General features: G+C 32.4%; 3 protein-coding genes across 4 annotated transcripts; 1 reads left to right on the top strand and 2 right to left on the bottom strand.

Moving 5' to 3' along the window:
- Positions 1–3,752: 3,752 nt before the first annotated feature.
- On the bottom strand, positions 3,753–14,900 carry LOC143060006 (uncharacterized; the record flags this gene model as incomplete). Its single annotated transcript, XM_076233527.1, has 3 exons — positions 14,732–14,900; positions 4,777–5,019; positions 3,753–4,015 (listed from the first exon to the last, which is right to left on the bottom strand). Coding segments are annotated over exons 1-3 (593 nt in total), but the record flags the coding sequence as incomplete, so codon positions are not given.
- An 11,534-nt stretch (positions 14,901–26,434) lies between these two features.
- On the bottom strand, positions 26,435–42,105 carry LOC143060005 (uncharacterized). Of its 2 annotated transcripts, XM_076233524.1 has the most exons (5): positions 41,981–42,105; positions 39,874–39,903; positions 35,659–35,700; positions 33,956–34,031; positions 26,438–27,543 (listed from the first exon to the last, which is right to left on the bottom strand). In XM_076233524.1, the coding sequence occupies exons 1-5, from the start codon at positions 42,051–42,053 to the stop codon at positions 26,547–26,549; spliced, it is 1,218 nt and encodes a 405-aa protein (XP_076089639.1). In that variant the 5' UTR covers positions 42,054–42,105; the 3' UTR covers positions 26,438–26,546. The 2 variants fall into 2 exon arrangements, with proteins under 2 accessions (XP_076089640.1, XP_076089639.1); XM_076233525.1 differs by lacking the exon at positions 39,874–39,903 and having other exon boundaries at positions 26,435–27,543; positions 41,951–42,102.
- Positions 42,106–58,267: 16,162 nt separating this feature from the next.
- On the top strand, positions 58,268–62,817 carry LOC143060004 (26S proteasome complex subunit SEM1-like). The gene is made up of 3 exons (XM_076233523.1): positions 58,268–58,408; positions 59,278–59,374; positions 62,651–62,817. The coding sequence occupies exons 1-3, from the start codon at positions 58,330–58,332 to the stop codon at positions 62,706–62,708; spliced, it is 234 nt and encodes a 77-aa protein (XP_076089638.1). The 5' UTR covers positions 58,268–58,329; the 3' UTR covers positions 62,709–62,817.
- Positions 62,818–64,293: the final 1,476 nt, after the last annotated feature.

Below are 64,293 nucleotides of genomic sequence, written 5' to 3'. Positions count from 1 at the left end.
ATGTTGGTTAAACACGTTGGTTAAACACGTTGGCTGGTTAAACACGTGAGATAGGCTCAATTTAAACAAGCGAAAAAAACCATCTTGGATCCCGTATTTAACACATGAAACGGAAACATGCATTGATTGATTGATTGATTGATTGGTTGGTTGGTTGGTTGGTTGGTTAAACATGTTGGTTAAACACGTTGGTTAAACACGTTGGCTGGTTAAACACGTTAGATAGGCTCAATTTAAACGAGCGAAAAAAAAAACATCTTGGATCCCGTATTTAACACATGAAACGGAAACATGCATTGATTGATTGATTGATTGATTGATTGATTGATTGATTGGTTGGTTGGTTGGTTGGTTAAACACGTTGGTTAAACACGTTGGTTAAACACGTTAGTTAAACATATTTGTTAAACATATTTGTTAAACATGTTGGTTAAACACGTTTGATAGGCTCAATTAAAACAAGCGAAAAAAAAGAGACCTTGAATCCCGTATCAAACACATGAAACGGAAACATTGATTGATTGATTGGTTGGTTGGTTGGTTGGTTGGTTGGTTGGTTGGTTGGTTGGTTGGTTGAAATTCAAACACACATAAAACTGTTTAAATAGTGCCAAAACCACATAATTTGATGACCTTGACCTTTGACCTTGTGACCTTCGTCAAGGTCATTGCTCCACAAGGTCATTGCAAAAGACCCTATGGGTCAAGGACCTTTGTTTAAGAGTTTTGCCTAAATATGGCTTTTTAAAAACCATCGATGGGAGTTATGTCCCTTACATGATGGTAAAATCAATATAGTCATAATGTAAAAAAGTTGCCCCTTGAAGTACTTAACATTTTTCACTGCTTAAATTTTCTGTATCTATAACCATTCAAGAATTATAGGGAAATCAAAGACATATGAAAATCTAAAATATGACCTTGACCTTTGACCTTGACCTAATTTTCTAAGTTAGGAATCAGGGGACTCAAATAAAAACATTCCAGGGTTATACGGTTAACGGTTTATGAGTTAAAAAAACATACCGACAAATTTATTCCGTAAAGATAGATAACTCCTATAAAATTTCATCGAATCGCTTCGATCCAAATTAGCCAAAATTTTCTGAGGATGTAACGAACAATTTGTAAAAAGAATTTTGTCGCTATCTTTTTTTGTTACGAAGGAGATGCACACACATGATAAACAGTGAATAGGGAGATAACTCTTACAAAGAAAATGGTTCGGCTTAGCAGGGTGAAATTTAAAAGCGCATAAACTATACGATACAATATGAGAAATATCTAAGCGACATATTGCGAAACAAACATTTATCGCAAGAACAAAAGTTGGCGGAAAAAAAAAAAAATAATAATAATAATAATAATAATCAGAACAAATACAATAAGTCTTTCCACAGAAAAGTGGAAAGACTTAATAATAATAATAATAATAATCAGAACAAAAACAATAAGTCTTTCCACAGAAAAGTGGAAAGACTTTTAATTAATAATATGTCAAATATTAACCACAAGGCCAAAAATAAAATATTCTTTGTTTCCCCTCACCCGACCGACCCGGTAAAATCACAGCGACTCGAAAAATTTTATTGGCCATTCTTGTCCACTATTTTTTTTGTTGCTATGTTGGATATTGGTGATATCTTTCCGATGCTGTAGTCAATGAGCGTTGGGTTTTGGTGATACCTTTCCGATGCTGTAGTCAACGAGCATTTTAAATCAAGATATTTTTGCATTGAAGTGTCTACATGATTCGGAATCAAGGAAAACAAACAAAACGTTTTGCCACACGATTTGTTTGTGTGCAAGGTTGATCTTTTTTGAAAATAAAAAATTGAAGCATCTTTCAACCCGTTGATTGCATCTTGATTTGCTTTGTGTCTAACCTCTGTTCCTGTTTAAAGGATAAAATCTTAAAGACTTCGAGTAAAAATGGTCTGACTCGTGCTTTAAAATCTATCTACTTTGTCTTTGAACAGGTTGGGCACAAGTCAGGAAATGTTGGATACATGTATTCCCTGCTTTCAAAGAACGTCCCTGATTTCTGGTGTAAAACAAACCAGTTTAAATGGGGTTTCCTTTTTTAATTTATGGCATGAAAATTACAAAAGGGCACATTATAACTGCATCAGTAGAATTCGTAAATACTTATTAAAAGTATTTTAGGAAATACAAAACATGAATATAAAGTGAAGCCTTGTTTCTTCTAGAACTCAAAATAAACATACAAATCTTTGTTTAGGAATCAATTGACCAAGCTGCATGATCCAGGTGTAACTGAACATAACTGAATTATGTTCACTTCTATTGAAAATTTTTATTCATTGAATTTTAATTCCCAAGTGATTAACATACATGTATCTTTTTGTCATCTCATAATTGATGATCAAGGTATGAATTGGTGAACAAAGGAATTGTTTTGTTGTGAGTTATGCATCAAATTAGACTTGAAATAAGCTTGATTTTTTAACTAAAAAAACACTTGCTATCATTAAGCATTGTTAGGCCAAATAAAAATATATGTGTGGTTCCAGTTACATACTTTTAAAAAATAGGGTCGGTAGGTCGGCAATTTTTTTTTTTCTTCTAAATTTTATTTTGGATTGTCAAAATCTGGGAAAAAATCGTGTTTACCGAAATTGTTTCCGGTATTATACACGTCAATACCGGAAGTCAGCCATTTTAAAAGTGTTTGGTTGCAAAATAAAGACAGTCATTTACCTTTTTAGTTAATTTTGTTGCATTTTGACAACAAATTGTTATGAATTCTTGCATTTTATCAATAACAGATACTTCTGATGGAAATTCAGATGACAGAAATATACAAATTTTATTATTTTAATTCACAATCTTCAAAATTTGATCGTTTGAAAATTTATTTTTCCAAAATGAAAAAAAAGTTCTAGGGTCAGGGGTTTAAACTAGGGTCCGTCGGGTTACTGGAACCACACATATATTTTTATTTGGCCTTATCACAAGTAGAATGTGCACTTTTGTAGATTTCATTACATTAAATGAATAGGAAAAAAAGGAGGTCCCAGTATACTGGTTTTTTTTAACACCAGAAAACTGGGGTGTACACTGAATTAGAATACAGGGAATACCCCACTTTTCTTGACTTGAGCCTTACCTGTTGAATTTTGTACAAATTCAATATAGAAAACCATATAAAGGAATAAAATAAAATAATTTGCCTACCTACCTACCCATACCCTAACAACCTCAGTCTGGAGAGGGGAAACAAAGATATTTTTAATGTTGGCCCAAGTGATAATTATATATATAATTTCAAAATACAAATGGAAGCAAATATAATATATGTTTGCTTTTTATGTTTCAGTAATCAGATACAAGATAAAAACAGTGTGCTGTTTTACAACAGTATTGTGTTATAACTATCTTTTAAAATGGATCTTTAATGTATATCTTTTTATTCTTAATTAAATGAATTGTAACAAATGACTCAATCTAAAGGAAAATGCAAAGACAGGCTTCATCCTGCAGGGTCTTGCTTTTTATTCTGAACTTCTGGGACAACTATTCTAGGGAACAAGACCAATACTGTGTCTTAACCTGTTTCACTGCATGCAGTTGATTGAGGTTACATGTTTTCTTAGGCATAATTGAGCATTCCCTTCCATAGAAGCCAAGAAAATTTTCCTTGTATAGTGAGTGTTCTGAAATTTCCAACTATTAAAGTACATCAATCAAAAGTAATGTCAGTATTCAGATTTGTCAAAAAGAGTAATTACCTTGAAAGAGCTAGAACAAGTTTCTCTGTCACACTATTTGCTGTTCCTGGTTTAAGCAGTAGAATTTTCAGTATAAGATGTCTAAGTTGTAAAATTTCCCAGTCATGTCCTTCAATCTCTTGCTCCTGTTTAATGGCCAGGTTCCACAGACGACTATATGTATTGCTGACAATTGTACTAGCCATGTCATTCTTGCAGTCATAAACAAGTACCAGCTCATCATACAGGTTGTTACAAAGGGAGATAATATACTTCTGAAATCCCTAGGAATATAAAGATATCAATAAATCATTTAACTAAGAAGGAAAAGATACAATGCAATTTTCAAATATAGGAGAAATGGAATCATTCCAGTCATGTATGAAGACACAGAATATCATTAACATTAATAATAAAAAGCTGCAAACTCATTGAACAGACAAAAAAGCATCTTTTAAATCATAATTTTGCATACATTCAACTATATTTCTATACAAGACAATGTATTTCTTTTTCTTATTACTTTGTGAGAGAGGGTCAGGATGTCTATAAATTACACAGTTTGGTTATTGTATCCTTAGGAGAGAAAGAGTGCACAGAAATGTTAATGAGCATTTCTGGAGCTGTAAAAGCTCTTAAGAATATTCTACTAAACTGAATTTTTATGTTTAAAAGCATTATTGGAGTGACTATTATATTATAGTTATTTGCAAATAAGAACAGGGTGTTATGGCAGAAGGGCAAAGTGCCCTTATATTTTGGGCTAACAAGACAACTGCAATAGATCACTGCAAAAATAGGTTTACACCTGTGATTTGATGTCTTAACAGATTTGAGGTGAGAACATTGTATATGTCCATTATCACTGAACTAGTATACCTATTTGTTAACAGGCTAGCTGAAGCACGCCTCCGGGGGTGGGAGTTTCTCGCTTTATTGAAGACTCATTGATGGCCTTCTGCTGTTGTCTGCTCTATGGTCGGGTTGTTGTCTCTTTGACACATTCCTCATTTCCATTCTCAATTTTATTTTTGTAATTACTTACTTTAACTGGAATTTTTGTCAGGATATGATACAGAAGTTTTGGTATGGCAAGGGCTTCACTCAGTGCTATCTGGTCCCTTGCTTGTCTATAGAATTTGTAGCATTGCTCAACTGCTTCAAGTAAATCAGTAGAAACTTTGGCTGTTGACATAATAGAAAAACTGCCATGTAGGAAGTGCACTGCAAATATCCCATGCTGCTGAATGTCTTCAATTTTACCATTTAAAGCAGGAGACAAAAATTCCTGCAATAAATCATAGCATTATCATGTGATTATATGTTATTAAACAGAAAATGTCAAATGCCAACAATGATAAATATTTGCACTGACGGCAATGGAACGTTATTAATAGTGATAATTCATTGAAACAATTAATAAGATTTCATACTCCAATATGACAAATTTACAATGTATACTCTGAAATATAGCATCAATTAAGCTGCAATCCTGATGTATTTTTTGTTCTTATTGAGAAACTTTTAAAAAAATCTGAGAAAAATCTTCTTGCCTTTTAACTGTTTGAATGAAAAGCTAGGATGGATATTAATCATTATTATAGACAACATTGCTATTCTTTTAGATGTATATAAGAAATATATCATTATAGACTTTATCAATCCTAGAATCTACAATTTGTACAAAAATATCTTTTGCACTACAAGGGGAAAATGACCTGGAATATTTTACAGTACATCCAGTGACTTTTGCACTGTTTTCAATAACATCAAGGAAGCAAAAATGGGATCTTTTCATATCCTGCGATTTAGAAAATTTTCCCTTTTGAAAGGGTTATTTATATGTTATACACAGTATAATGAGTATCTTTTGTATATATAGTATCACATAATTTATATTAAGTACAATGTTATGGACTTTTGAACCTCATATTTCCTGAAAACAAGTTCAGTGACCTATATTTTTGTACTAAATATAAAATGATCAGACATATACATTCAACTTCCTTGCTTACAGAATAAAGATCTAAGTAAATCAATCTTATTGAAAGTTTAATGTTAATTACATGTGTACCTTAGTGAAAATTAGATGGTTATGTCTTGAACATATTTAAAAAAAAAAATCAAGATATATATATTAACATTAACTTACATTCAAATTATTTTCAAGCTTCACAATCAGTTTAGATTACTAGAATTGTGTAAACATGCTTTAGAAATTAATTCTCATTTTTCTATGAATCAGTATATCTTATCAAAATTTTAATTATTCTAATCTGGGCAATACTTCGAAATTCACATAAAAAGGTATATAACATGTACATGTAACAAGAAGAATAAATCTCTTATTTTTCCCTCCTTATATTATCAATACAACATCTTCTAGTTGACACTTTCAAGTATATATCAGATGATGAATAAAATTGAGAATGAAAATGGGGAAACTGAATGTGTTAAAAAGACAACAAGAGTACACACGCTGAAATGTCTCGCCTTCTTTACTAATTATTGATATTATGTTGATAGTCCTAAGTATAAAACTTTATTAAAAACTGTCACATAAACTTAGCATTAACCAAGATAACTAAACAAAGACCAATGAACCATGAAAATGAGGTCAAGGTCAGATGAACCATGACAGGCAGACATGTACAGCTAACAATGCTTCCATACAACAAATATAGTTGACCTATTACTTATAGTTTAAGAAAAATAGACCAAAACACAAAAACTTAACACTGAGCAATGAACCGTGAAAATGAGGTCGAGGTCAAATAAAACCTGCGGGACTGACATATAGATCATAAAATATTTCCATACACCAAATATAGTTGACCTATGGCATATAGTATTAGATAAAAAGACCAAAACTCAAAAACTTAACTTTGACCACTCAACCATGAAAATGAGCTCAAGGTCAGATGACATCTGCCCGCTAGACATGTACATCTTACAATCATTCCATACAACAAATATAGTAGATCTATTGCATAAAGTATGAGAAAAACAGACCAAAACACAAAAACTTAACTATAACCACTGAACCATGAAAATGAGGTCAAGGTCAGATGACACCTGCCAGTTGGACATGTACACCTTACAGTCCTTCCATACACCGAATATACTAGACCTATTGCTTATAGTATCTGAGATATGGACTTGACCACCAAAACTTAACCTTGTTCACTGATCCATGAAATGAGGTCGAGGTCAAGTGAAAACTGTCTGACGGGCATGAGGACCTTGCAAGGTACGCATATACCAAATATAATTATCCTATTACTTATGATAAGAGAGAATTCAACATTACAAAAAATCTGAACTTTTTTTTCAAGTGGTCACTGAACCATGAAAATGAGGTCAAGGACATTTGACATGTGACTGACGGAAACTTCGTAACATGAGGCATCTATATACAAAGTATGAAGCATCCAGGTCTTCCACCCTCTAAAATATAAAGCTTTTAAAAAGTTAGCTAACACCGCCGCCGTAGCCGCCGTAGCCGCCGGATCACTATCCCTATGTCGAGCTTTCTGCAACAAAAGTTGCAGGCTCGACAAAAACCTGACCAAAGAGCAGAAAACATGGCTGTTTAACTTTAGAATGAGCAGTTGAATGCATGAAGATAAGAACATGTTAATGAGATAAGAAGATGAACACTGCTTTGTACAGTTATCCTTTCATTTGAGGATTGAACTTTTGCCATTCCTTTACGGACTTTCCGTTTTGAATTTTTCTCGGGATTCAGTACTTTTGTGATTTTACTTTGTACTAGACCAGCAGCTGAGCAGGATTTTTAACCTGCTACATGTATTACACAAGGTAAAATCTGCCAAAAGACCAGTCACCTGTCACCTTACCCCATGTACCCAGAAACACATCACAGAATCCCTGCCATTGCTCTTACTGCTACAATTTTAAATGCTGTCTAATGATTGAAACATTGCCCATTTAACTTAAGTAATGTTGAGTGCTTAATGTTGGACCATATTCCAGGGATCTCCATGGATGAAAATTGAACGATGGAGGAACTTTCACTATCACAAACCGTGTCTACGCCATACAGTGTAGCGCGATCAAAAGTATTTCATCCCTCCATATAAGGAATGGTGAACATGCTAATTCATTGCTTATTCAAATTATATTTATTTGAATTTTCATTATAAATATTTTCAATAATTGTCGTTTGTAACCGTTCAACTGCCAAGCCTTCATGGTGCCCGTTTAGTAGATAATGACCAAAAGCTGTCATGAAGGTCCCCATGTAGTTTTTTTGCTATTTTTGGTAATTATTATTGGGATTAAAAATCATGTGGAGCTTATTTTTCACGGACACTGTCAAATTCAGAAGTCATGAACACATTAGGCATTACCGGTATGACTCATTTGCAGCAACAACAAAACGATTCGTACGGGCTATGTAAAAGTTTAAAGAGATTTGTAAAGCAAACGTTGACAAATGAAAAGGTTTTTAATGAATTTATCTAGCAAATTGATGCCATGCAACATGCATCTTTCGAGTCTGAATAAAAACCGGAAACGCGGATGTATCATTTTGATTATAAACTATGAAATGAATTCGGAATTACGATACGAAATTTCTTTACAGGAAATATCAAGTTTTCACTCTTTAACTTTTAAAGTAATTCTATAGTACCCTTACAGCAGAACTCGAGTTATTTGCGATGAAATAATAATAACTGTTTTACGTCTTTAATATTTTGTTCTTCTTAAAAAGGGGGGTGCTGATTGCGTAAGTCAAAATAAAAGCATTTGTTCGACTTGTTAAACTGTTTTCTTTGTAACTGGATTATTAATCTATTTATTTAATCTAAATTATCATAAGCATTTGTGGAAACTTAGTTGAATAATTCGATGAATCAATCGTTGATCTTCAGATAGTATTCTCCTGTCTGATTTGTTGATCTACCTGTACAAGCTCAGGTACAAGTGATTAGCGATCTTAATCCGGATATCCCTCAGGCGTTAGAATTAACTGTATTGGATTATAATATAAAAAGCCTAGGGTTATGCAATTACATGCAATTGATTATAAATTCTAAAAAAAATGGCGTCGAGCTATAAAAACGATAACAGTTTTGAACAATGGCGGAAGACAATTTAACGATGGTGCGGGTCATTTGACGATGGCGCAAGACATTTGAACGATGGCGAGACGCCATCGTTAAACAGGCCATGGAAATCCCAGTATTCATTAAGTATACGATTTATAGAGGACAGCTATTAGTTAACTTAGATACTATGGTCATGCTTATAAATTAACTGTTAACAAAGCTTTGAATTGTTCACATACATTAACATGCTTAAGGAATAGATTAACAGAGCTCCAGATAAGCTGCGTATTTGCGTGATCATGCAATACAAATAATAAAAAACCCAATGCAATTGCACATTGCAGGGTTCAATAACCCAATTAATTCAAAGGAAAACCCAATTATATGCCAAAACCATGAGTTCTCAACCCTTTTATTGGCTACCATTTGCGTTATTTACCCAGGGCTCACGCTACCAGGCGATTTGGGCGAATAAGTCGCTTTCCCGACCGTCACTTCGCTTTCCCCGACCCCCAAAAGCGAAAACAAGTCGCCCTGTTATTGACGATACTCGCTTTCAGTCGCTTCCGTCATCGGACATTTTCAATTTTTACCAAGTTGATGAAACATCAATTTTTTATTGATAATTAAAGAAATTTAGACATAAACGATTCATTATCTTAAGAAAAGAGGTTGAAGCATTGTCTTTGCAGTGTGTAGCAAGTTATTTGATAAAAATACAACTTTTTATCACTTCGTGAATTTCCGCAAGTTCCGGTGCTTGTTTAAAACTCGAAAACGTACATCAACCTAAATTTCGGCGGCAAAATAAGTTTGTTACTTCATTTAAACGTGATAAAAGTTGCCTCCAGTAAATGTTTAATCCATTTATTGCATTAAAAACGTCATGTTCCTTTCCAAATAACTTGTCAAACATCGTTTATTTTTGTAAATTTTCTTGCATTCGTCCGCCATTGACCGATTTCTAAACTACGGATATGAACCAGACCAGCTATGACCGAAATCCGTACTTTTACAATAATTACTACGGACGCACAGATGGAACAGCTGACAGAAGAATATTGATCTCAAAGGGAAAAATAACGTATTCCACACGCATTAAGAGACTTTTGGTTACATCTAATTGATTGGTGTATATAATTGCCTATATTTTTTATGGATTGTTTCAAAGTTGCTTAACTGTGAGACTATTAATTATATTATGGCCCTGCTTAATAACTTTTATATTTTTTTATGAGAAACACTGAATTTCAAAAAACAAGATAGATTTGAATTAAATTGTAATTGATATATTATAATTTCTTTACATTTCATTTTTTAAAATAAAAAAATATTTTTTTTAATGCTAGATATTAAATATTTAGTTGGTAGTTTCTCACAAGAACCTTAGTAAAACTTAAACAACTTTTAATTTGAAATGTTACTTTAATTGTATACTCAGATATGAATTGAATAATATAAAAAGAACATTATTTACATATGACCCTTTATACTATAGTAAAATCCAAACATTGTAGCGTACCGCGCGAATGAGCACTTCTCTTTCAAATCTCACCACTTCTCCCTATCAATTTCAAAAAGAGAAGTCACTTCTCCCTATAATTCTGAAGTAGTGTGAGCCCTGTTTACCCTTATCTGTTTACAGTCGTCGCGTTAACTATTTTTATAATATTTATAATTGGAAATTTCCTTTCGTTCTAAAAATAGATCCCTGCATCAAGTAACTGAAATGGGTCCCTGTTAGAGTTTTCCGTTGTTCACGTGTTTTTGAAAACATTTCGATCTTCTCGGCGTTTATCCAATTAGCGTGTGTCATGTAGTCAAATTTTTTTCGCATTGCTCGGGATTTATCATAACATACATTGAATTGAAACGAAAGTGAATGTCCGGTAAAAATATTGAATAGAAGCATGCTTTCTGCTTCTTTTGAAAAGCTGAGGGAAAGTTATGATGATAACAAGACTCAGTCAGTGTTTTTAGGAAGCGTCAATCGAACACACGGGCGTGTGTGCGTATCTTAACGAGAACATTGCTGATAAAAACGGGGTTTCCTCAAAAACGAAATCAGTTGGAAAAAGTGAAAGGCCAAATCAATTATGACATGATAAAGCATCAGAAACCAAAAGTTCTAATAAAAGACAACTAAACCCAGATTTATGAAAATTGGAATAAAACAAAAACATTCAAGTATAATTAGAGTTTATATACTATTTTTTTTCATTTCACGGTTAATTAATGAATACACACACAGGCACTGGTCTCAGAATTTATTATATAAAGGTATAAGACGAGTGCCTGTGAATACACATATCCGTTTTGTATCAGTTTATATGAGAAAATACAAAACTGGCAGAAGGTTTGAAACGGAACACAAATTAAACCTACAATTTCTCCTCAGTGAAAAAACCAAATGAAACAGCTAGCAAATAACCCTAACCCTAACCCTAAACCAAGTAAAACAGCTAAACAAAGAAAGAAACATATTTAAGGTGGAAAAAAATCTGGGGATGATATTCCCTAAATATTCAATATTGTGTTGATGAAAAAACCCAATACATTAAGGAGCTTGGTGGTGAAAAACCCAATTTGATATTTACATGAGGGGTGAATATGAATTGATAATGCAATTAAAAAACTTTATCACCCAATTGTATAAGAAAATGGTGGGTAAAAAACCCAATTTGTGAATTCTTATCTGGAGCTCTGAGATTAACAAAGCTGTATTTTTCAGATTATTTTTTTATTTCTTTAAAGTTCATGTATCAATCTAAACATTTTGTAACAATCCTAAACATGAGTGTCGTAATTGGGGTACCTTCATGACAAATAACAGTAAAAATTCATGCCAAATGATGTTAATTTTTAGTTCTGCCTACTTTTATTATAACATATGAATATTACAGTAATTAAAGTTTAATAAACTGATTCAGATAATTATTATATATGGTATAAATTCTCAAAATTTATAACAAGAGTGCACACGCTGAAATGTCTCGCTTTCTTTACTAATCATTGATATTATGTTGATACTCCTAAATATAAAGCTTTATTACAACTGTCACATAAACTTAACATGAACCATGAAAATGAGGTCAAGGTCAGTTGAACCATATGCCAGGCAGACATGTACAGCTAACAATGCTTCCATACACCAAATATAGTTGACCTATTGCTTACAGTTTAAGAAAATAGACCAAAAAAAAAAAAAAACTTAACACTGAGCAATGAACCGTGAAAACCAGGTCAAGGTCAAATAAAACCTGCACGAATGACATATAGATCATAAAATATTTCCATACACCAAATATAGTTGACCTATGACATATAGTATTAGATAAAAAGACCAAAACTCAAAAACTTAACTTTGACCACTGAACCATGAAAATGAGGTCAAGGTCAGATGACATCTGCCCACTAGACATGTACACCTTACAAACATTCCATACAACAAATATAGTAAACCTATTGCATAAAGTATGAGAAAAACAGACCAAAACACAAAAACTTAACTATAACCACTGAACCATGAAAATGAGGTCAAGGTCAGATGACATCTGCCCGCTAGACATGTACACCTTACAATCATTCCATACAACAAATATAGTAAACCTATTGCATAAAGTATGAGAAAAACAGACCAAAACACAAAAACTTAACTATAACCACTGAACCATGAAAATGAGGTCAAGGTCAGATGACATCTGCCCGCTAGACATGTACACCTTACAATCATTCCATACAACAAATATAGTAAACCTATTGCATAAAGTATGAGAAAAACAGACCAAAACACAAAAACTTAACTATAACCACTGAACCATGAAAATGAGGTCAAGGTCAAATGACACCTGCCAGTTGGACATGTACACCTTATAGTCCTTCCATACACCGAATATACTAGACCTATTGCTTATAGTATCTGAGATATGGACTTGACCACCAAAACTTAACCTTGTTCACTGATCCATGAAATGAGGTCGAGGTCAAGTGAAAACTGTCTGATGGGCATGAGGACCTTGCAAGGTACGCACATACTAAATATAGTTATCCTATTACTTACAGTAAGAGAGAATTTAACATTACAAAAAATCTGAACTTTTTTTTCAAGTGGTCACTGAACCATGAAAATGAGGTCAAGGACAATGGACATGTGACTGACGGAAACTTCGTAACATGAGGCATCTATATACAAAATATGAAGCATCCAGGTCTTCCACTTTCTAAAATATATAGCATTTAAGAAGTGAGCTAACACCGCCGCCGCCGTTGCCGCCGCCGTAGCCGCCGCATCACTATCCCTATGTTGAGCTTTCTGCAACAAAAGTTGCAGGCTCGACAAAAATACATGGTAAGAATTTAAAGTTAATGACTTCTTTTTGAGAATTATTTGTTTATAATAATAATTCTCACTGATACTTGTAATAATCATACTTGTAATGAAAGGACACATTACATGATGTAGTTTAAACTGTATAAGTGCCTCGTGGCCGGACAAACGATTCAAAATTGAAATTTTATTCAGCTTATGAATAATAAAAACAACATTTTTTGTTAGATAAACTAGTTAGCTTGGAATGAATAAAAACAATCATGTACGAATTGTAAAACATGAAAGGAATCATACATTCATTTTATCAAAATTTATTTTTCGAAAGTATATACGTTATTTTGATATTTTGATTTTTTGATTTTGTTATTTTTGATTATTTCTTGCTACAGTGTAAATAATAAATTTTATAGTCGACACCCGGCGAATAATCTTCAATAATTGAAGGATCGCTAGAAACTTAAAGAAGAAGAAGAGATTTATTACATTGTACTATTATACTGCATTACTTGATTGAAGGACTAGACTTATTAAAATTGTTCACAAATATCAAATATAACTACAATGTATTCTACTTAATTATTTGGTTGCAGCAATACAAATATTCTGCGATTTTTTTCAACAAACTTTCAAATAATGAACATTATAAGAAGAGACAATTATATATATGCAAAATATAATAAAATCAAATCAGGGTGAACATGTATTAGGGTGAACAGACCTGAATTCTTTTATAGCATGTCTTTGCTGTTGGTTTTACTTTATACTATAAATTATGAGGGGGGAAGGACCTTTACCAGGACTTTGGCCAAGTTAGGGATCAAGTTGTCAGTGTTTTTAAGCTCAGGATTTCGCGATTAATCCTTTCAAGATCCAAGAATTCTTTTTTCTAATTTCAAGATGTCAGGATTTAAATTTCTTTAAATTTGGGACCTCATGAGTTCATGTATTTAAGCTTGGGATTTCAGGATCAGGACCCCTCTATAATATTATCTGTATCTGTAGTGGTACGTGTAGAATCCTATTAAGGCTTTTATACACGGTGGAGAAGAGCGCCGTTGTTATGGGCGGTGTTCTTGTAGAGCGGTCTTAAATGCCTCTACAGAACCTGCATGCACAACTTTATCTGGTAGTTGGTTCCAGTGAATAGTTGTTTCCACAAAAAATGAATGTTTGAACTGTGGTTTGTTGCTATTTGGTACTTTCAGTCCTCTGGTGTTATTAATAACTTGACGTTCGATGATATTGTCAGTTTCACAGTTTAAGTACGTTTTGGCTTTAATTGTTCGTTTCGGTCTTGCTGGTATGACAAAATTGTCGGCTGGTAGAGCCGGCACCAGACCCTCAATGTGTTTCTTTTGCACCTATTCATAAAATTGATATCCAATTTGATCATAATTTGAATCATTCATAATTTGGATGATGTAGTGTTCATAGTTCAATTGCATCTGGAAAGTTTAACCGTCCAATAAATGTAAAATACATTTTAATGTATAAACGTTAAAAGCAAGGCCGGTGGGACAGATAATTTTATTATAGGGCAACAGGTTAGTTCGATCCAAAAAACCTTTTTGAAGCTAAAATGGAACGTGTCTTACAATGACATCTTTATCAATACTGTCGACGTTTCCAGATTTTAACTTTTCTAAAATAGTAGCTTGTCTGTTCGTTGATTGCTGAGGCATTTTTTATGCAATAAAGCTCAATATTTGCAAAGGTAAACAACATTTCAGTCTGAGTAGAGATTTTCCATTTTAAAATGGCCGCGTAAATAAGATTGGTTTGGAATAAAAGAAAGATTTAACTAAACATTATTGACAATTTCGTCCCTATGTCAGTTTGGTCCCAACTCAGTTAACGTGTATACGGTGTTCATGTCGAACATTTAAACGATTTTACACCTATAACTTTTTAAATATCTGATTCGGATTGTTAAATCATATGAAGTCCAATCCTGATAAATTTCAGGCAATAGAAATTTACAAGAAAACTGAAAATAAACTGAATATTTATTTTAATCTAGATATATTTTGAAAAAGAAGTGAAATTACTTGGTGTAACAAATTCAATTGAATATCAGCTTAAGTTTGATGCCCACATTTGTAAACGTATTGTACGAAATTAGGTAGACTTACTATATCATTTATCATGTCAAATTTCAATTTGTCGGTCCATCAGGAATTTTACCGTGAATACGAGTCTCACGATACAAAACTTGTTGCCCAGTAGTATGGCACTTTTGTGGTGATTGTAATAACCCCCCAAAAAGAGAAAATAAAGGAACGTGCATTAAAAATTATTTATGAATCGAGGTGTATAAAATTATTGATAAACAATGTCCTTTATATTAACATGAACTTATTGAAATTAAAAACTGTAATGACTCTTTCAGAAATAACAATATAGCAGATGTTCCCAGGGTAAAGACACACCACACATGGGCTACACTCATTCAGATATGCAGGAGCCAAAATCTGGAACGAAATGCCGAATGAATTGAGTAAAGAAATGCCTTTTGGTCAGTTCAAAAGGTGTTAGTGTCAGTGTCCTCCTGCCGATCTCAGTGAGCTGTAGATCACTTATTTATCTTGTATACTCTGGATTTTATATTTTGTTGCATACCTTTTTATTGTGTTTTTTGAATGCTAGAGTTACTTTTAGGGCTTCAATATAATGACTATCGCATGAATGTTAGTTTGTCTGCATTTTATATTTGCTTTATATGCTTTGATTTTGCCTATTAATTGCTATAAGTTGCTGTGGTCGATACCATTATTTATGCTTTGCATATGATGTGCTTTATACTGTTGTATGTGTTTTATGTCTTGGGTTTATCATACATAAGAAGGTCGGATAAAAGCTCTACAGAACTTTTGTTGTATTGATATATATATAACCGACATTAAATAAATCTTTTATGCTATGCTTTATGCTAAATGAAAAAATTATGAAAAGGTGAGGACCCGGGTTCAGTACTTCCATTCATTCTTTAAATAGACATTTCGAAACTCTCTAGATACCCTCGACGTTACACGTGAAATGGGCACGTCGTCACAAAGGGAACATTATTCAAGTAAGTCATTGCAAATTCGATTAAACAGTCACCGATTAGACATTAATTGACTCAGAACAGCCGCCCGTAAATATATTTGATGAGCCAGGGGTATGTCAAAGAACGTCTCGTCCTTTTTCTAAAAAAAAGTCATCAGAAGGTACCAAGACATTATTTAAGAAATAATTCATGGAAGCCATAGATTTGTTGGAAATTTACACATGGCCTGGGCCGTGATATTCGAATTTTATCCTGAGCGTTATAAAATGTGTTTATCATAGTTTTGACAATTAAGTAAAATTAACTTTGTGAAACTTCTAATTTTTCTTTAGCTAATCTTTTTATTATAAAATAATAATACAATTATCCAGTATACGATAGCGTCTTTTTAATGAACGGTCATACCATATGAACAGCTTAGAAGTATTAAAAGTAAACTGTAAAAGAATGTTAATTACCCCGACCATATGAGTATATTATACACAAAGCACATTAACACAATGATGGGACGTACAAGTACAGAGCCATGTCATATGTAACAAAAAACTCAAAAAGGCATATACACAAAACACATTAGCAAAAATGAAAGACAAGAATACAAGAATTTACCTTACCACAATAACACAAATACTCATATGGTCCGGAACATATATACCTTTTTGAGTTTCTTTGTTACATATGACGTGACTATGAACTTATTTTTATAGGGATTAAGATTACACAATGTTGACTGCTGTAACCCAATTTTTGACATTTTGACCTTCTACGAATGTTTGTTTTGTTCAGACATCGTTATCAAATGATATAATGGAATTTTATGCAACTGTCATACAAGTGAGAGGTTTAATCCACCATTTTCGGCATACGAAAATGTATGCACTAAGTCAGGAATATGACAGTTGTATTCATTCGTTTGATGTGTGATCTTTTGATTTTTTTCATTTGATTAGAGGGACTTTTGGTTTTGAATTTTAATTTTGTGATTTTATATTTGAATCTTCAGCTATCCAAAAAAGAATTTTATTGCACACTAGCCCTCATATTTGAAAAATCCACAGGAGCCAAAATGCGAAACTACACACCTAACTGTTGTGTGCTACCTATGAAAAAAGACGTATTTAACCTGGTTTTATGATTAGCCAAACCTCCCACTTATTTGGCAACGCTAAAATTACCGCCAAAATGACAACATTACCTGCCAGTAATACAGTAAATATAAACACAAGAACACTCAGGACAGAGACAAACATAAATGAATAATATAATAGTACATTAAAAATGGAAACTACAGAGTAACAACGGACACCAACTCCCATGAATTTATGACAGTACACCTGTACACAACAATTGAACACTGAACTGTTCGTCACATGAATGTATCAACGCCAAAAAGCGTGACGTATTGTTCCTGACGTTTATTTTATCACAGGTAAATTTATATAAAAAAGAATAGGATGTTAGGGTTGAGTTTGTAATGGTGTTATTTTATGTATTTTCTAACCATTACAGATAATTAATATATGAAATTGAGTTTGTAATGTCGTAAATATTTGTATTTTCTAACCATGTCGATTTTCTTCTAAATCAAAATTGTGTAAAATCAAATAAATTATGTGCATATACATGTAGTTGTAAACTTAAAATCTTACAAATGAACAAGCGGATTAATTATCTTAACTTTTACCTAGATATAGAAAATAAAAATAGAATTCAAACCACAAACGATAAGACATAACTAAATATCCAACCAGACTTAGAAAAGAAATATTATAATTAAATACATGAATGTTGGATGCATAAATACCGAGACACGTGTAATAGCAATGTGTTTTTACACTCGGCAATATTCGGGAATAGGTCACATTCTGTAGTTATCCCACCAGACGACGTAAATATTAAACCACAATCTAAGACGTGGTTAGTTAGTTTAAACACAGACACATCGTATAGATCAACAAATTAATGATGGTGTCCATAAATTTATTGAATCATTATTAATCTTTCCTCCGCATAACTCTGTTGGAGCAGTTTCTGCGTAAGGAGTACACTCCTATATATGAAGTACGTGTAGTGTAATCGTAAGGAGTACACTCCTATATATGAAGTACGTGCACTCCTATATATGAAGTACGTGTAGTGTAATCGTAAGGAGTACACTCCTATATATGAAGTACGTGCAGTGTAATCGTAAGGAGTACACTCCTATATATGAAGTACGTGTAGTGTAATCGTAAGGAGTACACTCCTATATATGAAGTACGTGCAGATCGTAAGGAGTACACTCCTATATATGAAGTACGTGCAGTGTAATCGTAAGGAGTACACTCCTATATATGAAGTACGTGCAGTGTAATCGTAAGGAGTACACTCCTATATAGGAAGTACGTGCAGTGTAATCGTAAGGAGTACACTCCTATATAGGAAGTACGTGCAGTGTAATCGTAAGGAGTACACTCCTATATATGAAGTACGTGCAGTGTAATCGTAAGGAGTACACTCCTATATATGAAGTACGTGCAGTTTCTGCGTAAGGAGTACACTCCTATATATGAAGTACGTGTAGTGTAATCATAAGGAGTATAACGTTTAAACTGAGATATGAAAACACAGAACGATGGGGCATAGGGTATGTTAATGTTGAGAAATGGGAAACTTATTATTGGGAAGTTGACATAGTCCCGTTTGTCATAGCCTTAGGTTTTAGTGTGACGTCGTCCATCTGTGTGAATATAGAGGAAAACAATCACCGTTTGAAGGGTATATATGGGATGTAAGTATCGTGAAACATGGGTTATTCAGTTATTAGACATCATCAATACGTGTGGAAGAAAAATAAGGAATTTTGCAAGGTGCTATTTCTGTCTGTCATTTGGAAGGTGTTGAGTGAATTCTGCTATATACCAATACAGAAACAATTTAGCCAGTAGGGTTGCAGAGTTAGTACCCATTGGGATACCGACTGTTTGCTTCTGAAGTATCAATCATCCAAACTCAACAAATATAATTAGTTATCAAAGGTACCAGACTTATAATTTAATAATTTATTATTGATCACAAAGTCCAGCGTTTTGATAATATCACCTTCAGTGTATTTGTTTATAAAATCAGTGTGGTCCTTCACAAAAACCCAAAACAAGAAATTTATATCTACGATTTTCATATTTATAGAAAAAGCTCTGTTTAATGAGATGGCAAAGTCGATACTTTAAATGAGCATGGCGAATAGTACTGTAAAGCGTAGACAAGTTTTGATATTGCTGTAAAATTGCAGGAATTGTGATGCAATATTTATCAGTAGATCTTTTTAATTTTTAAGAATCCACACCTTTGGATTGAAACCACTGGTTGAAAATATCTCGTCATGATATTTTTGAAAGCGATCTTTTAGTGTAGAAAGAATAGTATTCAGCTTTTTAAAAATATGTTAAGTCGAACATCTTGATGATTCAGCTATATATCGTTCTTTATAAGGAGTTTTGTGAAGTTTTCAAATCAGACGTTTGAAAAAGAGTTTTATAATACCTTGATTTACAAGAAAAATAAAGATTCAGTTATTGAGGCTTGTATAGGGTATATTGGGATATGGGATATTTGCCATTTTAATTTTAGGGATATGGGATATTTGTCCTAAAAGTAAATGGGATATGGGATATTGATGCATTTATAAGGATATTGAATTTTCAACATGAAAAAAAACATAAGTGGAATTTAAAAGTTTAGTACAGAAATATTTACATCTCACTTGATAAAATTGCCCAAAAAAGTTTAACATTAAAGGTCATTTAAGTGATTTGTTGATTTTAATTGAGTTAATGGTCGTTTTATTTAAAAGTCATCCAAACCCAAGCGAAAAGTATTGATCTATTTTCGATATCTATATGCTCATATGTACTGATAATTTTAAAAGTGTTTGTTTTGCTTTCCATACTTCGTTCCTTATTGTTAATTTTCCTATTTTGGATGCTGATGTTCCTTTGACACTATCTTACAGTGTTTGTATATCACAACACCTCCGCTATGCCCGTGTCTGTTGTAACGTTTTGGATTTTAATGAACGAAATCTATGTACATGTATTACTGGTAAATACTAGACATATTACGAAAAGGTATATTCACGATGCTGAGGTTGACAAATTACACTTTAAATGCGGGGACTGTGTCAAAACACAAAAAATATTAATACCTATGTATACATTGAATATTATTTAAAAACTGCTGGATCCTTTTGGATGCAATTCAGTATGGATCGTTATTCAATAACAAGCTTATGGAGACACCCGAAAGAAATATAAGAAATAGGTATTAATAAATTCCATAATATTTTCTAAGAAAATATAATGTAAAAAAAAGGGAGAGGTCATGTAAATGCAGTAGGTGTACGAGTCACAGGGTACATATGTGTGTGAATTCTTCGGCTAGCCCTTAGTAGACCTTGCATATAATCTTAAGTATTATAATCTGTTTTATACCTACTCGTGAAAATATATGTTTCAGTCATTTTTTATAGTAAAGAAAAGCAAACAAAAGAGTAGATATAGGAAGATGTGGCATGAGTGCCAATGAGACAAACCATCCAAGTAACAAGTTATAAAAGTAAACCATTATAGGTCAAGGTACGGCCTTCAACACGAAGCTTTAGCTCAAACCGAACAGCAAACTATAAAGGGCCCCAAAAATTACTAGTGTAAAACCATTCAAACGGGAAAACCAACGGTCTAATCTATAAAAAACAAAACCGAAAAACGAGAAACACTTATTAACCACATAAACAGACGACAACCACTAAACATTAGATTCCTGATATAGGACAGGTGCAAAAAAGGAGTATATGTATTTTGATCCAGTTGTCTGCCACCTAAAGGTTTTATCCGAGGGGGGTCTGTTTTAAAACCTTATCACGATTTCGATATAATTTCAACTTGAAACATATTGCATTATAGTTTTAGAAAATTTATACCCGGCCATATAGCTTCGATGGCATGTAATTTTCCCAATTTTTACAGTTTCAGCTCAATTTGTATTATCTTTATAAGGGATTTGTGATTAATTAATTGTTGGTTACTTAACGTCCAGTGGCAAATATTTCATGTATGTTCAGAACGATAAGATGTTTGTGTAAAATATGAATTACTACTCAACAGTTTTTTACCCCCTAGAATTTTGTCATATTAGCGGATAAAATGTACCCATGTCGATCAACCCTTGTTACCCCCTACAGACGCCATCAACTAAGAGCTAAACCACGAGCAGAAAGAAGAAAAGGTCAATATATATCAGAGTGTCGGAGATACCCTAGAGAAAAATTAACAAGACTGTAGAGCTTTGTGTGGGATTAGGGGAGCGACAAATTGAACTTTTAAAGGAACTGTAATACAACAATAAAGCTAATATCGAACTGGCTTATTATATATGTATATTACCAATCTAGAATCGAATGAACTTTTATAACTCTCAGTCTCCCTTTTTCCACCCACCTCTCCTGCACGTGTACACCTTTCATGTCTTATGATAGTTAGCAATACCAGTCACAAACGCAATTTTCATATAGGATGTGACATAATGATGTTCTAAATAAATGTGAGTTGAATTACCAAGACGCACAGGATTTAAATTTACCGATAATTAATGTTTGGACACCGTCCCCAAATTTAAAGTCTAATTTGTCAACCTCAGCGTCGAGAATATACCTTTTCGTAACATGTCTAATATTAAGTCAGGGATTTCGTTACCACTAATCACTTAAAATCTTTACTAAATTCTAGATTTGGTTTTGAAGTTTGATTCTACCTGTAGAAAATTTATTTCAAACGGGATAGCACATCCTCATTTTTACGGAGAGGTTGTTTACCGTGCCATTGGATGCTGGATGTGTAATGATTGATAATTTAGTCTCAGATGCATTACTTTTTATTAGTTGTAATTGGCTTTGAACTAGCTGTCAGTAACTGCAAGTACTCTCAGATCTGTACTTAGTGTATTTTTGTTGATGGGATGTACAAGTACTCGGTCACGTCCACTCTCTGTTTTTGTTAGATGTATTTCTATTTATATCCATCTGATGAGTTAAGCCTTTTTCAACTGATTTGTATAGTTCGTTCTAATGTTGTACTGTTACACCACTGTCCCAGGTTAAGGGGAGGGTTGGGATCCCACTAACATGTTTAACCTCGCCACATTATGTATGTATGTGCCTGTCCAAAGTCAGGAGTCTTTAATTCAGTGGTTATCGTTTGTTGCTGTGTTACATATTTGTTTTTTGTTCATTTTTTTTATACATAAATTAGGCCGTTAGTTTTCTCGTTTGAATTGTTCTACATTTGTCATTTCAGGTCTTTTTGTAGCTAACTTGTCTCATTGGCAATCATACCACATCTTTTTTTTTATATTATATGCTCATATGCATTGATAATTTTCTTGAAATAATCATAGTTTTTTGTTAGATGTATCCATCTGATGAGTTAAGCCTTATTGTTGTCAATGTTTTTTATTTGTTTTGATGCTTTATATGATTACAGGATATTTTCTAGTGTTTTACCTCTTACTTTTTACGTGCCGTGGCGAGGATCTTCAGAGGTCTCCACGTTTCACAGATTGCTCTGATGTGCAACGGCTGTTTTGCCAGACAGGCTGGGGCCGAGGGACGTCAGAGCACGTCCCATATCAAAAAGTAGATATTTCGCTGTATAAACTATGTTAATAAAAAAATAATTACTAAATAATCAATGTAAATTAATATATTTTCTTCTATTACTGGTGTTGTGAGGAAGGAAATTAAAAAAAGTAACAAAAATATTGGGATCTATGTAATTCATAAAGTTCAAGATCACAGAGTCAAATGTTGTATTATTTCTTTGCAAAACAAGGGCTGTGAAAATTTTGCCTGCTGTAAAAATATTGCAACAGTTAAGTGTAATGTAGGTATATTAGCAGAAAGCTTTCTTGTGTTAAATTTTGAGTTATTGTAATTTGAACTTGCATGCTAAATATCCACTTTTTGATATGGACGTGCTCTGACGTCCCACAGTCTCAGCTTGTCTGGCAAAACAGCCGTTGGATGTCAGAGCAATCTCGGACAAGAGACAGGGTGGAGTCCTTCTGTTCTTTCCAACATAGGTTAACGTGTAGCATGAAGTTTCTTGTCAATGAAAGAAGAATGCTATCGAAATTATATTTTACAGTCATATGCATCACGGTTTGAACAATTAAAAAAAAAGTCTGAAATTAGACCCTTTACACTAAATTTATCGTTTAACCTCACATAAAAAGAGATTGTTATACAAGGCTCTAAGATGGAACACTTCATCTTTTGGACACATACATTGTATATTCTTATTTAACACTAGAAGTATGCACTAAATTTCCTTTAACACAGTTTGTTTTCCCAGAGTCAAAATTGTTGACGTTGTGATGATGAGAAAAAAAAAGGGGGCTTGGGAATGAATTTATAATGATTTTTTGGGATATTTCAAAATAGTTTTAGGGATATGGGATATTTGTAAAAAATATTTATTGGGATATTAGGGGTAAACATTATAGGGATACGGGATATTGGGATAAAAACTTAATGGGATATGGGATATTGATACCCCCCCTAAACAAGCCTCGTTATTGGTAAAGTAATCTTGCTGACAATCTTTGAAAAAAGAATACATTCATTATAAAGTGAATAATGTATACCAAGAGACAAAGATACCATAATTTATGAGTTATACATATGCCGTTATGCCGAATGGCAATCTATAAAACCACGACCTTTAAAAATGAGAGTGTATATCATATACCGATTTTTTCTTGATTCAAGAATCGCGAAGTCAGATAACTTTACCCGGTTTTTTTTTTCGTGTTTGTTTTCCTTCTCAGATTTAGTTTCTATTTACTTCATCATTTTTATTTCATATGTATGGGTCTGAATTCTTTTTTTTTTATTTACAGTCACCAGGAATGCTCAACGCTGAATATTTATAAGGCCAAAAATGTATAATATATAACAACAGGAACATTTAAAGAGCCATATAACCAATAAAGGATATAAGACAAATCCATGTAATATTATCTTTGCCTGAAGGAGTTCGAATATGTGTCTTGATTTTGAATTTGATGCGACTGTCATATAAGTGAGAGGTTTAGCGCTATAAAACCAGGTTCAATACACCATTTTCTACATTTGAAAATGCCTGTACCATATCAAGAATATGACAGTTGCTGTCCATTCGTTTGATGTATTTTGTCATTTGATTTTTCCATTTGACTAGGGACTTTACGATTGAATTTTCCTCGGAGTTCAGTATTTTTATGATTTAACTTTTTGATAGTTTTTCAATTTATAAACGAATGATTTAGGGAGTTTATGTTATAAATCAAATCAAACGAAGTACTGAGTACTACTGAGTAAATACTGAAATACAGACAATATATATTCGTGCATATATCACACAATTTAACAGATAAGATGATTAAAATAAATAAGCGTTCAAAATTACTTTAATCACAATAGTTACTGATGTTAGCATTTTAATAATTTATTTTTACCTTAAAAGATCATTAGCTACGATTTTGAACATATATATTGAACTTATAAAAAGCTGCTTTTCTTGATTTCAAACATTTTCAAGAACGGACTATTATACGTTTTTACATGTTCAATCAAATTTTGAAATTATAAGTTCATTCGATTGACATGAATAAGCAGCTAATGACCTTAAAATCACAATGAATGTTACTTGTTTTCATTGTTTTTGACTCGCTGGTTATTCAATTAAATGGATAATCACAGTAAAAAAAACCCTAGCAACTGATTGCAAATTCTGACCGATTTTACAATAAAACTTGACTTATCGAACTAAATGCAAACAACTATTATAACATTTCACTATGAAATACAGAATCCATCCGCCGGAAGTGATACACAGTTGAAGGTCAGACATCCTTTATCATTGTCGTTTAGCAAGAATTTCTCGTGATGATGAGGAAAAATGATGTAAAATTAAACATTTGATCTTTTATACTACATTCAATTTGTAGTACTTCCATGTAATGCATAGAAAATGATATAAAGCAAAATTTAAATCACTTATATCAAAGAGGGACGAAAGATACCAAAGGGACAGTCAAACTCATAAATCTATAACAAACTGACAACGCCATGGCTAAAAATGAAAAAGACAAACAAACAACAGCACACATGACACAACATAGAAAACTAAAGAATAAACAACACGAACCCCACCAAAAAACTAGGGGTGATCTCAGGTGCTCCGGAAGGGTAAGCAGATCCTGCTCCACATGTGGCACCCGTCGTCGTTGCTTATGTGATAACAAATCCGGTAAATAGTCTAATTCGGTAGGTCACATTCATGAAAGGTAAGGGGATTGTAGACAATCCAGGATATCAATAATAACCAGAGGGCTAAAAACATTATATCCATAGATGGGGATACAGCATGCAATATAGAATACCATGTATTTATTATACATTAGCATATGTTTAAACACGACAGTAATAGAAAATTTTCAAAAACAAGGGTATTACACTTGGTATGCCATACGCGATATATTATACAAAATATGCGAAAAGGGTATGTCATTTCAATAAAACATCTATATCAGTTATTCGGCATTCTATTATGACGTGCTTCTTTCGCGTTGGGAACAAACCCATGCTCTAAATCCAATAAAATGTGTTTGCACATGCGTATATTGTCTTCTTCAGAATAATGAATTTTATCAAATTATCATGCACTTAATATATTTCCTTAACTTTAAAACACTTTCAAACTCTTAAATGGTGCACATGATGTTACTTCTTCATTTATTATGACTGTAATGTGTTGCATTCCGAAATTGACATATTTGACCTAGATACGACAATCGTTCATGCTGGCTGTTTAAACTCCTCCCTTTGAAAATCACCGTACCAGCTGTTTGCTTCTTTACAAACATAAAAGGGAGGTTCATGGAAGAGCCTACACACACGCTTTTACACTTATACTTATCGGACATAGAAATTACCTTAATTGTCCTATTCATAATCGAAATAATTGATGCAAAGTATACTTAATTGTAGTTTTAACATGGGTAGGCATTATATTTGTGTTATTTTAGCCCTCACTTAGCTCGGGCAAAAATAATCACGAATATAATGCCTAACCATGTTAAAACTACAATAAAGTATAGCTTGCATCAATTATTTCTTAAATACAACAGTATCAACAACTAAATATATGACAATAGAATAACGTTAATTATGGTGTTCGTCCACCATGATATGAAGTATAAATACTAGTATATGTGATATGATTTGGTCCTTTATAATCAAGTAAAGAATGTTTTCTACTTATACCACTAGTAAGTGTCAGAAATGGTCATTGATTGGTAATTAAGGTATCTCCCATATCAATATAACTTGGGTCTCTTTCCTTCTCATCCTCCGATGACGTTCCTGTAAACTCATCTGTTGGTTCTTCGTTCAATGCAGGTAAAGATTTTGCTTGTTTAATTGGGAATGGAAAAGGAAGTTTGATCCCTTGAACTTTCTTTGTTACATGACTTGAAAAAGTATTGCATTTTCCTTGTACCGAAAGTGGGTCGACTATCCTTGGCTCAAGTCTAGGTTTCTGTTGTCCTGTGTAAGGTATTATAGCTGTTTTCCCGAACGACACGAGTTGCTGTTCTTTGTTTACTTGCTTGACTGGTTTCTGTGTTACTCCTATTGTAACGTCATCTGTGGTGGTCGGCTGAATGCATATTTCTCGTACATCAAAATCTACGTGTTTGACCTCAATATGATTGCCAGATTCTTGTTCTTTTTGCATCTTTTTTTTCCTTTTTAATGTATCGCTATTATTTTTGTTCCTTGTTAATGTATCGCTGCTATCGTGGTGTATTTCTGCTTCTATATTTACCTTTTCCTTTGCTGATTGGCTATCTATTATTTCATGTGTGTCTTGGTGTGAATCATGATTCATTTCCGGCGATTTTGCATCTGATGTGTTTGCTTGTACATAATTATTAGGCAAGATACGACAACAACAACAACACCAGTGTGTCTGGTTTTCGGGTTTCTGTCCTTTTGGACGATATTGCGATATGTCATCGTAAATAGGGTCGTCTTGTTTCGATAAGTCGAATGTATCTGCACTGCTACGTGGAGTATTAAAAAAGGGTAATATTCTTGATGCTCGATCCCTCAAATCTTTAAAATTCCTTATCACACGGATATATTCCGAACGTCTTGATACACGAGGTATATCTTCGACATCTTCTGGTACATTTGATATGATTGATGGTTGAGGACTGAGTATGGACTGCTTTTGTCTTTCATTTTTGCTTTTAGCCAATTGGTTTTCCAACGTTCTTAATCTTTGAAAAAGAAAATAAATTATAATTAAGTAGGTATTTACAATTGTCTTTTTTCTTTAAAGTATACTTTTGTACTTTTTCTTGAAAAAAGGATAAGCTGTGAAAAGGACAACACAATGTAATATCACGCACATATCAAAACTAATATTTATGAATATGAACATAAACTCAATTTCTATTAATTTTAAAGGGCAGCTTTTATGTGTGTGTAACTGTGTTTGAGCTTTTAATTTTGCAAATGAATTCTACATAAACGAGTAAGTTCAACACCATTTATGGCCATTTGAAAAACACATGTACCAGTCAAAATTTAAGTATATGTTACCATTTAAGTTGGTATATTAGCCTAAAAAATAGATATTTAGCCTTGAGATTTGAAGTCTCGGTTATTGTATAGAAAGGTATATACTATGAAAATTAGAGCGAGGGGCTTTGCTCCAAGCTCTTATTTTCATAGTATATACCTTTCTATACAATATCCAATTTAGCACATATTTACAACTTGAGTAATCCTGTAATTAGTCTATTGATATGTTTTGGCTGACTGGCTGTAGCTCATTTACGTAGTTTTGTAAATCTACTCACTATAATATCATTGTAAAAATGGGATTTCAAAAGGCCCTTGACTTTAGAATGTAAAGAAGGTAGCTGCTGGTGTAAGTATGTTTATTGATATGAACGAAGCGTTGTTTTACTATACATGTACTTATTTACATGGTAAGATGACAAAATGAATTGACCAAGAGCAGACAATTCTTAAATTGCAGTGAAAGCTTTACATTCTTGAAAACATTTTTTTTATTTCACATAAAACCTAAAACTATCACAAACAGTTGGATCCCCCTCCCACATCTTTGGTTGAAACACCTTTTAAAAATGACTGGATCTGCCCCTGGTATGTACCCATAGGTAGTCTAGTGGATAGTTTATATGCATGAAATATTTGTCACTGGACATTAGGCAACCAATTATCGACCAATTTATGACTAAATATATCAAATTGCTTTATTAATAATTTCCCTTCAAAAGATTCATGGTTGACTCTTTTTGTGTACAAAGTAATTGCATGGAAGATAAAGGATTACACATTTTAGATTGAGTTGTACTTTAATCAAGGTATAAAGCACCATTATTATTACTCTTTATTTAAATGAAAGAAACTTTTTTAATTGTCAAAACAAAATTTAGATCAAAAGATTGATTAGTAGGATGTTAAAAATCTTTTTGAAAACTAATTACAAACTATTTAGTTAAATTTGGAACACATCATTTATTTCAAAATAGCCAGTAGCAATTTTTGTTCTAATATCTTGATTACAAGTCTCGGTTATTGTATAGAAAGGTATATACTATGAAAATTAGAGCGAGGGGCTTTGCCCCAAGCTCTTATTTTCATAGTATATACCTTTCTATACAATATCCAATTTAGCACATATTTACAACTTGAGTAATCCTGTAATTAGTCTATTGATATGTTTTGGCTGACTGGCTGTAGCTCATTTACGTAGTTTTGTAAATCTACTCACTATAATATCATTGTAAAAATGGGATTTCAAAGGCCCTTGACTTTAGAATGTAAAGAAGGTAGCTGCTGGTGTAAGTATGTTTATTGATATGAACGAAGCGTTGTTTTACTATACATGTACTTATTTACAGGGTAAGATGACAAAATGAATTGACCAAGAGCAGACAATTCTTAAATTGCAGTGAAAGCTTTACATTCTTGAAAACATTTTTTTAATTTCACATAAAACCTAAAACTATCTTAATACAAACAGTTGGATCCCCCTCCTACATCTCTGGTTGAAACACCTTTTAAAAATGGCTGGATCTGCCCCTGGTATGTACCCATAGGTAGTCTAGTGGATAGTTTATATGCATGAAATATTTGTCACTGGACATTAGGCAACCAATTATCGACCAATTTATGACTAAATATATCAAATTGCTTTATTAATAATTTCCCTTCAAAAGATTCATGGTTGACTCTTTTTGTGTTCAAAGTAATTGCATGGAAGATAAAGGATTACAAATTTCAGATTGAGTTGTACTTTAATCAAGGTATAAAGCACCATTATTATTACTCTTTATTTAAATGAAAGAAACTTTTTTAATTGTCAAAACAAAATTTAGATCAAAAGATTGATTAGTAGGATGTTAAAAATCTTTTTGAAAACTAATTACAAACTATTTAGTTAAATTTGGAACACATCATTTATTTCAAAATAGCCAGTAGCAATTTTTGTTCTAATATTTTGATTACAATACAATGAAATCTTACCCTTGTGGTCATTCATGCGTAGTTACTTAGTACACGGAAAAAGTATGTACTATGAAAATTAGAAGGCAAATTCAAGCAATTTGATTGGACGAGAAGTTGTAAGTATGTGCTAATACAATGGAATCTTACCCTTGTGGTCATTCATGCGTAGTTACTTAGTACACGGAAAAAGTATGTACTATGAAAATTAGAAGGCAAATTCAAGCAATTTGATTGGACGAGAAGTTGTAAGTATGTGCTAAAGGTAATTTAACCCCATTCGAACAATAGGATTTAATAAATTTGGCTTCATGCCATTTACATTTTCAAACTCTCTCACATCGAAATCGGATTGAGAAACATAAATTTGCAAATTAGAGCTGACATTCTTTCTATATTAGGTTCATCATTACAGATGGATAAAATGGTTGTGTTTACACCGGAACATTTAAAAAGTGTTTAGGCGTAGCATCCACTTGATATTTAAAATTAAACAGCATTTTGTGTTTCAGATAAAATCATTTCATTTTTTTCCTGCAAAAGATGTAAAATAAACTAATATGGGTAAAATCTATGTAATGGCCCCCTCTCAGGTTACAGTTGTATTTTACTGTAAAGCTTGATAATGATCAACTGATGTGGGCAATATAAAATGTTTGTTTATTTTACAATTTTCTTCAGTGATGAAAGAAAATGCTCTTCAAATCATAAATATTTTTTTCCGAAACGCAACATTTATTGTGGAGCAGGATCTGCTTACTCTTCCAGAGCACATGAGAACACCCCCATTTTGTGGTGAGGTTCGTGTTGCTTCGTCTTTATTTTTCTATGCTATGTCTTCTGTACTATTGTCTGTTTGTCTTTTTATTTTTAGCCATGGCGTTGTCAGTTTATTTTCAATCTATGAGTTTGACTCTCCCTCTGGTATCTTTTGTCCCTCTTTTATCTAAAATATTTATATGGAGGATGCTAGGTCTTAAAACATTGATAGCTGCACATGGTGGTCTGTATTCAGAGTAATTTTTGAGACATAAAACAAACATTTTTGTCCATTTGTTACGTCGAACCTAGGATTTTTAAAAGGATCATATAAACAATGGATGATAAGTACAATTGTTTTTTTATAACTATTTAACACATTTTGGAATTTTCCCCTCTAATGTTTTTCTCACAATATCTGGGATATTTTACCTACATTGTGTTTGACAACAAGAGTGCGCACGCTGAAATGTCTCGCCTTCTTTACTAATCATAATGATTGATATTATGTTGATAGTCCTAAATATAAAGCTTTATTACAACTGTCACATAAACTCAACATCAATCAAGAAAACTAAACATTGATCAATGAACCATGAAAATGAGATCAAGGTCAGACGAACCATGCCAGGCAGACATGTAGAGCTAGCAATTCTTCCATACAACAAATATAGTTGACATATTGCCTATAAAGTAAGAAAAACAGAACAAAACACAAATATTTAACACTTAGGAATGAACCGTGAAAATGAGGTCAAGGTCAAATAAAACCTGTGCGACTGACATAAAGATCATAAAATATTTCCATACACCAATATAGTTGACCTATTGCATATATTATTAGAAAAAAAGACCAAAACTCAAAAACTTAACTTTGACACTGAACCATGAAAATGAGGGCAAGGTCAGATAACATCTGTCAGCTAGACATGTACACCTTACAAACATTTCATACACCAAATATAGTAGACCTATTGCATATAGTATAAGAAAAAAAGACTAAAACACAAAAACCTTACTATAACAACTGAACCACAAAAATGAGGCCAAGGTCAGATGACACCTGCCAGTTGGACATGTACACCTTAGAGTCCTTCCATACACCGAATATAATGGACCTATTGCTTATAGTATCTGCGATATGGACTTGACCACCAAAACTTAACTGTGTTCACTGATCCATGAAATGAGGTCAAGGTCAAGCGAAAACTGTCTGACGGGCATGAGGACCTTGCAAGGTACGCATATACCAAATATAGTTATCATATTACTTATAATTAGAGAGAAATCAACATTACAAAAATCTTAACTATTTTTTCAAGTAGTCACTGAACCATGAAAATGATGTCAAGGACATTGGACATGTGACTGACGGAAAGTTCGTAATATGAGGTATATACAAAAGTATACAAAGTATGAAGAACCCAGGTCTTCCGCCTTCTAAAATATAATGTTTTTAAGAAGTTAGCTAACGCCGCCAACGCCGCCGCCGGATCACTATCCCTATGTCGAACTTTCTGCAACAAAAGTTGCAGGCTCGACAAAAAATGAACAAGTGTCGCACCGATTTGTTATTTTTCGCTGTGTACTATAATCACATAATTTTATGTCAATAAACTTTGCGTTTTTTACTCAGCCGTTTTAGTCACGGAATAACTTGATTTTTGACAAGGTAAATGGCATGAAATAAAGCTATACAACTCTTATTGTATGAATGGGATAAACTGACCTTTCAAAACATAAGGCTACATATCTATTTGCAAAGTTGATATACACATTTAAATGGCAATATAGCATCGTCATTTGATTGGTAAAGGTATTCGTCAATTACCCCATAAGAAGTTCCAGTAAAAACAACCTGAACCGATGTACTATCATTGTCAATTTGTAGTGACGGCCAATTTCTCTAATTTTGTGCTATTTTCACATTTCCTGAGCGGTGTGAGAAAAATGATTCTCATCACGAGTGAAATATCTGTTCTCAACAAATGATTGGTCGAAATTTAATTTTAAAGTTTAATTTTCTTGATTTCTTCTGAATTTCTTATTATGGCGTCATAAAAAGGCGACCATGTCTGATGACGCCACATATAAAAAACACAACTTTATGCAAATGTTTGGAAAGGAAGGGTATAGATCATAAGATAAACAGATTCCACTACTATAACTCGTGTATTATGATATTTCTCCACTCACAACAGTTAAATTTTCAATATTTAAAAAGCTCGGCAAGGCTTGCGCTTTAAATATTAAAATCTTACTGTCTCGAGTAGAAATGTCGTAACACACTTGTTGTAGTTATGGAATCTATATATATCAACATATGAACAGTTTAAGAAAAAAACATATATTTGTGGTTACATGAATTAGCATTGATATGGTCAAAATTATAAACTAACTGTTGACAAAACATTCTATTTTTCTAAACACTTAGGATTTTCTTCCCATGAAGTAGATTATCTTATCTGAACTGACGAACGTTTTGGAATTTTGGATCCGACATTCCCTTCAAATTCGCTCCAAAATTTGCCTTTTTTAAACTATTCTAATTCGTGAGTCACTTATAAGTCTTTTGTAGACAAAACACCCGTCTGGCGCTCAAAATTTAGTCCTTGTACCTATGATGAGTTTAAATACACACCAATATGTGAAATAAAAAAAAATTGTTTAATATATTATTTATAAACCATCTATTATAATTATCTTTTAGGACGACTTCCGGAGTATCTACAACCATTGGATACAAATCGATTGTTAGACTCAAGGGCTATTCAATGTATTAATAGATATGTAAGGTGAACATATAAGGATGACCTGGTATAATCAATTGAATTTGTATTGTTATAATAATTAATGAATTATAAAGTTAAATATTTAGGAGAATGTCTTAACGAGGGGCAACTTTATGGCAGACATTCTCCATCGGATAGCACGTGGTTATAGAGCTGACATCATTATAATATATATTTATCTAAAATTAAATCAAACAATGATAGATCTTTAAACTTGCAATGAAAATTTTAGTTTTTCCCTCAGGCGGATTCGAGCCTTGCTTTATGTGACATTGTGGTAACACCACCCGCACTATGTCAATCGCCATAGACTACTCGTTCACCTAGGCTACATAAAAATATATTTTTTAGTGGTCGATGTAATGTTTTGTGTCGTCGGCTTTGTCTATGGTTGCAACGTGTACATATATCGACATGAAATCATATATAAGTGTTATAAGTTTACATAAGATAAAAGTAAGGTTTTTAAAGAAAAATAAAAAAAAAAAAAAAAAACATTTTGACATAGGAATTCATTACTTTTTGAGATACATCTTTCCAATTATCATCAACTGTGTAGACATGTCACATAGACTAAGAGTGCAATTTTAAATAATCTTACCTCGTTTTCACATTTGCTAGATGACATGATACTGCAACTAGTAAAAACACACAAACCAAAGACAGTGCAGCTCCACCTTAAACATAGAAATCAGAAATGCTTGAAATGTGTAAATTCTTAAATTTAAAACTAGGATTATTCATAATAAATATTCACAGTATTAAATTTGCTTCTGTGAAATTTCTATATAAAAACTGCTGAAATTCAAACTTATGAATTAAACATCGTTATCGATACAAATACCACTTTAATATGATGATGATGATGATAACGATGATGATGATGATGATATTTGAATGCCTGTAAATAGTTATCAAAGGTATCAGGCTTATAATTAAATATGTTTTTGTTTACATAAGACTCATCGGTGACGCTCAAATCAAAATAGTTATGAAGCCAAACAAGTACAAAGTTCAAGAGCATTGAGGACCCAAATTTGTTTTGCCAAATACGGTTAAGACTATCTATGCCTTGGATAAAAAAATTCCTTAGTAATTCGAAAAAAATCATAATTTTGTAAACAGGAAATTTAGGAAAATGACCATATACTTGATATTCATGTCAACACCGATATGATGACTACTGGGCTGGTGATACCCTCGGGGATGAAACGTCTACCAGCAGTGGCATCCACTCAGTGGTGTAAATAGTTATCAAAGGTAATAGGCTTATAATTCAATACGCCGTCACTTGAAAAGTAAGGTAGCACTCCACAGTTAGGTGTGCAGTTTCGCATTTTGGCCCCTGTGGATATTTCAAATATGAGAGCAAGTGTGCAATAAAATTCATTTTTTGGATAGCTGAGTATTAAAATAGCCTTCGTATTGGGTTTATATGAACATCAAGATTATGTAATGTCTGTAATATAGGCTGTTTTCTGTATGACAGTCCGTATTTGCGTATCTATTCCATACATTGGTCCGGCAATTATTGTAATGATTTTTTCCAACTTTTTGTCACACGATTGTTTTGATTAAATTTTACGAAAAAATGAGGCCAAAGACACCCAATTTTAATTTGATCATTAGGAAGATTAATGTCAACAGTTTCTTAAAAGGTATGACTCAAAGGCATTGTAATTCTAGTTTGATACAAATTTTGGGGGATATGCGACATTTTCACACCCCTTTTTGCAATATTTTATGGTACATAAATGCCGAATGTTGCAATGGATACAAATAAAAGGAACTACATCACACCATTGTAACTTTTGAAAATCAAATCTATGGAAGATACTGATTACATACATATGCACATGTACAACACAAACAGTTATGTTAATGTATTAGAAATCCAGGAATAGATGATAAAACGTTTTGTGGTTCATTTTTAATTTTATTTTCTAACTGTGGAGTGCTACCTAAGGTAAGTATTTTGATCCCTATATAAGGAAACTATAGAAAGACAGATTTACACATAGTTTGTTTTTGGCAAACTTTGATATGTTCCACGTGTACAGCATTAACTTTATAAATTTTACTGAAATGTGACGAAAAATTGCGTTATATAAAAGGTAGTTTGTTTCGCTATTCCGTATACGTTTGAAAACTAAAATGTTAAGCGAAACTAACTATTTTTATTTTTTTCAAAGATGATATCTTAGCAAAACATTTAATTTTAAAAGATATTCCACAAGGTTAACAAAATTCTTTGCAAAACCATTAATTAATTGGAAACTTGATTCCATAGTAGGCAATACATACCAACAGTGGTGAAGAAGTTCAACTGTGCATTATTGTATATATCTGTAGATAGAAATACAGTATGGTCATAGATAGTACTGAATTATACATCGATGCACTATGATATGCAATAACCAATGATCAAAGGTAATCAATTTCAGATGTATTCAATAGATGTCACTTACATTCAATTTTTTTTCTTTTATATATGCGTTAAGTTGTTATTTATCAATTGCATGAATTGAAAGAAAAAAAATCATTTTGTACTGATTGTACAAATCCATGACCTATGAAAAAAAAAAATCCGTTTATTTTACTAGACAATTATAAATATTAATTTTGATCTCCAATTTTACAGGAAAAAAGTGTATTTTATAGAAAAAAACCTTCAAGTATAACTGTAAATGTGTCTTTGGTAGTTGATCGTCTTTTTTTTGCCATGATTTTTGTTATCTATCCTCGACTTGTCATTTTTGTTGCGACCTTGGTATCTCGTGATTTTTTCTTCAAAATGATCTTCCATACATACATATTGTAGATTACATATGTTAGTTAGTGTACAAAGAGTCTTAAAACATATACGCAAGAATGATGAAAAGTACCTTTCGGGTAAGCCCAGTCTTCATCGAACGAAAAATTAAATTAATTGCTGCAACCATGTAAAAAACGTTCATCATAGATATCAAAACTAAAATATTGTACACCAGATGCGCGTTTCTTCAACAAAAAACTCATCAGTGACGCTCGAATAAACAAAGATTTAAAACATAGGGATCCCAAACTAAAGAAAACTTTTGCAAACAATAGTCAAGGTAATCTAATCCTGAGGTAGATAATTCTAAGTATGTCAAAATTTTCAAAGTGTTGTAAACAGGTAACTTACAATTATGACTATATCAATAAACTCATCATATATACCAGAATTAAATTTTGTATTTACGCCAGACGCACGTTTCGTCTACAAAAGACTCATCAGTGACGCTCGAAACCAAAAAATAAATAAATAAAGTACTAGGTTGAAGAGCATTAAAGACCAAAATTCCTAAAAGTTATGCCAAATGCAGCTAAGGTAATCTATTCCCTGAGGTAGAAATGCCTTAGTATTTCCAAAATTCAAAAATTTTGTAAACAGTTAATTTATAAATATGACCATATCAATGATTATTCATGTCGTAGAATATATTAAGTAATGATAAGTCAATTCTGGTTCGAGAGCAATATTGACTGATGCGACGCAACACACATCACACATAATTTATACCAACTATCGATACTGCTGATAAAAATATAGCAAGTCAATATAATGCTATCAAGCACACATGACGGTAAGAAGCATTAATGTTGGTCTCGAAGTGTCTTTTGTCTATATTTATGCCTGATTAAGTGAATCATTGACAATTATCACAGCTATCCTTATATTCTTAAAGGTCAGAAAAGAAAAAAAGGTAATATAAGGTTATATTGAATGAAAGGCTGAAACGAAGGAGGACAAGGAGGGGATACATTTATATCCATTTCATATTAGATTTAACGCAACAGTAGTTTACCGATGTTGAAATACCGTTAAAAAAAATCAAAGATATGAAAAAACCTGAGTGAATCGCCTGTTAACAAATAAAGGACGTATATTGTGGCATTGACAGGATACGATTCAAAAAAGCACCACTTACCATACAAATAACAATTGGGAATATAGAACACAATCAACATTAACAGATCAGACGACTACTAGTGTTTAGGTATTTTAGATCTCAGACCGTAAAATTATACAGCGTCAATCCAATTCTTATTTCCTTATACGTCGGTATAGCAGTTTTTGCGTGGAAATAACGTCTCGTTTCATGACGTCAAAATGAACGCGCGTAATATAAGTTATATGGTTCGCTACTGACCCCCTACAAATCTATAGAGGGTTAGTAAAATTCATAGGGAGTGAGGCCAGAGGGGGTCAGTATAGTTAACCGTATAACGAATTTATCGCACGCTGGACTTTTTCTGATGCCTTTTGTTGAAAAATAAACAATGAAACACAACAACATTGACAGATGACGTCACCATTGGCATTACCGCGTCATGAACCCCCTAAGAAATTAGCTAACCCCTACGGTCTTATAGGGGACACCACGTGACAGCGTTAAACCAATCACAACGTGATAATTTACCCACGGTGGGATAAGCATATATGAGTTATGTTAACGTAATTTTTTTTGGCTAAAAGGATATGTTTCTTTTTTAAATCGGGGAGTTGACATTGGGTAAACTGAAATCGTCACATTTGTCCCTTCTCTTAATCGTCGTGCATTTTGTCGTAAGTATTGTTATGAATCGACCCCTGTTACGAATTATATTTCCTACATTCAAAGAATGAATTTTGCTCTTTTTGTCTGTGAGAAGGGTGTTTTGTTTTTGATCGTTTCTAAATAAATGTTAAAAAGTCGCCAAGTAGAGCTAATATGAATATTTAAGTATTTAAAAGTATCAATCCAACAAACTCGACAAATTGTCGAGTAAAAAAAGTTCAGGATTTTTTATAACTTCCTCTGTGTAGTAATTTTTTAAACAGTGTGATTCATTATGCAGTTTAAAAAAAAATATTGATCAAAAAGAAGAACGACGTATAAGAAAGCCTTTTTCTTTAACACAATTCAATTTCCATTCTCAATTTTATCTAAAATTGACGTTAAAACGTTTCAATTCAAGAAAAAACGCATGACCTGATAAATAAAAAAAAAACACCGAGTACACAGTCAAAACTACCTACGGTCAAACTTCCTAAAACCCTTCAAACCTTCAATGTCTACAGTGCAAATATTTGTACATTGAAATAATTGTAAAGTTTGCCATACGTTTAAGATCTATCGTTAAGATTGGGGGACTCAAAATCAAGGAAACTTTCGTATCATACCGTTTGCCCCAAACAATGGTTTTGATTTGTTATAATTGATGTTGAATAATACTTATACCGACTTTTTAACAATAGTAAACACCTACCTAAAGAACTACCGAAGAAAGGCTGTGACGATATATCAGCTTCAATCTGCCCTTCACTTATTATATGGTCGCCTTAACGATCTTTTTAGGGTCTTTTATTTTGAGTTAACTGGGTTTTTTTTAAATATCTATTTTTTGAATTAACTATTTATACTTCGACTTTTTTTTAACTAACATCTGTACATACGCTTCCTTTTTGGGGAAAATACAGTACAATCAGTGTATGCTGTTTAGACCTTATAAAATATGTCACCTTTTAAGTCTCTTACATTTATCATTTGTAATGGATCGACGGGTATATTTCACTTAATTCGTTTGTAGTGATTTCTTTGATTATCTACTACTTTCCCATGAAAAACGATAATGTGTTTTCAAATTCAATCAACAAATATTTTTTCAGGGCCACTGCCTGTACCAAGTCAGGAATATGATAGATGTTGTCCATTCGTTTGATGTGTTTTATCATTTGATTTTGTATTTTTGAGTTCAGTATTTTTGTGATTTTACTTTTTACACTTGATGACGTATTATCTCTTAATCCACACCTATCATCGTAATGGTTTAACGGACAGCCAAACTACACATTAATTTAGTGTAGGTAGAACTTCTATGGTTATGAAACAATTTATTCCGATACGTGGTTCTTTCAGTTTGACATCACTGCAACACATGATTTGTACAAGCGATCTTATATGTTCTTGTATTTATACTGTTGTACTGTGATGCAAATAAAAAAAAGTAAATCATTGGATATATAGTAACTTTGTTTTTTTAGAGGAAGTATTTCAATACGTACTCATTTGTGCATAGTTGGTTCTAGGAACTTTTATTTCAAGCACTTACTCGAACACTTTTCTAACGTATTCTGATTATTCGAAATTGAACGTCATCTTTAAACATATTAACGTACTTGGTTAAATGAAGTTATAAAGATAACGTTACGTTAACTATCAGTATTATAAATGTGTTTTATCGTTTTACTATATATAAACATCGGTAAACTACTGACACATATTAGGCTAATGTGTCTTACTTCAGGTATAAACCTGAATAATAAAACATGAGAAATCCTTCAGGATTTATACACTTTCCTTGAAAATGCGGACAGATATGAATAAACCGTTCCGGTCAATATAAGTCAATATTACAAAAACTATCATTGTTTCTTCTCTTCTAAACATGATGTAAAGAAGAAATGTTAAAATGTTCATGCCAGAACTTAGATTCTTATTACTAGTTATTTACCAGTTGTCTTTTCTGTAACATTGGAACTACCTGGAAAAAACGAAAATTGTATTTGAACGGGTGCAACTTAATTGCTTTGTAGAGGTTTTCCTTTCCTCTTTTGTTTTTGATACCTGACCACTCGATCTCATGATGCTTACTTATCTATCTGTGTTTTTCTGGATTTTGTTTCTTTGATAGAATATTTTGTAATAGCAGAAATAAAAAAATATATGAGAGGGACATTCAATCTCATTAGTCGATAAAAACCCAGACAACATCAAGCCTAAAAAAGAAAAAAGACAAACAGACAAACAACAATGTACAAAACACAACACAGAAAACTTCAGATTAAGCAGATCCTGTTCCACATATAGAGGATCCGTTATATTACTCATGGTAGAACAAAACCGGTTTTTATCTGTTGATCCATTCACATTTCAGTGCCTAACCATACGTTGTTATTATTAAGTTGCCAATGGAAGCTATTCTTCTTTCTTCTATGCATTTTTCTTTTATTATTTTATATTGCAGCCACCACCAAAACGTTAACAAAACGGTTTTAGTTTCAGTATCATCTATTACAAATATGGTGTCGTTCGCAAATCATAAAATTATAGATATTTCGTGAATAAATATCAGAACTTGATTTGTCGTAATACAGATGTCGATTTAATTCTGGAAAGCAGGACTTTTACAGTCTTTGAAATTAATGAACAGAAGTATAAGATGTAAAGTTCCAGATTGTACATATCACACTTTCATAAGGTGTTTGTCAATAATACACATAATAAGCAGTTTATAAAAGAGAACCAACAGATACCAAAGGAATATACAAACGCATTAGTCGAAAACAAACTGCCAATGTCATTGCAAAAAGGGGGAAACGACGATAACACAAATGCAAAGTTGAAGAGCATAAAATTTTAAAAATAAATTTAAGATCAAAAGATGGTTCTTAAATTTTTTTTTAAAGCTGATGATTTATTTGTCTTTAAGTAAATTTTTCCTAGCAAAAATAAAAATAACAAAAATTAACAGAAAGTCCATAAGCCAATGGCAAAATCAAAAGCTCAAACACACCAAACGAATGGCTAACAACTGTCATATTTCTTACTTGGTACAGACATTTCCTTGTATAGAAAACGGTGAATTGAACCGGGTTTTATAGCGCTAAACCTCTCACTTGTATGACAGTCACATAAAATTCCATTATTTTGACAACGATGAATTTACAAAACAAAAAGTCCTAAAAGGTAAAAACGTCAACATTGTGTTATATTCTTAATCACAAAAACAAGCAACTATGACAACAAAAATGAATAAAACTTGAAATTATTTAAAACACAAGTTTTTTGGGGGGTTCGTGTTGTTTATTCTTTAGTTTTCTATGTTGTGTCATGTGTGCTGTTTTTTTTTTGTTGTCTTTTTCATTTTTAGCCATGGCGTTGTCAGTTTGTTTCAGATTAATGAGTTTGACTGTCCCTTTGGTATCTTTCGTCCCTCTTTTACTACATTTTTACAGTAATGTTGTTACTTCAAACTATAATCTGGAAATCTTAAAATCATATTATTCATTCTTTAAAATCTAATTAAAAAAAGTTGTGTCGGTATAATCATAAAAACAACGAGATTATCAGCACAGAAAGAATCATGGAAATAAAGAAATATATGGGATTAAGATATTTAGAAAATATATTCAGATATTTTTCTTTATTCATAAGAAGAAGGAAGATTCAGTTCTGCACGTTTAATGGTCATCTTACGATGAAAACTTTAAACATATTGTGAGGTTACAATGCAACAACAGAAAGGACAACTGACAATACCATGGCAAAAAAGAAAACAAGTTGGGAACCTATAAAAAAAATGCTAGTATTCAGTCAAGTTTATATACTTCTCAAGAATTTAGTATCTAGGATTAATGTATCAATGTACTTAATATCATCATTGTGCATTGCTACATTTTATTTTACTTAAGTAATTAAATTATAATTAAAACAAATAACATTTTACAATAAATCGTTTTAGAAAGGTTTACAACTTTATTTGTATTTCTAAAAATTAAAACTATCTAACAGGTTGTCTTTAAGAACACTTGAATGTTTCCTGTGCAAATAAGCCTTACCACTGATAAATGTGTATCCAATATCCAAAGCTAATAGTATGAAAGTGAAATAAAAATGCACCAAAATCTCCATCGATGTGGAACGAAATGTACCATTTTAGTTTTACTAAATATAAGGAAATATTTTAACGTATGAATCTATCGGAAATTGCATATTGAAACCAATCTGAAAGCACAACAAGGCATATAAAAATGCGGAAGTATGTTATCGTGTATTCTCGAGGACAATCGTATGAATTTAATGTATTTTAAGCGTTTTTGCAACGATGGTTTCACTTTTTAATATATTTAATACTGTAATTGTCCAAATTGTCTCGTAAAATATAAAAATTAAAATCCTTTAGCATAGTCCATTTACTATTATGAATTACTCTCGTAATTTTTAGAATTCACTTAAACTTTAGTAAAAGAGGGACGAAAGATACCAAAGGGACAGTAACAATTTTATATGTTCCGAGACATTAATTGTCAAAATGTGCATATGGTGCAGTTAAACTGGTAACGTTGATGTAATTGCAGCAGGAACAATATATAAAATGTCCATCGAAATAGTGCATTACGGATGATTGTCATTAAGACTTAGTTTGTTTCCTATCTGCCAAAATATTTATAAAAAATACCAGGCTTATAATTTGATACACCAGACGCGCGTTTAGTCTACATAAGACTCATCAGTGACGCTCAGATCAAAATAGTTATAAAGCCAAACAAGTATAAAGTGGAAGAGCTTTGAGGACTCAAAATTTAAAAAAAAATGTGCCAAATACAGCAAAGGTAACCTAAGCCTTGGATAAATCCTCGAATAATTCATACGTTTGCAAACAGTTAAATTTATAAAAATGACCATATAATTGATATTCATGGCATCACCTAAGTGCTGACCACTGGGCTGGTGATACCCTCGAGGACGAAACGTCAACCAGCAGAAGCAAAAGAACGTCAAATAGAACTAAAAGGTATTCTTTAATAGTTTTTATATTTGGCGCTCGTCCATCCATGTCAATCCTTGATTTTATCTTTGTTATACAGTAAAGTTATGTACAAATTTCTATGAATATTAACCAGTCTTTCGTATAAAGTCAATTGTATAGTAAGCTTGCATAAACAGAAATTATACACTTTCAAATTTTCATCTGCGTTCAGGTGAAGTTTTAGTGTGACTAGTGTTTGAACATTTGCTTTTGCCATTTGATTAGGGACTTTCTCTTTAATATTGTCCTCGGAGTTCGGTATTTTTATTATTTTACTTTTTAGCAATGTTTGATCTTTTGTGTTATACAAATCTGGCCATGGTATAGAATCTAGAAATTGACCAAATATCTATGATAGAAGTAAAACATTTCTAACTTCTTAATATGAACAGAAGACTTTTAAATTGCTGTTTTCACTAACAGAATCATTTTATATTAAAAGTTCTCACGACAATAATAAGACTAGTTACCAAAAAAATCTTCAATTTTCAAGAAATAACAGAAGTATCAGTTATTGAAGTAAATATGTTTCTTACTCTTCAGCATGAACAGAAAACTTTTAAATTACTGTTTTCACTTAAAGTAAATATTTTATAAGGAAATTTATCATGACAATAAACCGTCCTGTATGCTGAAAATCATAATTGTAGAAAATTGATTAGAATCTTACGCTTGCACCATGCTAAGGACTGTGGAAAACTCTTAGAATTTATATATGGGACGGTATTTTATTCTAATGCGTCTAATGACACTATACACTCACATGTATATCGTAAGTAGCATTGTAAAACAGACAATCTCTAAAAAATGTAAAATTGTGTTTTCGAAGGAGTTATCAATCAGTATGAATAGCGACGTAAACAAATTATTGAAGGTGTTACTTTGATCATAAGAGTCCGGTTCACCGGTTTATAGAGTGTTTAGACGCAAAGAAGTACTAAAATTTTCTTTTATATCAATCGTGATCTATATATATAATATGTAAGTGTATAGTTCACATCACAATGAACATGTTTATTAAGTTTCGAGTTCATGGCCACAACATCATGGTAAGCTATACTATGAAAGAATAAAAAAAGCAAAGGCCCGATTAATTTTTTTTTAATGTTGACAATACATTGATAAACGTTACATAATTAGATGTTTAATCAAATTTTATATTAAGCATTGGTGTAAAAAAGGCAATTGCTACTTCTACTGTGAAAAGCAGACATATGGTTCTTGAGAACAACATAGAAAATAGGACAGTTTTCTTTGTGTGAAGTACTTAATCGGCAAATAAGGGTAATCATGTTCAAATATTAAACCCAAAGCCTGGAAAAATGATTTTATGTCTAGAAACAGATTTTAGTGTAGGAAATTAAATAAAAATTTCCATAAAGAGTGCATTTATATCAAATCGAGTAACTTTCTGTCCACTGTGCACGACTTTTTCGAAATAGTATCTTTTTAAAATTTACAGATATGAGATGATCTGCATTAAGACAACTATCCAACAAATGATGCAGCCATGGTTAACCAAACGACCTTCAAAAATAAGCAAAACCCATATCATATCATAGTCCGCTATAAAATGACTCGACATGATAAAATGTTGAATAATTCATACGAGAAAACAAAATGACGTAGACCTGTATGGCGAAATAATAAACGAAAAACAAATACAGTGAATAAATTGAACTAAATATACAACTTTAGACCGGAATTTACCCATTTAATCTTTTAAAAATATAAGCTGTACGACTTTAACTTTAAAACTTTAAAAATTTTCATGAAAATAAGTTTTGTTAATGAAAGTCAGATTTCTGGTGCTGATACGTGGTGAAGGGTTTAATTTATGTTTTCATACATGTAATTCCAATACGAAAAAATAATTAATAATTTCATTGTAGGCTTGCTTGAGTAAAGTAGTGGCCTCCCTTCTGATAACACTTGTGCAACAACTAAAATGTGTACCTTGCTTTTTCATTCAATCGAGACAATGTAAAGCATAGGTGAACTAGCATATTTCTGAAAGTATTTAATTTATCAAAAATATTATTAATATTGTTAGTAATGAAAGACGAAAAAATGATGGGAAATGAACACGTTTTATGCAATGTCCCAAAATCATTTTAAAACAACATGATTAATTTTACGAATGTTCGTTTCTTTAGTCTTCAAATTCTACGTCTGTTATTTTTCGAGAAACCAAATTAACCAATTTAACAACCTACGAATATATACCTTTTGCACAATCACTTAAAATTGATACCAACAAATAAAGGATGTTTCACAGCTGTGAAAAAAAAATGGTTACTTGGGTACCAATTTTTCGTGGTTTTCGTGGATGACTTTATCCACGAATTTTAGTGCCAACTGAAAATAAAATACCTGTAGTTTATTTCCAGACATGGAAAGTTCCCATGTGATTTGACCGGAATTTATTCATGTACAACTTTAATCGTTAAATTCTCACGAAAAGAAGTTTCGATCAATGAAAGTCAGATATCCGGAGATGATATGCGATGAAGTTATTATTTCATTTTTTTTTTATATAATATGTAATTCTCATACGACAAATAGGGGTTTCATTTCGGGCTTGCTTTTTTATTTCTATGATTTAAAATTAAAAGTATAATTTGCGGTATTTTCTTGTGTAGCTTTCACATTATAACAGACAGTAAACCAACGACAACCACTGAGTTACAGGCCCCTGACTTCGGACAGTTAAACATAAATTAGGTTAAGTATGTCTGTAAGCACTCACTCCTCTCCCAAATCGTGTTGCTTGTTAGGTTTGACAATAAATGTTTACATGGAAATGATTTCATTCGATGTGTATATATATAACAAAATACCAGGAAATGTATTTCATCGTGTGTGTCATTGTATTCTCTCTATGCATGAGAACAACGATGGAAGATCATTGACACTATATAAATGCTCAGGACAAATAACTTTCGTTCATTTTGTAGCAACGAACCAATGCATGTGAAATGCTCATAATCTGAGCTCTTTTGATTTCAAAGGATTATTTCCGGTTCAAAGTTTTATAAAATTCGACTGCATTCCAGACCTTATGTTGATCAAATGTTAGCAAAGGACGTTAAATTATCATGATAACAGTTTCATGTCAACGATTCATTACATTTTTAGTGCATTTTTTAATTCAGTATTCCATTCTGTTGTCAATTAATATTGATTATAAGGATTGTGTTACAGTAAAAAGTTTGAAGATAAACTCATCATAGATACCAGGACTAAATTTAGTATATACGCCAGACGCGCGTTTCGTCTAAAAAAGACTCATCAGTGACGATCGAATCCAAAAAAGTTAAAAGGGCCAAATAAATTACGAAGTTGAAGACCATTGAGAACCATAATTCCTAAAATTTTTGCCAAATACAGCTAAGGTAATCTATGCCTGAGGTAGAAAAGCCTTAGTATTTCAAACAATTCAAAAATTTGTAAACAGTATTTATAAATATAACCATACCAATGACAATTCATGTCAGCACAAAAAGTGCTGACTACTGGGCTTGTAAAAGTTTGTAGATGACCCCTTTCAAAACTGCCTTCTCCGTACAACTTATGTTTAGAAACCACTGTTACGGATCCCCATTCAAACCAATACAAACTAACAGCTTTTATTTCAGATCTTGTGAGTCAATGACTTTTCAAAAAAGGCAACAGCAATATATCACTGTTCAAAAGTTGTAAATCGATAGAGAGAAAACAATCCGGGTCGAGAGAAACCCATCAACCACCAGAGAACACCAGTCCGCATTGTGAAAGATGAAAAGAAGAAAAAAAAGTTTCTTAATTTTTTCATTTCCAACAAAGGTCTCGATGCCATCAACTTTGGCAATATCCTTCTTCATAATTCAGTTCATTCGAACACCCGTAAATATCTACCTACTTTAAAGATCAGTCTTAACGTATCAATTCTTATACCTAAACCAAACAATTACAACTAAACTTTTCAATTACAAACACGTTTTGCAGGATCTCAATATTGACGACCCAGGAAATTCCAATAGCGAAAAAAATAATTAAGCATCTATTTTAAATACAAATATAATCCTTTAAAAATACTCTTTTACTTGAGGATTTATTTTTATCCCATGCAGTAAGATTGATTATTTTTTTAAAAAGCATAAACATAAGAAATGACTGATAGTGTTCACTACAAATTGCTTCAAGATATTAAAAAAACACCCAGGAAATTCCAATAGCGAAAAAAATAATTAAGCATCTATTTTAAATACAAATATAATCCTTTAAATACTCTTTTACTTGAGGATTTATTTTTATCCCATGCTGTAAGATGCTCCCAGGACACCCCCCCTCGGTACACAGTGGCCGATCTGGGGTTTAGTGGTTCATTAAAAAATCAATGTTAACAAATATTTATGGTTTAGAATGGGGTTTAAGTTAGTTATACAATTCGGGATACTACGTGTCTGGATAAGAAACCCCTACAGCCTCTGGCCGATGGGAATTCTTTTATCCAGACAAACCTATCCCTCGGTGAATAACTATTACTTCAACTTTTAATCTGTTATTGTACGCTTGTTCTATTTCTGCAGGTGTGTATTGGCGGAGCATGAAAGTTTCTTTGAGGTCGAAGGCAATAACAACGATCGTTTCAATACATTTTGGTCCAATAAAGTTTGTTTATCTGATAATGTCGCACGACCATTCGCTTAAATTGACTGCAGTTCAGTGTAAAGTAAAACACAAATTGAAGAATTAATCCTTCTTTGTTTCATAAAAAAGAATGGGAAACGTAGATACAAGTATCTTGTCATAGGGAGCGATAAATCCTACTTTGTATCAAGATGCTTGATTTCTTAATTGACAACATATTTTTACGCTAAACAACGTGTTTTTTCAACAAACTATCTGCATTTCCATGGGAAGAAACTGTGCCCCTCTTCTTTTCGACTTGTTCCCATATTAATATGAGGAAAGAAAAGAAGTCAGCAGTATTCTTTAATGTATAACTATATAAATAATGTTTTCTAATTAATTAATTCAAAACTATGTTGAACGCATCTATCCTATTGAATTTGTTTCATTTCTTGACTTCGATAATTTATCTCCAATTCGATACGAAATTCATGGGCTTGTACTTCCTATCATGATTTCCTCGATAGAGGGTTGCTGTTCGCAAGAACGCTATTAAATAAAGGCAAAAGTAGTATACGTAAACCATAAGTTCCAAGTGGTGAAGTTGAAATGTCCCTTCGTAAGTTCTACTTGCGTCATCACGAGTTGGTTGACCTTTTTGGAATATCTGTTTCTCAGATGATAGCAGTAATTATAGATGCATATTGTAATTCATCTGGTCTGGGTGATTGATAAATTTGAATTTAAACAATATTTGTATACCGTCTCCGCCATAACATTTATTTATTGTAATTAATTTTCCACTTCCGTATTGTCTAGAATGTGTATTGGTCGTTCTAGCTCTTCAGTGGAGAAATTTAAAAAGTTGTCTGCTAAAATATTCCCATTAACTTTTGCATTATTTGTCTTTACTTAACATCGTTCATAACGAAGGACGTAGAGTTGTTAATGAAGGTAAATCCAGTAAAGTGCTACTGTAGCGCGGTAATGAACAACTTTATAACTACTTTCATTTGATAAGAGATTTTTCATTTTAAATTTTATTCGGTATTTAGGTGTTGACATGAATAGCAACTTCTAGTATATGGTCACTTATAATATAAGTTAACTGTTTGCAAATGTATGAATTATTCGAAATACTAAGAATTTTCTTGTTCCATGCATAGATTACCTTAGTCGTATTTGGCACAATTTTTTGGAATTTTTGGTCCTTGGTGCTCTTCAACTTTATACTTGTTTGGGTTTCCAATGTTTATGATCTGAGCGTCACTGATGAGTCCTATATAGACCTAACGCTTGTATGTTGGTGGACTGCTAGTCCCAGACAGATGTATCAATCCGGCTGCCTCGGTACTGACATTCAACGAGTTTTTCTTTAAATAAACTCATCATAGATACTAGGATTAAATTTTGTATTTACTCATAAATCGATAGAAAAAAACAAATCCGGGTTACAAAATAAAACTGAAGGAAACACATTAAATATAAGAGGAGAACAACGACACAACAATAAAATGTAACACACAGAAACGAACTAAGCATTAGACAAATTCCGATGAGAAGAACAAATATAACTCAAAACTAAATACATTTGGGATAGAAAAGTACCGTGACACGTCTTATAGTAATGCGAATTCACACTCAAATATAAGAGGAAACAAACGACACAACAGAAACACAACGTTAAAATGTAACACACATAGAAACGAACTATAATATAACAATGGCCATATTTCTGACTTGGTACAGGACATTTTTTTAAGAAAAAAAAAGGTGGATTGAACCTGGTTTTGTGGCATTCTAAACCACCCGCTTTTATGGCAATGTTAAATATAACATTGATATGACAACATAGCATTACATGGCTACAATACAAATAAATAGGAGAACATATTGGACAAAGAAACACACGAATAATAGCTAACAAAAGGCACCAGGTTTAAAATTTAATACGCCAGAAGTGCGTTTCGTCCACACAAGACTAACTAGTGACGCCCAGATACAAAAGTTCTAAAGCCAAAACAAGTACAAAAGGCAGCTCATTCAAACACTAAAAAAGTACCAAATAATTTTTTGGTATTTTTTTTATGAAGTTTCTAACAAAACCTGATCAAGATACCAGGTTTCTATTTTTTTTCTTCCAGAAGCGGGTTTCGTCTACAAAAGACTCACCAGTGACGCTCGATTAAATAAGTGTCAAAAGGCTTAATAAAACTACGTTCAAAAGCATAAAGACCAAAAATTCCGAATTTTTTTTTTAAATATAGTACAGCTAAAAGAGGGACGAAAGATACCAAAGGGACAGTCAAACTCATAAATCGAAAATAAACTGACAACGCCATGGCTAAAAATGAAAAAGACAAAAATATAAACAATAGTACACATGACACAACATAGAAAACTAAAGAATAAAAAACACGAACCTCACCAAAAACAAGGGGTGATCTCAGGTGCTCCGGAAGGGTCAGCAGATCCTGCTCCACATGTGGTACCCGTCTAGTTGCTCATGTTATAACAAATCCCAGGGGCGTAGCTAGGTATTCAGTCAACTGTAGGCACCAATCGTCAGAGGTCTGGGGCCGCTCAATGCCCCCAGTAGGTCCAGAACAGAGCCCTGGTAGGGGGTTCAGGTGGGCGAAGCCCCCCGACGGAAAACGGTTTTCAGCATTTTAGCTGCAAAATTTTATGTACAAAAATATTAAATTTACTGGTTATTTAATCGTGATAATTATAATATACATGATGAAAAGATCGACGAATTATGAATAATTCACCATAACATCTGACTGGTGAATTATATAACGCAGTACAATCGGAAATATGAAAAAAACATATATTTACAATATGCATTGCGCAGCGTAAATCAGCCCTGGGAACAGTATACCTAACAATATGTATGTTCCTGATCAGCGTATTCCTTTAATTAAGCAGTACACCCTGTTTGGTATTTTCATACTTATTCCGTTCTGATTGATATATACGTTTAACTTAATTAACAGTACATATTGTGACAATCATTCATTTAAAAAAATAGGCACGTAAACACTGATATTACTATAAAATAAAACTATCCTTTTGGCTAGACAAAAACCATCAATCTTTTGATTCTTAAACCCTAGCCACACAAACACATACACACATAGTCGATGCCTAATGCAAGAGTTCTGTTCTGTTTATACTATCGTATCAAAATTCAAGAAATTCGTATTTCTTTATAATTTTTTTTTATCCTCTACTGTAAAATCCCTACCTGCTTAGATATTTGAACAATTGTGGTCATTACACGCAGATCTGAGTACTCAAAATTACTAGAAGCTAGTTGATTGATTTTTAAACATCCAGTGTCAAATATTTATGGAAGTTCAGGACAATAAAAAAACAAATTTACAATAAATACAACAGGGAGCTAGGTCCTGTAATAGGTGTCGTCCAAGACGAAGGTCTGGACATTTGAAAATGCTATGCATTGGAAAATGAGGGATTATTGGATAGGAGCAGAAATTTTGCCTTTCAGTAGATCAACTACGAACTCCTCAAATAGTGACATTCTTTCTACTACTAGGCATCGGATTTAATGTCCCCGTTCTAACCAGACGTGACTGCGTATTTACACATCCTGCACAGCCAAATGGACGACCAGCATTGGTAAGTCGGTGAAGACAAAGTGGAAAGCTAGTTTAAAACTAACAACAACTAATTAAAAACTCAGGTGTCTAAGTTCAGGTTTATTCAAGTTTTTGTTGATAGAAGTGAAATAATCTGAACCAAAGCTCTAGTTTACAGTTTCTATATAAGGTAAAATCATAAAAATATTCAATTCTATCCAATATCGAATTTCCATTCACTAAGAACGAGTGACTAGTGTACAGATGACATTCGATAATTAAAGAGTTTTGACAACTTCACTGGCGTTCATTTACAGATAATGTTGTTTATTATTTTTTTTAACACATAAAAATATTTGTGAAAAAAATTATGTGTAGGCACGTGCCTAAAGTGCCTAACGGCAGCTACACCCCTGTCTTTAATTCTGATAACCGTTTTAAATGAGGAAATCTGAAAAGTGTAAAATTGTTCAGAATGTTGAGTTCTACTAATTCTCCATATACTTGAAATATGATAGATGATTTCCTGTACAAGTTATTGTTCTTAAATGACAAATTTTACAACTTTTTTTTTATTCTTGCCTGTTATCTTGAAAACTATAAAAGATAGAGAGAAACTTTAAATTACAAAAAATGGTCAGAAGGACACGTTCTACACATAAGTTATATTGTTGAAATCGTCAGTTGAACCCCTATTAGAGTACGTGTCTTTTAATGACGATTTGCACAATTTGTTTAAGAGTTTTTGTCTTTTATCTTTATACTTATAACAGATAGAAAGAAACTTCAGAGCCTGAAGTTTTGTATACTTGTCTTTCATTATTTTCTAATGCGCTTAGTCTACATGTCATTTTCTTTTTCTTTGTCGAATAAGGTAGTTATTCTCTATTCGTTTGATGTGTTTGAACTTTTGATTTTACTATTTAATACAGGCCTTTCCGTTTTGAATCTTCATTGGAGTTCGGTATTCTTGTTATCTTACTTTTTTTCAAAGTATAATAATGGTGAATCCGCACTGTCTGATTTGTCTGATGTTCTCATATGAAGCTAATTGGATGCAAAATCTTCAAAAGGTATAAATACAAAGTATCCCCCTCGCCAAGGTTCTTTAATTACACTTTTAGAAATACTGATGTCTTGTCACTTATTACCAACATCTCGTTTTGGGGTTGTTTTTTTTTTTTGCACTTTAGTGTTTCTGTTGTTTCGTTGTTTTCCTCTTATATTTGAGGTGTTTCCCTCAGATTTAGTTTTTAACCCGGATTTGTTTTCTCTCAATCAATTTGTGACTTTCGAACAAGGTATACTACTGTTGCCTTTATTTATCCCAGGGAATTTCATATTAAGGATATTATCCAAACTATAAGGTATAATTGATAACTGGATCTTTTTCTTGTTATTGGCATTATTGGGCGACATCAGACTATGATCTATGACAACACGACGATTTCAGCTTGCCCATTGTCAACTTGCCATTTTTTAATCAGCAGTAGCATATCCTCTTTCCCATCGTAAGACGTATCATAGCTCAATTTGAACGTTACGCGCATAAATGTTCACATCAAACGGACTTAATTGATCAGGTTTTGTTTTTAACATAAAAACTGCTCCAGCATAATTATAGGTAAGAACAACTGAAATGAACACTTGATAAGTCAGACGGTCACCATCACCATTTGTTTAATTGATAAAAATGTCCGTGTTTCAAGTGATAAGCGGCACGTTTTCTTGGTCTTTTCAAACCCAAAATAGTTCTGTAAATGTAATGATTGCGTCATATTCTCTGTTGTGACATTTTGACACACAGTAGATTTGCATGGTGGTGGGTGCATGCATAGCAGTATACTCCCTATGTTGACGTATTCGGGTTCAGCTCATTTGGAGTACATGGGATTCTCTACACAAGTAAACCAATTTGATCAGATACGGTAAATTTTATCAGAACAACTAATAACAGACCGAATAATGCATCATTAAGATATTTTAGTCCTTCTGACATTTTTTATATCTATTCACAACGATAAGTTCATTTCTGTTCTGACAATTCGCTTGCAGTCAATTAAGATCACTTCAGTCTTTATTCATATTGTTCAGTACTATAGTAGTTGCTATTTAACTAAAAAAAATGAGAATGGAAATGGGGAATGTGTCAAAGAGACAACAACCCGACCACATCAGAAGGTCACCAACAGGTCTTCAATGCAGCGAGAAATTCCCGCACCCGGAGGCGTCCTTCAGCTGGCCCCCAAACAAATATATATATACTAGTTCAGTGATAATGAACGCCATACTAAACTCCAAATTGTACACAAGAAACTAAAATTAAAAATAATACAAGACTAACAAAGGCCAGAGGTTCCTGACTTGGGACAGGCGCAAAAATACGGCAGGGTTAAACATATTTATGAGATCTCAACCCCCCCCCCTATACATTTAGCCAATGTAGAAAAGTAAACGCATAACAATACGCACATTAAAATTCAGTTCAAGAGAAGTCCGAGTCTGATGTCAGAAGATTTAACCAAAGAAAATAAACAAAATGACAATAATACATAAATAACAACAGACTACTAGCAGTTAACTGACATGCCAGCTCCAGACTTCAATTAAATTGATTGAAAGATTATGTCTTCATCATATCGTCGCTGTTATGCAAAAATCTCGTATCTCAATTTTTTGCGGAAATCTTTTTATCGATTAATTAGAATTTAAATATGTATCTTCCACTGTATGCGAAAATATCTGATCTTCTAACCAATCATTAACCCGAATTCTGACATGTGACGAAAAAGTGTAGTCGGATTGATGACACATTTTGTTGTGCGAAAATATCGTATCTCAAAAGAAAAACACATGTCACGGCAGCTGACATTATAACAGGTACAGTTTTATCAATTTTAGGTTCTAATATAGCTTAGAAATAATGAAAAGCTTTGAAATTACAATATATAGGTGCAGAAATTTTTGCTCGTCTTGGTAATTGATTGGTTAGAAGGTCAGATATTTTTGCATACAGTGGAACATACATATTTAATTCTAAATAATCGATAAAAAGATTTCAGTTTTTACTGCCTGGTGTAAAATTATCAAAACCTTAGATACGAGGTTTTTGCATAACAGCGACGATATGAACATCAGACACAATCCTTCCCGTTAGTTTAGTATCATACCATCATAACATATCTGAGAAGAAAATAACCCGTGTCATGCCAACAACTTTTTTTTTTTTTAAATAAATGTGTTTAGATCCGATGCAAAGACCCTATAAGTGAATCAATATTAACGCCAAAATATGCAATCTTTAATGACCTGACAACAGTATCGTAACTATATCCCTTGTTAATAAGTCTATTTAAAGGTTTTGTTCTGCTTCTGAGGTGAATACTGACATTTTTGTGCTTTATAAAGAATATTTCCATAAAGAATTGGATGCGAAATACCTAAACGTATAAGAAGTCTGCATGTTGAGCTATATTTACGAATGATGTCCTTATACCGATGATAAAATTTAGTAAACGTTTTGACTAGTTTGTGATATCGAAAACCCTGGTGTAATATTTTTTCAGTAATACATACATTTCTCTCGTTAAAATCTAAAACATTGTTACATACACGAGCGAATCGTACAAGTTGAGATATATAAACACCGTAAGATGGTGACAAGGGAACGTCACCATCTAAAAATGGATAATTAACGATAGGAAATGAAAAATCATCTCTTTTATCATACATTTTAGTATTCAGCTTTCCGTTAATGATATAGATATCAAGATCGAGGAAAGGGCAGTGGTCATTGTTAGTATTAGCTTTATTTAAAGTAAGTTCAAAAGGATAAATTTCTTTAGTATACATACTGAAGTCGTCATTATTGAGAGGCAAAATATCATCCAAATATCTAAAAGTATTATTAAATTTGTGTATAAGATGTTGTTTCGATGGGTCTTTGCTGATGTTTGTCATAAATTGTAACTCATAGCAATACAAAAACAGGTCCGCAATAAGTAGTGCACAGTTAGTCCCCATTGGAATTCCGATAACCTGACGATATACGGAATCTCCAAAGCGAACAAAAATGTTATCTAGTAAAAATTCAAGGGCAGATATAGTATCAAAGCATGTCCAATTGGCATAGTTTTTTTGTTTATTGCTACTAAAAAATGACCTAAAAGAGTTTGAGCATATATATTCACATTCTGACTGTTTAAATGCCCATTTAATTAGGTTGTGAATTTTTTCTTAATGAGAATGTGAGGCAATGTGGTATATAGGGTAGAAGAATCAAACTTTGAACAGAGTCAAAATCACCAATATAAGCATGCAATTTATCAAGTACTTCCAACGAGTTCTTGACACTCCAAAAGTAATTAATTCCACTTTTTTCGAAGGCCTTATTTGAACAATTTATTATCAGGTTTTTGATTGTACCAAGTGTACTGGTAAGAAGAATAGACAATTTAGTAGTGGAACAATGGCTTGAAGACGAAATAAATCTATATTTGTACGACTGAATGTATGAACATCATACTGAATTGTCTAAAACATCTACTGAAGAGTATTGATTTGACTATAAGCGAATGTTATGAACAGACAGTGCTGACTTTATCGCAGTGGATAAGGCTCAAAAGTGATAGAGAGACTCAACATTACTCAATAGTTTAATGTTCAGACTTTTTAGACTTTTCAGATGATGTCAAGATCAAAATGACCTTTTAAGACTAAAATTTATATACTAGTGCTGAGTTATTTTTTTAATTTTGAATTATACTTCATTGAAATACAAGATTTAAACATCTTTAAACTACTGTTGTCTCTAATTTACTATTATGTCGATCTATATGTAATGTAACCCTCAATTGTCCTCTTTGGTTTTGGCCTTTCGTTTAAAACTACTCATTATTAGTTTATTTTTTCCTTGGATGTAAGAATAAAAGGAGAGGTGGGGTTTGTCACAATCAAATTTTAGAATAGCCAAAAGACATTTTAGAGGGCAACACCATTGGTCTTTTCAAAATGCTATACATAGGGTTGCTTTTTTAATTGTCTGTTTTGTATTATTTCTTACTTTTTGGGGTTTTTTTTGTAGATTTTCTTTTCAATGTTTGCTAAATATTTTATGTGAGTTTTGTGTCATTTTGAAATTCGCTTCGGATGCATTAATATTTTAAAGTGTTATTCTTAATTCTAAATTTGGTTTTCTCATTTCCCCATGGTGTTATATTTTAATGTTCATATACATGTCTCGTTGTCCTTAAACTTTCCTAAGGAAAACTTCCAGTTTGTTTATACAGAATTTCTTTTCGTCCGTAGTTGCTTTCAATTTTCATTTATTAGTTATACTCGAAATTCCTTATTTTTCATTGCATGAATAAATAGTCCATTTGTCAATTATTTTTTTGATTCTGTTCTTTCGCATTTTCAACACGTCAAGCTATTTCCCTTTGTCAAGTGTAATCTGGTTGTAAACCGGTCAAAATAGACTGTTGCCCATGCAAAGGATGATAAAATAAGGCGTTTCAGCCAATTTTTAATGAAAATAAGTATTCAGTTTGAGGTTATCCTTAATGATAAATGGCTATTGATATCAAAAGTTTTCAGCTTTATAAAAAAAGGTTTGAATGGAACTATAAGATTGTACATATTTAACGCGATTTATAATTATAGGATTCCTTTTCTTTCTAGTACTTCTAGCTCCCTTCGTGGTTTTTCGAGAAATAAAATCTTGAATGTTCATGATCGACTTTTAAGAGAGCCAGATTGTTTTGAGCATTGATAGGCCTTTATTATGTTCCATTTCCCAATTACAAACCATATACATTGCAGAAATTTAACCGAACTTAAAGTGGAATGAATAACTAATGAATATTTTTGAATATATAGTACAAATTCAATCAACTTTACATAATTTTCAATTCAGTACAATAACCCATTATACCGCTAGAGATGAAAGATTTACAAAGGAAATTCATTATACCCTTAAACTGGACTCCTATTCCAAATGAATGTCCCTCCGAAGGGAAACAACTCGTACAAAGAGATCTCAAATTACAAGGTTGGTCTTTAATTTTTTTTTTTCATTTGTCATTCAGTGTACTTGGTTTATCAGCTCATCTCTCTCTACTCTTGTATTACTTATGATCTACAAATATATGTTCCAGCGTTACCATATATTCTATCTTATTTAGTATTCCATGTTTCCCAATCTATATCAAGTTGAGGGTACAGATATATATATTAATTGATGTCCTGTAACTCAATAACCCACATTTCATTTTTCCCTAGGTTTTATTAATTAATTGATTCCTTGATCGTAACACGGTACTTTGAAAATATTATGTATTTGCTAGAACATATGCACAGTATTCTTCTGTAATGAAAACGATTGAACTCATGCCATAAATAGTCATAACAAGAAGTGTAATTAGATTATTAAAGTTTCAATTTACGTCTATACATATTTCGGTAACTATAGATTATATTTGGTTATGTATATATGTAAGAGATTGACTTTATCGCTTGAGCCGGTACGGCGAAAGTGAGAAAAGCAATCAAGACGAAGTCGAGATTACCAATGATAATCTGTTTATCGCTGTTTTACCGACGTCGTTAATTTCGTTGTCACCTGGCACGTGCACCGTAAGTTTCTAGCGGTAATTTTTATTTTTTCAAATCACTCGACTTCACTCAGTCTGAGAAAGAAAATTATCAGTCAGCAAGATCAAAGGAAAATTTCATAAAATAGCGATAAAGAATCTGTTGTAAATTTTTCTATTGCCTTCTGCACCTTACCTGATTGCAGATGTAGTCGTGTCATGTCCTGTATCGTTTTTTTTTGTCATACTACGGCTTAAAGGAGTACATATATATTTTACCATTGGTTGATGACTTGAAATATATCAATACCTGGCTCTAATTGATACATACATTTAGAAAATTAATAAAAACGACAAGTTGTTTTAAAATGAAACTAAAAACAATTATTTCAGTGTGACAAAAAACTATAATCAAATGTAATATTCCCGAACTGATAGACCGAAACCATTATGGCCGAAACAAGGTGTTTCAAAATCTATCCTTTACTCATTAAATATAGAGTTGTTTCCCCTTTCAGAACTTCCGTTGCTGAATTATATTTCACTTTTTCATTCATAATTTTACTAAAATGGCAGACAAGCAAGAAAAGAAACCAGACTTAGGTTTATTGGAAGAAGACGATGAGTTCGAAGAATTCCCAGCAGAAGGTATAGATTTATTACAAAAAATACAGTATTCATTATGACGCGACAGCCTTTTTGTAATTTTTTATAAGGGACTTGACATACACCTTATCGCTAATACCGGCTGACCCGGCCGCTTGAACTTTTGACGCATACAACAATCACTTTTCCATTGTGGCGTCAGATATTTTGTTTTATGACATCAAGATTTTACGGGAACCTGTGTGATATCCAGTAATGGCGGACAAATAGCGATAAGGTGTATTCCTAGGTATCAGGTCCGGTTGCGCCAAATACACTTTTGCACCCTACATGTTCGTACCTTGCACGTTCGCACTCAAGGTCCGTTTGCACTCTACATGTTCGCGCCCAATTTTAATGTATTTATAGCTTGGTATGAGTATACACAATCCCTTCCTCACAAATGTTTAATTTCTTCATCTATCAATATAATAATATGAGGCAGGCATAACCTGTAAATGGGGACGAAGTCTGTATGAATTATTTTTTTGTAACTTAAATATTTGTTAAAAAAAAGAATCGGAAATACCGTAACGTTTCCGATTTTGGTTCTGTTGTTAGGGATTTTAGTTGTGACGTTATTAAAGTTATGACGTCATATGCAATGTAAACAAAGAAACGCTATCATGAGAATAATGCTAATTTGGGCCCTTTTTTGGCCCTTAATTCCTAAACTTACTTGGATTTTTTAAAATTTATTCCTGTTGATTAAAAACAAGTGTTAAAATTCTGCTCTTATGATCCTTTAATGTAAAAAACACACAATCAAAGCTATTTTTAAGCATTTACACAAAAAAGGTAATCTGTATTTCAGTTAAATATTAAAAATTTTTTAAATATTTTTATTTAATTTGCTTTAAAATTACTTACAGACTGGACAGAAGAAAATGAAGATGAAGAAGATATAAATGTTTGGGAAGATAACTGGGATGATGATAATTTAGATGATGATTTTTCAGTACAATTGAGGTAGGTGTCTTCACTTTTATTGATGGTTAAGTGATGATTTTTCAGTACAATTGAGGTACATGTAGGTGTCTTCACTGTTATTGATAATTTAGATGATAATTTGTCAGTACAGTTGAGGTAGGTGTCTTCACTGTTATTGATAATTTAGATGATAATTTGTCAATACGATTGAGGTAGGTGTATTCACTGTTATTGATAATTTAGATGATGATTTTTCAGTACAATTGAGGTAGGTGACTTCACTGTCATTGATGGTTAAGTGATGATTTTTCAGTACAATTGAGGTAGGTGACTTCACTGTCATTGATGGTTAAGTGATGATTTTTCAGTACAATTGAGGTAGGTGACTTCACTCTCGTGGTTAAGCTGAAACCAATCTTTGCAGAGTAAGAATTTTTGATTAGGTAAACTGGTTTTAAACCTGATGATCTATCAAGCTTCAATTCTGTTTTTCTTCTTTTTACATACTTTTCATAACGTTAAAAATCTTGCAATAACACGATCAAATATATTCCTTTCTAACTTAAGCTATATTAGAAAGAAGAAAGTTAAAAAAAGACTATCTTTAATTGTACTTTAAAAACCTTAAAAACATATGTATTAAAAAGTACTGTCAAATGGAATGTCAGTTTTGTAAAGGTGCAAATGTAGACCAGTAGTTGCAGTACAATGTTAAGGATAATTTTTACATTGTTTAAAGTTGTGTAGATGAAGATTTAGGAATGGACATGTAATACTGTTTACATGTACATTGTACATACCCCTTAATTTAGAACTGACACAACCCATTGACGTGATTACTCTTAAAATCACTAGATGGATATGATAAAAGGTAATAGAGGTACAATTTACACAGAACCATAAGTTACTATATTTTTTTTCAAAAAGTTGCCAAAAACCTTTTGTTATTTTAGGATGGTGGATGTCCAGATTGACAATGTTAGTCTTGTTTGGATTTCTATTTTGACCTGACCGTCACTGACCTTTGATAACTATTAGTATTATACACCCTACTGAGTGTCTGAGGAAATTACGATAGAAGAATTTACATGTAGAATAACCAAAGATGTCAATGTTCATGATATTAGCCATTTTAGAAATATACTTTGGAACATAAAAGTCGTTTAAGATTGTGCATATCATAATGTCACATTCAAATAATGATTATATTTATAACATGACCATGATGACAGGAAAACAAAAGTTAAGTGATGTACAATGTATATAATGTGTACAAGTCTACAAGATGCAAGTTTGTACAAAATATAATTTGTACAGGGTTTTTGTTCAAGTTTTTTTACACATACCTTTTTGCACCAGGTGATAAAAGTTTGTCTTCTAAAATGTATCAGCTTAATGTCCTAAATTTAAATTTATATACTTCAACCTAACATTTTGTGCCATGCTCCCAGTACTTAAACTGGAAATAAGGACACCTGGTTCATGTGTTTTAAATTCTATTTTTATTTTTATACGACCCAAAAAAAAAATTGTGTCGTATAATGGTATCATGTCGTTGTCTGCGTCGTCTGAAGACGCATTTAGTTTCCGAACAATAACTTAAGATTTAGTGAATGGATCTCTATAAATTTAACCAGAAGGTTCAATACCACTAAAGGAAAGTTGGGATATCATTGATTATGGGGGTTATGGTCCCAATAGTTTAGGAATAAGGGGCCCAAAATAAGCATTTTTGTAGTTTTCAAACAATAACTTGTGTTTAAGTGTATGAATATCTTTGAAATTATACCACAAGTTTCCATACCATGAAGGGATGGTTAGTTATGACTTTGGGTCTTATGGCTGAATATGTTTTGGAATTCGGGGCGAAAAAAGGGGGGAATAGGTTTTCGGGACAATAACTTTAGATTTAGTGAATGGATCTCTATAAATTTTTACCAGAAGGTTCAATACCACTAACGGAAGGTTGGGATAGATGTTGGGGGTTATGGTTCCAATAGTTAAGAATTATGGGCCAAAAAGGGGCCCAAAATTAGCATTTTTGTAGTTTTTAAACAATTACTTTTGTTTAAGTGTATGAATGATCTCTCTGAAATTATACCACAAGTGTCCATACCATGAAGAATGGTTAGTAATGACTTTGAGGGGTTATGGCTCAAAATGTTTTGGAATCAGGGGCATAAAAGGGGGAATGAGGGGCAAAAAGGGAAAAAAACAAGGTTTTTCTGGTCAATGGACAATTAAGACAATTTAAAAGCAGTGTAAAGGAGGTAATTCAAAAACAGTTAGCATACAATGTTGGGTATGTTTGGATCTACCTCCCTTACACTACTTTTAAATTATGTATTTATAAAGAAATGTCAGGTTTTGGACTTATTGCAAAAAAAGGGGGGTGGTAGTAGTTTCATTTTCCCCCCAAATTTCTCAAATTGAATTAATTCCAAAGGAGAAATCTTTAATTGCACAATATTGCATAATATATTTGTAAGATCTTGACATGTGTTTTTTGTCAGAAACTCATATTATGTCAGGAATTTGATCACAATCAAAATTCAGAACTGCATCAAGCTTGAATGTTGTGTCCATGCTTGCCCCAACTTTTCAGGGTTTGACCTCTGCATTGGTATAAAGCTGGCCTGCTGAGCACCTGGTTCTCCTTGATAGATGTATCACATTCAAAATTATATCCATTGAAAGTTTTTTTGTTCAAAAATGTTTTTGTATAAATGCTCAGTTATAGACTGTATCATGTAGTCATGGAAATATGACAGAAATGTGGGAAACAAAAGATTCTTTGTTTGTATCATCCATTTGTGTTACACAGTTCATAAAACCCTGATAAAGTCATGAAAGTGTACGGTACATTAATTCTGGGCAAATTATTAATTGTACAACATTACAATTTGTTCACAACATATTATATACAAGAAATCTGATTAAAAAGTTGAAATTACGAAAAATATATATATATATACAAAAATATTTCTTATATATTATGAATTATTGAAAGTAATAAGCACATTTTATTTCATTGAACAAGTCCTGACGTCTAAAATAGGGATCCAATACACAATTCACATTTTCTTTAAAATTCATTCCAGGGTAGAGTTAACTGTACATGTAGAATTAGTTTCCAATAAGCTTTTGTTGTTTATAAACATAAAGATATGGGAAAAAATCGTTTCTTTTCAGAGAGGGACAATAAAATTTTAAATGGGATATGTATAATATTTGAATAAAATGGAAGCTGTTGCTCCTTAAATGTCAATAAATTTTTTATACATTATACATGTTATTTATATTCTTTTTTTCCAGAGCTGAACTGGAAAAGCAAGGAAAGAATGCAGATGGAAGTGAACCAATGAAAACATAGTGTTTGTTATACTTAATGTTTTGTATGAATGAGAAGATTGTGTCATGATCCATTGTATGTTTGTCATAATTCATGTATGAATGTAGTAATAAAAATGGAAAATGAAAAAGATTCAGTATTTTTATTTTGGTAGCATTTGCATATCATTCAGAAAATTGAATGAAACTTTGTAACTCTTTGTAGCTGATCTTTAAAATTAGTATAAATTTAAAAATAAGAAGATGTGGTATGATTGCAAATAAGACAACTCTCCACAAGAGACCAGATGACACAATTAACAACTATAGATGATATCACAGAAAGCCTTCAATGTATATAATACATTTACAGACATATGCTGAATTGTAATAGTTCCAAGACTCTGGAATAATATAAAAAAATCATTATTTCATGGCTATATAATGAATTAAGATTCAAGTTTAAAACTTTCAATACCTAGCAGTGCAGAAGATTTTGCTGTTTAAAACCAAAATAATGCACTTTTTTTAATACTTTTTACGCCCCAGCCATAGTGAGATGGGCGTCTGTGCATCTGTACGTTCCAATATTAGTTTCCAATCTCCAACTTTAGTTTTCCTCTACCAAATGTTATGAAACTTATACACAACGCTAACAGCTTATTACCACAAAACACAGATTTAATTTGAATTTTGGTTGCATCACTTTTACCCGTCTAGAGTTATGTCCCTTCGATTTCCATTCTGTAACTTTAGTTTGCCTCAACCAAATGTTATGAATCTTATACACTATGCTTATTACCAAAAACACAGATCAAGTTTGAATTTTTGTTGCATCACTTTTATCCCTTCTAGAGTTATATCCCTAAGAAAATTGCTGAATTTTTCATTTCCATTCTGTAACTTTAGTTTGCCTCAAACAAATATTATGAAACTTATACACAATGCTTATTACCACAAAACACAGATTAAGTTTAAAATTTGGTGGCATCACTGAAGTATCAAATTCCCCCGCCCATCAGCTGGAAGATAAAATTGAGGTTTCTGATGGATGCAGTTAAGGATTATGCCAGAAAATTAGTAAAATAGGAGCAAGGTAAATCTAGCCAGGTGAATGGAATCAAATTAAAGATATTCGGTCATGCATTCAGAACTCTGAAGCACATTCAAAATCCAAGATGTTTAATGAGCTCATGGGATTCTGACTCTTTTGGGAAGCCTGAAATTGTCTTATCCTTTTATATGTCAATTATGTTGGAGCAGACAAAAACCTCACCACTATTGTGAGTTGGAATGTCCTTTTAATATATGTCACCTCTCTTTTACTCTCAAGACTTTGTTTCTGACAGTATATGTCGATTAAAAATATGTGGATTTAATAAATCATTTACACAAATACATTTATTAGTGAATATATTTCCTTTAACTGATTGGTGTGTATGGTTATTTGTTTGGTACATTACGAACAGATATTTTCCCCAAAATAGCATGAGGAAGACTGGGAAAAGTCAGGAAACAGTAGATAAAATAACATGCAATATACATAGAACAGGAAACTTTATGCCAGCAATATAAAAAAGGAATAATATGTTGTATGATTACCAACGAGACAACTCTTTAACAGAGAC

The sequence above is a fragment of the Mytilus galloprovincialis genome, unplaced genomic scaffold, assembly GCF_965363235.1.
Source record: "Mytilus galloprovincialis unplaced genomic scaffold, xbMytGall1.hap1.1 HAP1_SCAFFOLD_59, whole genome shotgun sequence".
NCBI classification, from domain to species: domain Eukaryota; kingdom Metazoa; phylum Mollusca; class Bivalvia; order Mytilida; family Mytilidae; genus Mytilus; species Mytilus galloprovincialis.
This window is presented reverse-complemented; position numbering and strand designations above follow the sequence as displayed.

Coding starts and splice junctions, on each gene's coding strand:
- LOC143060005 (XM_076233524.1), bottom strand. CDS start 42,053: ATGGAGATTTTGGTGCATTTTTATTTCACTTTCATACTATTAGCTTTG. Junction 35,701..39,873: donor TGTTACAGAAAAGACAACTG/GTAAATAACTAG, acceptor TTCTATCTACAG/ATATATACAATAATGCACAG. Junction 27,544..33,955: donor CTAGCAAATGTGAAAACGAG/GTAAGATTATTT, acceptor TCTTTTTCAAAG/ATTAAGAACGTTGGAAAACC.
- LOC143060004 (XM_076233523.1), top strand. CDS start 58,330: ATGGCAGACAAGCAAGAAAAGAAACCAGACTTAGGTTTATTGGAAGAA. Junction 58,409..59,277: donor CGAAGAATTCCCAGCAGAAG/GTATAGATTTAT, acceptor AATTACTTACAG/ACTGGACAGAAGAAAATGAA. Junction 59,375..62,650: donor GATTTTTCAGTACAATTGAG/GTAGGTGTCTTC, acceptor CTTTTTTTCCAG/AGCTGAACTGGAAAAGCAAG.